The sequence below is a fragment of the Dasypus novemcinctus genome, chromosome 4 (genome assembly GCF_030445035.2).
Source record: "Dasypus novemcinctus isolate mDasNov1 chromosome 4, mDasNov1.1.hap2, whole genome shotgun sequence".
Classification (NCBI taxonomy): Eukaryota; Metazoa; Chordata; class Mammalia; order Cingulata; family Dasypodidae; genus Dasypus; species Dasypus novemcinctus.
The window spans coordinates 16,623,221-16,684,168 of record NC_080676.1 but is presented as its reverse complement, the minus strand read 5'-3'; the positions used below and the strand labels follow the sequence as shown (position 1 = coordinate 16,684,168).

General features: G+C 51.7%; 2 protein-coding genes across 4 annotated transcripts; one reads left to right on the top strand and one right to left on the bottom strand.

The window, feature by feature from the left end:
• Positions 1–9,259: 9,259 nt before the first annotated feature.
• Positions 9,260–16,147, bottom strand: ZIC1 (Zic family member 1). Its single transcript, XM_058295126.2, has 3 exons — positions 12,773–16,147; positions 11,136–11,299; positions 9,260–10,505 (listed from the first exon to the last, which is right to left on the bottom strand). The coding sequence occupies exons 1-3, from the start codon at positions 13,746–13,748 to the stop codon at positions 10,308–10,310; spliced, it is 1,338 nt and encodes a 445-aa protein (XP_058151109.1). The 5' UTR covers positions 13,749–16,147; the 3' UTR covers positions 9,260–10,307.
• A 1,144-nt stretch (positions 16,148–17,291) lies between these two features.
• Positions 17,292–37,411, top strand: ZIC4 (Zic family member 4). 3 transcript variants are annotated; one of them, XM_004479543.5, is made up of 5 exons: positions 17,292–17,488; positions 21,108–21,192; positions 27,237–27,854; positions 32,292–32,616; positions 34,590–37,411. In XM_004479543.5, coding segments are annotated over exons 2-5 (1,014 nt in total). In that variant the 5' UTR covers positions 17,292–17,488; positions 21,108–21,122; the 3' UTR covers positions 34,591–37,411. The 3 variants fall into 3 exon arrangements, with proteins under 3 accessions (XP_004479600.3, XP_004479601.3, XP_004479602.3); XM_004479544.5 differs by lacking the exon at positions 17,292–17,488 and adding an exon at positions 19,573–19,810; XM_004479545.5 differs by lacking the exon at positions 17,292–17,488 and adding an exon at positions 19,846–19,928.
• The last annotated feature ends 23,537 nt before the right edge of the window (positions 37,412–60,948 follow it).

Sequence of the window (60,948 nt, the reverse complement as noted above, 5' to 3'; positions counted from 1 at the left end):
GGCTGAGGCCGCCCGTTTGGGGAGCCCGCCCAGCCGGCGCTCGACAACGGAGTCTACTGGAACGAGGTCTGGAACAACCGCATTGGCTCTCCTGGGCCTGTGGATTCCCCCAACGTGGGTTCTTGGAAATTATTTCCTTCCTTAAATTCCGTATTTTTCAACCTAACCTATTCTCAGGACAGTAAATTCCTTTCTCGTTTGATTTGACATCTTTTCATGTACGCCCGGGGGAAAGAGGACAGTGGAGGCAGAGGCTCCCGGAGCAAAGAGTTGAAGTGAAAAGTGCTTGGCGTCCGTTTTCGCTTGGAAAGAAAGCGGATCCCGGGGACCGCCCCTGCGCGGCCCTCCGGGTGCTTCTCAGCCCCAGCGAAAGCCGCCGGCGGAAACGAGCGCTCAGATGGGGCAAAGTGCCAGCGCCGCGGCGACCCTCTCCCCAGCACAGCGGCCGCAGGACGGCAGCCGTCCGAAGGCTGCCTGCGCGCAGGGCAAGAAGACTATTTCGATCCGTTCTGCCCCTGCCACCTTGAGAGGAGCTGGGACATTGGGCAGAAGCGAGTTTCTCCCCCTCTCCAATTGAGAGCAGTTAGTAGGCTCTGGTATAGGGAAAAGAGAAGCAAAGTATGTTCTGCGGGTACTTTGGTTGAAGTTAGGGCTTTTATTGTTAGATTAAATGACACTTCTCCCAAGTCGCTTGGCAAACCCCGCGGGCGCCGCCGCACCCTCTAAGCGGCCTCCCTTCCCTGCCACAGCGGCGTCTCCGACCCCTGCCTCATGCCTGAGGCCAGGGGACAGCAGGTTCAGTCGCAGCGCTCCAGCCCGGGGTCTTTGTGGCCAGCCTGCCTTCCCTTTCTGGGCTCCAAAGTTTGGGACAAGTCAGACAGAATTAAATCGAGGTGCCTCAACTTTTAAACGGTTTTCTAAATTGTGACTCGCCGCTCCTTATCTGCCCCACTACCTGGCGGATACAAATGGTAACCCTCTACTATCTCCAGCGAGTAAAACGGGAACAAAAATATGAATCTTCAGCAAGTATTGTCATAACCGTGACACTGTCTTCACAATCTTGCCTGGTGGTAGGATTTCTCAAGACGGAATTCGCCAGAACGACATGATTAGCCTTATTTATTAGCATTGCCTCAGAGTGGTGACTTAGAGGATTTCAGGAATTATTTAAAGCGGGTTTTTGTTGCTGGTGGTGGAGTGTTTGTCTGTCTGTTTGTATTAAAAGGAGCTAGGAATGTGCCTGGACCAGGTGTCCTTCGCTGCACTGTTCAGGCGGCGATCGGTCGGCCTGACACTTGGTTAAGCCCCAGGATTTAGATCATTTCCTCGAACAACAATTTCAGGGAAATCTGGATTCACGGTGTGGGTTTACACGCCCCGCTCGAATGTCTAATGTATCAAATCCTCGTTAACTAACTGACTGCTCCGTGGTCGTGTCAACCAAAGGTCAGCAGCGTGCAACAGGGCATCGTGGTTCAAAAGCGCTCTTCCAGCTCCCTCCCCCCCAAAAAAATCCATCTTTCGCTGTTCAAGAATAGACTACACGGAGCTCCAACCAGAAACTCCAGTGTTGTTTTTCTTTCCTTCCTCCTTTCTTCACATTAGTGACGTATAAACGACGTGTCCTAAGGCAACTACTGAAATATTAAGTTTCTTTTTTTTCCAGGAGGGAAAAGCACGGGGCTCGTGGACAAGGTATTGTCGAAATGTGCTCAAGAGACACGCATAGAGAAGCTGTGACTCTGAGAAACCTTCACTTAAATTAGCAATATTGATAATAAGAATAACTTCACAGCAGTCAAATATACATGATGAATTAACTTAGTTGGAGCCCCTAGTGATTAGACGCTACTTAGGGAAAGGGGCAACCCCCCTTCCGCCGCCACCACCACCCTCGTTCTAGAGACCAGGGGAAAGCTCATTCCTAAATTGTAGCTGAGGTGTCAATAGGGCCACAGAGGATGCGGGACAGTGCAGCTGGACCCTTTACGCCCCCGCCTCACTGGGGAGCCCCGCGACATTGCTGACTGCCTTGGGGACCTCAGTTCCCCCACACACACACCCAGCCCCAGAGGCAGGATTGGAGCGGCTGGTACACCGGCCCATCTTCCAGCCTGCTCCTCCGGCTAAGTCAGACCGGAGGGTGGCGGGGCCGGGTGGGAGAAGAACGCGACTTACCAGGTCTGGGGTCTAGATTTCGGACAAGGATGGCAGCAGAGAGAGGCCAGGCAGGTAGTGTCAGTCCTATCGGAGATCAGCGGGCAACGAGGGCAGGGGCTAAGGCGCGAGTGGGGGGCGGGGGGGGGAGAGCGCCTGTAGGGTTTGGGGTTCTCCCTCCCCCGGGCCCCGTCCTGCGCCCCCCACCCGCACCCCGCCACCCCACGCCGCCTCGGCAGACTAAGCTCGGCCTGGCCGGGCGAGACCCCCGAGCCCTCACCGCCGTTGAACCCGAGCCTCCAGGCCTCCCGGCCTCTGGCGCCGGCCCCGGCGGCGCTGGCGGGGGCGTGCGGGGAGGGGGCGGGCGTACCCACTCTCCCGCCGGGGCCAGGACCCCCGCGTCCCGGGCACAGGCGCGGCGGCCGAGCTCGGCGTCGGGCCCACGGGCGTGCAGGCCCCGGCGGCCCCGCCCCTCCCGCGGCTGGAAAGGTGCTGCGGGCCTCGGCCTTTGCGGGAACGCGCGGGAGCCCACGCGGGGGTGGCGCTTTCCTTGCGGCTCCGAGCGAGCCTGGCACAGGTCCCCACCACGAGCTTGTCGTTCGTGGAGTCTAGATCGGCGCCCCCCCCCCCTGCCCCCCAACATACCCAAACGCAAAAGGACCGTCAGTGAGCAGGGGCTCCCTGGGGGTGGCCCTCGGGGTGGGGGTTCTGGAGCACCAGGGCTTCTGCCACCCTAACCAGACGCCTGTGCACGCTGGTCTCCGAGCGCCTGGGACAGGAGAACGCGACCCCTCGCGCTCCGTGCACTTTCCTCGAGTCTCCGGGATGGGGCTTAGGTTGAGGGGCTTCCACGGGGCCAGGGCCCGGCGGGGGGCAGCGAGAGGCCCCGAGCAAACGCCTCTCCCGGGCCGTGCTGGGGTTAGAGAGTTCCGAGATTCGGAGGCTCAGGGTTTGTCCCGGCAAGGAGGACTCCAAAGCCCCTCGGTCCGCGCCCTCAGGCTCAAAGCTGAAGTCTTGGCGAGCGGTGGAGGTGGCTCGGCGGAACGGCGCTGCGGCCTCCGGGAGACCGGGATCGCCAGCAGGGGAGAGGGCCCTGGGTTAGACCACAGTGGGAGCCGGGCTGTTCTCCGAGGCCTCTCCTGGTAGGCGGTTAGGGGAGCGAGAGGGACGGGCGCTGTGCCCTGCGTCTGTCGGCTCAGGTCAAAGTCAAACTCCGAGGAGGAAGGGAACTTGTCGGCAGCCATTTTCTGAACCAGGATTTTGAAGAAAATGCCCAAAGGTGTAACTCCAGAAACCTGGGGTGGAGGAGGGCCGAGCCCGGCCCGGCTGCCCTGCCCTGCCCCTCCCCTCTGTTTACAAGTGCTGGCCTCTGCTCCCCACAGGTGGTGTGCTCCCCCTGGAAATGCAAGTACATTGGCCACGAAATACGCTCAGCGCGCAGGTCCCCAAGGACCCCAAGATCGTCACCAAAAGAGGAAAGCCACAGGCCTGAACCCTGGCCCTGGCTTCTCTCACCCAACCCTACAATTCCCCAGATCTCTGAAGCAGGACAGTTCTTCCACTGATCTCCCCGGACAGGACGTTTGAGCTCCACAGGTCTACTAGTGAACACGTTATTATTTGGAAAGGATCGAGAGGAAACCTGAGGGCCGCGGAAAGGGCTAGAGTAAAAGGCTCCTAGTGCCCCAAATGGGGTGCGTGTGGGGGAGCAGGCCAGGGAGAGCAGCGGGGAGAGGAGAGAGGACACAGAGCCAGCGGCAGATCCCGAGGCCTGGAGCTGGGCAAGGAAGGGAAGGCGGGCCAGGGGCCGGGACCCCCCTCCCCGGCGCTCCCTGCGCTCCGCCAGGCCTGAAGCGGGCGAGGGGTCAGGTAAACGGAGGGGGCGTTTCCTCCGAGGTGCTAAGGGCAATGAGGACAGCAGGGTGCCAGCTCCCGGGCTGGGGAGGGGGAGCGAGGAGGGGGGGCGCCTCGGTGGGCTCGGGGGAGCCCGCGGGGCCCGCCACCCCGAGCACGCGCGCGGGGCCCGCGGGGAGAGGGGGAGACCCCGCGGGACGCGCTCGGGCCTCGGCTCGCCGCGCGGAGGCCGCAGGCTGCCCGAGCCGCCGCCGTCTACCCGGCATTGTGAACTCACTTAAACCAGCTCGCTCTGAAAACAAACACGTGCAGCTTCCCCCGCCGCACTATTTTGGGAGCCGGGCCAGCCGCTTTCACAGGCCCGAGCCTCCGAGCGGTTCCCCCCGCAGCCCGCCGGGGCGGGGGCGCCTTATGCATATTCATCAGCACGTGGGACGGCGGGCCGCGGGCCGCGCATGCGCAGCGCCCGCCCGGCGCCGGCGCCAGCGCCAGCTCCCGGCGGCGAGCGGGGGGGCCCCTCCAGAGGTGGCAGTCGGGCTTTCGGTGGAGGTGCCGTGGAGAAGCCTTGCTGGTTCCCCCTACCCCCACCCCCGAAACGTGTGTTCCTGTATTTTCAAGGAATCCTCCAGGACAAAACCCCCTCTACTCTCTCACCCCACTCCCACCCCACTCTCATGCTTGCCCTTTCTCGGGGTTCACCTTCCTCGCAACTTGTTTTTTTTTTTTTATTAAGTCAAAGGTCAGGGTTTTCCCGGATGGAGAGGGAAAATTTTTAAAGAGGGATTGGTAGGTGTATTTCTCTTACCCTCTTTTCGTTCCTATGTTTTCTGCATGGGAATTGTTGCACAAGAAACAGATGCAAAAAAATTTTTTTTTTCATTTTGTTTTTAAGATTTACTGAGGTCGAACGCCTTCCAAGTTCTGTTGGTTGTTCTTTGGATTTTTTGTTTTTTGTTTTTTAAGATGTGATTCCAATCTGTTTAAATCCACACTCAATGCTTGATTCCTGTACGTGCTGTGAGGTGAAAAATGGCTGTGTACGTTCCACAAGCCGTGGATTCTCCTGTATTTACTTAGAGAGGCGCCCACAGACATCAGAGGCCGCCAAAATATTGTGGATAGTCACACAGTCTGTAAATCTCTGGCTCTTCACTGCTAGACAATGCCATTTCCACATTAGATAGCAAAATCCGATTTCTTATTCTGGAAAAACCCATCTCGCCTGTATAGTATCAGTTGGAAACTTCATACTGTTTTAGCTCAGCTCTCTAAGTGGAAATCAGCGTTAAGAACTGATGACAGATTCCAGCTTGCACGGTAAAAAATAGCCCCTGGTTTGGCCTGATCGTGTTTCCTCTTGCTCGCGGTAAGATTCTGGAGGGAACCAGTCTTGCATAGATAAATGGAGAACATTGCCCACATTTCGTGCATATTACACCATTATATTTTCAATAAACTTTGAGGAAGGGGATCGAATGTAACCTGATATAGGAAGTTATTAACATTTTTTCTTATTTCTTGCCCCAAACTAGTGATTCTCATTTGGGGAGGGAAAAAAAAAAAAACAGATTGCCGCTTGGTTACCACATAAAAGCTAACTTTCTCTATCTGACCAATTTAAATGAATTCATATTATAGAGGATGGATGGGGTGGTAAAAACAGAAAGAGAAAGCACCCCAGCTAAAGTGAGCCTTTAGTGGGTTGACTGACAGAAATGGTTAAGTCTTTCCATTGCTACAATGTTTTCAGGATTCTAAAATCCAAGAGTGACCACCTTTATGAAAACAACACTTTTTTTTTCTAACATGCACACCTAGTTCTAAGAGCTACATTAGGTCCTAAGAGGAGGCAAGAACTCTGAACCTTAAGAGAAGAAGATAAAGCTGCAATGAGTTGGGGGAGGGGGGAGGAAGCAATGTATGTTGGGAAAGTATAAAATCTGATGGCTTCATATCTAGTGCACCAACAATCAAGAGCACAAGTTCAGGGCCTTCATTTTGAATGTGCCACTCCCCAGCCCATCTTAAATTGATACTGCTCTTTATGGCCCAGGGCCTTCTCCAGGTGGTTTCCTGGAAAGCAGCAGGCTCAAGTACCAACTCCATCAGCACCAACTTAAGAGGAGTCCAGGGCACAGTTATACTTTGGCCTCAAAACTGAAAGGTCTGGAAGGTTTAGTGCTAGGTGAAGGGTTTAGGAGGTGTAGTTTAGTTGCCAACCCTTTAAAAGTTCTGAGGGAACTTGAGGATCAACAAATAAAAACATCTAAATGCCAGGCCCATCAGCAAGGAAGGTTAGTGCTATTTTCATTGTCAGCTAAAGAAGAAAAAAAAAAGATAAGCAGATGGGGCAATTGAAAGGTTACATCTTTCTTTTGGAGGTGGTTTGCTTCTTAAAGGTTAACTTGAATGCTTGACTTTAAAAAATCAAAATCATCAACTGCAAATGCTTAAAGCAGCTGGGGGTAGCTTTTGAAAGACAAAACAAAGGATCTGAAATGTTTGAAAATTACTTAATCCCCATATAAATGGTGCTCATATATTTAGAGGCCTGCTCTATAAAATGTACACACACGGACCACAACTCATTTTCTTCATTTCTTAAATATAACTGCTTGTACTCAGGCATTTTCTTCTGACCCAATATAACTTTTTAATAACTTGTCAGCTGTTCTGATCATTTGATAGTATCCAGAACACAATGCAGTCACGATATGAACCAGGAGAGCTTGCTGCCTAAATCAAAATCCACAGCTATACACAGAAAGCAGCCATTTACAGTGTCTTCAGTTCCTGCTAAATAGGGTCTAACAATATATTTCTCTGTTCACATTCATGTATTTCAAAAGCTAATAGCCCATGAAGAAAAGTATGAAGACTACATCTCAAGAAGCAGACATTAAAGGTACCAGCAAAATAATAGACTACATTTAAGTTTGAAGCATTATTTTAGGCGACCTACGTCGTTAATGACTTTTTCTTTGTGGTGGGTGTTGGTGGAGAAAAGGCAGATGAGGGGTTGGCATGGATGCTGGTTTCTACTCTAAAAGTTCCATTTCTGCCAGTGGGATTATTCACAAAACCCCAGTACTCCTCAAATGGAGTTTAAAAACGGATTTGGGTTTCACAGCCTAAAGAAATTGTTGAAAATATAAAGTAGATTCCTCACCCCATAATACTTCTCAAATGGCTTTTTAAAAATTGTTTGGCCTTTTAAGTCGAAAGAGTAGATTTGAAGCAAACATTTACCCAAAATTTGATTTTTTAAATATCTTATTTAAATTGTATCTCATGGTGTGAGAGTTATTGTGCTATGATAATAAGCAATTAAAAAAGAAGGGCACCAGGTACGTAACGTATAATCGGACATTTGTGTTTCCAAATTGGAAGTAAAACATTTTTTTAGAATGATCACAGAATATTTTAAATGCATTTACTGTGGTCTTACATGCACAAGCAAAGTTTTTTTTTTAAGTACTGCTATTATTTTGATTAACATTATCCTGCTCACTTCAGGTTCCCAGACAATCTGATCTCTAAAGGAAAGGGAAGAATTATTAATGGAAGTGGAATTTTTCCTAGAGAGATGAACTATCTTTACTCCTGTTCCTAGTTTTGTGGATCATTGGGCCTAAGTTCTGGAGTCTCTTCAGACACTACACTGCTCATTTCAAACCTCCAACGCCAACTGGGACCAGCTTTTGGTCTCAGATTTTCGAAGCTAGCAGTACTTAGATACCAGTCATTTCCAATTTCCTTAAATCTCGCCAAATCTTGCAAGGTGGCGCTCTTTTCATGACAGGGCAATATTACTCTTATAATCAGAATAGCATTTTCTTAAAAGTTCAGCATCACCATCCCGGTAGTTTCGATGTGCTGTAGATAGTGCAGCAAATCCTTTCCTCAGCAACTCAGACTCTGTTAAGTGAAAGTGACTAATACAAATACCAAAGATGAACGGCCAAGTCAACAAAGGATTTTTAAACAGAATTTACATTTTTGATTTTCTAACTAGTCAGTAGTGCGGTATGAAAAATTCATATCGCTTTAAAAGATATGTGTATTAAGGAGTTCGTATACTTTTAAGGGTTTCTCCCCTTCTTTTCCTTTTCAGTTTATATGGTGCACAACTTACAACACACAGGCTATTAAAGAAGCAGTGTCAGGCTCTCCTTGCCTCCAGTGGGGTCAGTTTCAGCTGCCCCTGGCTCTGATACATCCACATCCACGTCCTCGCGGCTACAGCCAAGGGCCTGATAAGTGATCTCTGGCTACGTAGTCTGCCTAATGGGGCGATCATGCAAGCTACAACCAGAGACAAAGAAGCCGGCGTTCCTACCAGCGCAGCTAACTTCGCGAGAGCAGCATAGCTTGCAAATCTATCAAACTAAACTGCAAAAAAAGACAATCTGATTTAGAGAAAAGGCGTTCTGCTACAGTCATTAAGCACAAGTAATTTAGATTTTTTATATTGTCTTCTCATTTACAAATTTACTGTATCAACGCCAGCCAATGGAACGAATTTCTTAAGTAAATGAGAAATAAATAAAAGAGAAAGATAATCAAATTATAAAAAATAATTCTCTTCCCTAGATGTATTTTTGAGCGAACTAATAACAGTAGCAAAGTTATCGGAATAATAACATATCATAGAAGTAATTAATTTAAATTAGCATCACATTGGAAAAAATAGAAGTAAAACGCTTTATGGACATTTACTTTTGTACAAAGAAGGCAGGCCTGAAAAAGCATGCATCGACATCTGAAAATTAGTTATGGCCACAAATGGTATAATGGAAGACAGCAATTTAAAATATGATATTGTAAATCTGCAACTCGGTTTCAGACGGGGGAATTTAATTTGGGGAGCAGCGGAACTCTCCGCGGCAAGTTCATTTGCAACGCTGCAGAGTGAGCCCCTGAGCTTCTGACAATTCGCGTGCATTAATATTGATGTCGCCTGTGCAATCTATTTCTGTTATTTTTATGGTTGTTATTCTACGTCGGCAAAGGTCATTTAAATTATACTGCGGCCGAAAATTTGTTTCATAAATTTTGATATAAATACTAATTACACCCTCTCGGAGAGCCAGCAGGGTAGCTTTCATTTATCACGTTTATAGGACCTGCGATGACAGAAAGGGAAGGCGAGGAAGACGGGGGAGCTTTTCCGGGGATCCACTAAGGCTGGCAGAAGAGGCAGCAGGTAGCTGGGGGGCGAAGAAGAAATTCCTACCACAATCACTGAGATTTAAGAATCTTTAATAAGGTACGAAAGGTTACCAAACAGTTCTGGAAACTAAAGTGTACATACGAGTTCTTCTAGCCATAAATATTGAATATCTGTAACATGGATAAACCGGCCCTTTACATGCGGATAAATATGGAAACTAGGAACTATTTACATTATGTGGTTGTATTTTTGATTTGCCAAAAGCAACGGACAGATATAGTTTATATCTTTTTTTTTTAATATCACTTTACATAAACAAATGGAACAGTTTGACACGCAGATCCAGGCTCATACTATACGAATTCTTGACAGGACGTGAAACAACATTATACTGCACTAAAGTACTTAAACTTTGGGACGAAATGTTTGCACTTTATACAAAAAAAGCACATTAATACCAATAATATTCTGTTAGGTCGACGTGGAGACTGTAATCGTACAAAGTAATTCACATTTTGGTACACATTTACTAGAACATTCTTGCCATCCAGTACAAATAGTTGGCTTTCAGCCGCCCACCCCCTCCCTCTCCCCCCACCCTCTTGGCCCCACCCCCTCCCCAATGCAAAGACCACAACGCCACGATCCCCCCCGCCCGTTCCAACCGAGATGTAACTATTTACAGAATCCAACAGTACAGTTTTAAGCTAATATTCTGTATTTACAGGAAAGCAAAGGGGAGGGGGGGAAATAGCCGCAGCCCGCGAGAACCTGTTCCGATTCGGATGAGAAACTGGCCCCGGGGGTTGGCAGCCTTGGGTCAGGCGGCCGCCTCCACCTCGACCACCGCCCCCTCCCGCCCCTTAGCAACCAAGCCTTTACCAAAAAAAGAAAAAAGAAAAGAAAAGAGAAAGAAAGAAATAGGAGATTTCTAAAAGGTCTGATGCTTCCTCTCTGTTACTCGGTCCTGGGTCTACTGGCAAGTATAAAAAAAATAGGATGGTGGGGGTCTGTCTGGGGGGCTGTTTTGATTCGCAGGATTCTTTCAGTAAGATTTTGGGTGTGCGTGTGTGTGCTCAGTCTCTTAAATAGGGTTTTGTTCGGTGTTCTGTTTCTGGTTTTAAACGTACCATTCGTTAAAATTGGAAGAGAGCGCGCTGTGGCCGGCTGTGTGGTGGACCGCGGAGGAGGAGGGCGACAGGGAGCTGGTGGCCGGGTTGTCTGTGGAGGGAGACACGATGGTGGGCGGAGTGGACGACTCGTAGCCGGAGCTGGCGGCCGGCGAAGGCTGCGAGCCCTGCGAGGACGATTCGTGGACCTGCAGGAATAAAGTGGCGTTTTCACGGGCATAGGGAGGCGGCGCGGCGGCCGCTCGGGGCCCGGGGGCAGGCCGCGCTCCCCTGGCACCCACCCTGGCCCCAGCCCCCAAGCCCCGAGAGCCGGAGCCGCCGGGCCCGCGGGGTCGGGCCTCGGCCTCCGCGCCTCGGGCCTGCAGAAGCTGCGCTCCCGGGAACGAGCGCGCTCCCGGGCCTCGCCAAAGCCAAGCAGGTCTGGAAAGGGGGAGGTCAGAGGCCAGGCCAGGGCCGGCGAGAGCCGCCTCCCCGGCCTTCCCTTGCCCGGGTTTTAGAGCACCAGGAGCTCAGGCCTGCGCCCAGGAAACCCACCCCGGCCGCTCCACGCCGCCCGCGGCCAGGGCGCCAGCGGCGGCGGCGGGTCCCTGCGCCCGGGCCAGACGCGGACGCGGCCTCCTCTCGAGTTCGCGCTTCCCGGGCCTTTTCTTAGGGAGCAGCGATTTAGAAGGGCCTTGGGTGCCCCCCCCCCCCGGGCCCCGCACACCCGCGCTCGGCCGAAGGGAGCCTGCCGCCCGCGGGGCGTTTGCGGCCGCCCCCACGCCGGGGAGGAGAGGGGCTTCAGGCCGCAGAGCGCGCGGCGAGGGCGCGGCGATTACCTTCATGTGCTTGCGCAGCGAGCTGGGGTGCGTGTAGGACTTGTCGCACATCTTGCAAAGATAGGGCTTGTCGCTCGTGTGCACGTGCATGTGCTTCTTGCGGTCGCTGCTGTTGGCGAAGCGCCGGTCGCAACCCTCGAACTCGCACTTGAACGGCTTCTCCCCTGGTACGACGGGTGAGAAAGAGGGGGGATCTGGTTAGAACCAACCCGGAGGCCGCTTGTAGAAAGAAGTAAACAAGTGGGGGGGTGGGAGGGGAGAGAAAAACAAAATAAAACGCCAGCGGATCGCGGTTAGCACTTGGCTAAACTCAGAAACCTGAATCTTCTGTTTATTCATACGTCTGCAGAGGATTTGTAAATAACCTTGATTCTATTTTTAACCTTCTTTCTAAGCTCTAAGGTATCGATCAGGTTTTTGGAGAACGCAGAGAGGCCACGGGTCTGGCTGCTGGTTTTTCTGCCCGGGGCTATGCACCCGACCTCGGGCGGCTTCCACCTCGCTTTGGGTTTCTAATTTTCCCGTTCGGCGCTGATTCTCCCGCTGTTTGGCTCTCCTCTCCGCCCCCTCCCCCCTCCCCACGCTCCGCACCCCCTCCTCGCCTCCGCCATTCCCCCCCACCCCCCACCCCCACACGCTCACATTTTATTGCACAGTTTGGGCCCGGAGCTCGGCGCCGTGAAGTCTTTCCTGACCCGGCCCTGAAGCTCCAAGTTCCAAGCGCCGTGCTCAGAAATCACCCCCCACACCCCGGAAGAGGGAAGGAGACCTCGCGCCCGGCCTCCTGGGCGCCGGGGGCCGGGGAGCGGCCTGCCCCTCCGCAGACCACAGCTCTGTGCCCTCCGCGAACTTTTTTTTTTTTTTTTAATGCTCCAGGCGGGTCTCTTGATATGTTTAAAAGCCAACGCTTTTTGCAAACGGCCTAAGGAATCTAATCGACAAAAGGAATTCCTTGCCTCCCGCCAATACCACCCCCCACCACCACCCTCTAACCTACTCTCTATCCAGTCACTGCTAAACTGGGCTCTTCAAATATGCATACGCCTGCAAAAGCCTCTTCGGGGCCCACTTATTGCCACCACTACCCCCCTCCCCCCCCTTTACGCTGTCTCTTTCTTTCTATCCCTTTCTGGTTTCGTTTCTTTCTCTGCCCCCTCACTCGATCCGTTCCAATTTCCGCAGCCCCTTCCCTTGGCAAAGCCCTGCCTGAGGTGCGTGGAGAAGGATGTTGGCAGGAAGCAAGGGTTTAGATTTGTCTGCAGCCCGAACGGCTGGCGCCTCCGCCGCTGCTCGCAGCCCGCCACCTCTCTGGGCTTTCCCGCACCAAGCGCTCTGCCACGCGGGCCTCGGCTCCCGGCTCTACCCGCTCCCGGCGCTTTCTGTTCTGCCGAGCTTTTTTTATTCCTCATTTTCTTTATCTCTATCCCCAGCGCCTTCTCGACCAACCCGCTCACTGTTTGGTTTTGTCTCCATAAGTGCAAGCCCCAAACTAAAAGCCAGCGCACGATTTCGCTGTCTGCCGGAACCTGGCGCCAGGACCTCACCGAGGCCGGGTTGGTGCTCCCCGGCCTCTGAGTTTAGGATTTCGGGTCCCAGGCCCAGGGTGGGAGGGGAGTCGCGGAGAGCAGTTTCCGTACCTGTGTGCGTCCTTTTGTGGATCTTTAAGTTCTCCGAGCGCGCGAAGACCTTGCCGCAGCCAGGAAAGGGGCACGGGAAGGGCTTCTCGCCCGTGTGCACGCGGATATGGTTGACCAGTTTGTATTTGGCTTTGAAGGGTTTGCCCTCGCGTGGACACTCCTCCCAGAAGCAGATGTGGTTGCTCTGCTCTGGGCCGCCGACGTGCTCCACGGTGACGTGCGTGACCAGCTCGTGCATGGTGCTGAAAGTTTTGTTGCACGACTTTTTGGGGTTGGCCAGCTGCTCAGGCTCGATCCACTTGCAGATGAGCTCCTGCTTGATGGGCTGGCGCATGTAGCGGAAGAAGGCGCCGGCGCCGTGGTGCGCGGCCATGTTCACGTTCATGGGCCCGTAGCCGTGCAGCTGCGGCGCGGCATAGTGGTCAGAGCGGGGGCTGGTCACCTGGCCGTACTGCTCCGGCCGCGGGTACATGTCCCCCGAGAAGCCAAGCCTCATCTGCCCGTTGACCACGTTGGGCGACGCGTGACCGGCCGCCTGCTCGTGAAGCCCGGGGAAGAGGAGGTGGCCCGCGGCGTCCGTGTGGCCGTGAGGGCCCCCGAAGCCCCCGGCCGAAGCGGCGAACAGGCTGTGCTGCGCGCTGGCTGCCGCGTCGCCGAAGCCCCGGTTGCGGAACAGAAAGTCCCGCGTGGAGTTGAAGGCTGCGCTCGAATAGGAGCCGACGTGGCCCGGGTGGTGATGGTGGCCGAGGGCCGCGGCAGCCGCGTAGCCGGGCGCCTGCGACGTGAAGGCTGTCTGGCCGGCCGAGGCCAGCTCGTGCGAGCTGGGGTTGAGCTTGAAGGCGCCCATGCCGTCGGCGAACGGGTTGATGCCCAGGCCCACGTCGCGCTCCGCCACGTCGCCCGCCGAGTGGTGGCGGGACGCGCCAAAGGTGGTCACGCCGATCGCGGGATACTGGGGGCCGGCGTCCAGGAGCATCGTGGCTGCTCCGGGCGAGCCCCGGCCTCCCCCGCCCCCCCCACCCTCGCCCGCCGAGGAGGGAAAATCGGGAGGAGGAGGAGGTGGAGGAACGCGAGGCGGAGGAAGAGGAGGAAGAAGAGGAGGAGGGAGGGGGAGCCGACCCACCTCGCGAAGTCCTAGCCCAGAGGCAGCGGCGCTGCGCTCCCGGGTGCCGGCCCGGCCGAGCGCGGGGAAGCGGGACGGCTGCGGGCCGCGATCAAGGCGGGCTCCCGCGCGCGCCGCGCAGACCCTGCCGGCCTGACTCACACTTTCTCGCCGATCAGTCTCCGCCGAGAGGGCCCCGCGTCAAGGCTGCCCGGGGGGAAGCATGGAGCATCTCAGCCCCCCCAAAAAACTTCCTCCCGGATTTGTGGCATAGAGAAATGTGAGCGCCGGAGCCGCGACTGCTCGCGCTCTCTCCGCCTGGCGCCGCGCGCCCCTCCTCACTTCTCCACTAGCCCCTCGCCCTTTCTTTTCTCTCTCTCTCCTTTCTCTCAGGCGCGTCTCCTCGCTCCTTCACTCTCCTTTTTCCCCCTCTGTTTTTTGGAAAAAAAAAAAAAAAGAAGAAGAAGAAGAAGAAGGAAGAAAGAAAGAAAAAGCCAAAGCAAAGGCGCAAATCATGCACAATATTGTCTTTTGCGGTTTATCTTCCTGGGGAGAAACTTTCACCTCCTCAGCCGGGCGGTGAGCGCGAGACTGATAGCAGCAATCATTCCTGCAGATAAATGAATTGAAAGGACGACACCGTCCCCCCCTTGATGAATGGGAGCAGGGGGAGGCGTCACGTGCTGTCGACGTGGGCGCCCATTGGTGCGCCCGCGCTCCCCCCGTCCGCAGCCGCCGCGCCAACGGAGGGCGCGCCGAGGCACCGCGAGCCTCTCATTGGCCCGCCCGCCTCATCAATCCCAGGTATTGTAAAGCGTTTGACATTCCCTTTTGACAAACAGGGCTGCCAGGAGTAGCAACTTTTTTTTTTTCTAGCCAAATTTTTTTCCTCTTCTCACGGAAAAAAATTTTTTTTGCCACGATTCCTTTTCTTTCTCAGTCATATTTATCCTCCCTCCCCTCCCCTCCCTTCTTCCTCCCTCCTCTCTCTCTCTCTCTCACGCTCTCTCTCTTTCTGTCTCTCTCTCTCTATCTATCTTGTCCTTCTTTAAACCTGCTTTTCTCTGAGCGATTATCTACTTCGGGCGTCTTCAGGAGAAGGCGGGGATGGAGCTAGTAAACATAGCTGAGGCACTTCTAGAATGTCCCGATTCAGCAACTTTCTTTTCTTTCCTCCCCGTTTTCCCCCCTTCAAGAGCAGCAAAGGAGGCTTTTGTTATTTGCTCCTTTTGAAGTTCGCTTTCCTTTTGCCTCGTCCCCCTCTGGTTTATAATTTAAGATCTCGGAAGCACACGGACACGCTACCCTTTGCAAGAGAGGTGAATTCTCAGAGTAACCGGCTCCCTCGATTTTCTCGCTTTTATCAAATCATCAGGTCTCCTGCGCCCCCCCCCCCAATAAATACACAAACATAGGCGGGCGAGAGCTCTTAACTTTCCAGGTTATTGCGGTTTGTTGGTGTAATTTTTACTGGATTGTTGCAACTATTATTGCCGATTTTCTTTTCTTTTTCTCCCCCCTTCTTGTGTTATCTTTCTTTTTTCTCCCTTTTCCCATCTCTCTCTCGACTGCTCCCGCCCACCTACCCCCCTTCTGCACCCCACGTTCTCAAGCAGGGCCCTTTTCATTCAGGTAAAACTGTAAATTTCCCAATGCGCGCCATTGTTCCTCGGGGCTGCCCCAAGCTCCCTAGCGATCCTCGAATACTTTTTTGGTATTTAAATCCCAGATAGATAGGACCAATGTAAATTTTGTGACATTCAAACCTTTTCTAGTTCACAAATCAGTCACCCTTGTCACAGTTATTGAAATTCCGCAACTCGCCACACCAGGACGGTGGAAAAAGCGGGCGCGGTCTTTGTTGCCGACGAGGCTTTTGATCGCCAGAGAAAATTTACTTACCTTCAGATGAGTGAGCAGAAAAAGAAATAACACTCCCTTTGATTTAGTCAGGAAAATGCAGACATTTGGATTCAGTGCAAACATACAACACTCGCTTGTTTTCGCGATGCGGCCCTCGATTAACCTGTCTTTGCCCAGTGCAAAGTCTATTCAACAACTGCGCGTAGTTGCTTTTTGTCCCGTCTACAAAGAGCCATTGACTATATATTAAAATGATTGTTGAAAGGTAGAGGGGTATGGCACTTAAAAGCAAGGGAAAAAAATCCCTGTGACTCAATCAATTAAGCCGAGCAACATTTATGCATTTCAAAAAATGCACGCGGATGCGGGGGGTTGGGGGAGGAAGGTTGCATTTCTCCGCAGCTCTGTTTAAACCCGGCAGCCCCAACGGAGAGCTGAGCCGAGGCGTCTGCATATTCATTAGGTCTAATTATTTTCTAGTAAGGAAAACACAAAAAGCCAAGAGTCGGAATCCTTCAATTTACCCTTTGTTTCTAACTTCATTTGGCTTCTTTGCAGCTGAATCACAGCCCTAAACTCTTTTTCCAGACAAAGGAGCTTCAACTCATCCTTTCACAGGCGGCCGGGTTAGGAAATTCACCAGTGCCCGGGCCAGAGGAAAAGAAAATGAATATTTCTGCCCCGGCGTCGGCCTCGGCGGCACCGGCTGGAGGAAGCCAGGGTCAGCGACTGCCGCTCCTTGCCTTTCTGGTTTTCTGGTCTTTCCAAGGACTAGATATTCAGGCTTGGGGCTAGCGAGCTGGGCTGCGCTTTCTCTGGGCTCTCCCGACTCAAAAACCGGCTTGGGTATCCGGGATGGTTTCCCGGTGCCGGAAGGGAGCTGGCCGAGCATTTGCGCTGGTTAAACTGGGAAACAGAAATTCGAGAAAGAAAGAAAAAATCAAATTCTCTGTCCCCCAGCAACAAGTCTGAGTGCAGCCGCCAAGCATTCCCCCGCCAACTTTGAGTGGAACCGGGCTGGGGTGTGGAGGGAAGGGGCTGGGGATTGAGGGCTGGCTTGTTTGCTTGCTTTAACCATTATACACTTTTTCAAAAAGAGAGAGATCTGAGCAACGCGGAGTCTTTTCTGCTACCTGGAAGAGGAAGTTGCATTCTGCTTTCCCCAGAGCACTTGTAAGAACCTTCTCTAGAGGCTGTCCTTCTCTCGCTGGGGAGAACAAACGTTGAACCCACCTCGCCTTGCCTTTCAGAAAAACAAGGGAGGGGGCCTGAGGAGGGTGGGTAGCCGTTGGGAGGGGGAGGGAAAATAATTCTTCAAAAAAGAAAAGTCAGCCCTCTCCTCTGCAGTCCGTGGAAAATCCAACGGGGACGTTGACAAGAGGGTATTTTTAGGAAACACGTCCAAATACACAGGCTAAGAGTGAATGTGAGAGAGAGAGAAAAAAAAAGTTGTGGGTTGTAGAAGTTATCAAGTGGGATTTGCGGCGCTCTCTGCAGGAAACGCGAACGGCTCCAGTTCAAAGCCACATGCACCAACGTGACATATAAGCCATTAAAATATCATCCTGACGGCTCATTTCTGCTTCATCATACATTCCCTAACTGCTTTCCGAAAGCTGGAAAAGGAGAAATGAAGGATGACCGTCTCGCTGGAACCACAAAAGAGAGGCTTGGAGGGGTTTGTGGTTCCCCCTCAGCCACCCCGAAGTGATGTGCAGAAATGAGGCGAGCCGGGCAACAGGTGGAGCGGGGTAAGTGCGTGAGTCCAGGGGGCAGACAGCTGGGACCCGCTACCTCCGGTGGCGGCGGAGAAAGCGCCTTTATGGGGGGCTTTTGGCACCCAAGCCCCACTGGGGGAAGAGGCCCAGCCAGGCTCTCACCCCGGTACCCTCCCCCATTAGCTCCCCAGTCGTGGGTACAGGCCCCACCCCGCTGACACCGAGAGGGGGTGGGGGGGGGGGTTGTTCGCGGAGGGGCAGCGCAGATGAGTCCATCCTTTCTTCCTGGAAGGAGGGGTGAGGGGAAGGATGGGGCTCCCACTGGCACAGGGACCAAGAGAAGCTTGTTGCCGGCCAGACTTCCCCTTCCTTCTCGTAGATGGCCTGGGTGCCCCATCGTGGGCACTAGAAGGGGTCTTGTGGCCCGAAGCGGCCCTCGCGCTGTGAGAGGGGCCGGCGTCACGAGAGGGGCCCTGCGGGCAGCTTCTCCGCCCTCCCCCACGGGGCCGGCAGGGAGGGACCCCCAGGGTCAAAGAAGCCAAGTTAGCAGGCCCGGCTGGCCCCTAGGCCATGGAACTGCTCCGCCCCGACTTGACGGCGGCGGCCGCCGGGGTCAGCCGCCAGGTCCCGCTCCTCGCCCTCCCGCATCCCGGCCCTGCCTCAGGACGCTGACCCCAGGCATTCGCTCTCTTCGTGCCGCCGACCGCTGGTTCGCCGCTGGGATTTCTGCCTCCGGGATGCGCACGAGGGCTGGGACTAGCTCTCGGGGGAGCAGGCCTCGTCCGCCTCCATCACTGGGCACGACCCCAGTCTCAAGAGGACTAGAAATTTGGGCGAAGTGAGGAAAGACCAGAATCGGGCTGTGACTGGAGCCTCAAAGGCTTGACCGGGAAGTTTGGGGGTGATGAAAGGCCCAGGGGAACAGTCGGGAACCTGCGAGGCCTTAGGAATGGAGCGGGGGTGTTGACAGGCTGCACCTCCGCCGGCCCTGTCTGCAGGAAATTCCCTTTGGATTCCAAGGTCATATTTCTCCCCCTCTTTCCGACAGTATTGGCCTTGCAGCGACCCACACAGCTGCAGCACCTTCCCTTCCACGACCTCAGTTACCCACAAGTTAGGGGAGAGGGGAGGAGGGGAGAAGGAAGCGGTTAAAGGGAAGATTAAATGCCCGCGTTGGCCTTCAGGCCATCCCTTGCTGCGGACGCTACCCTGGACCCCCGAAGTCATCCAGCCCCCAGCCCTGAGCTGAGGCCACCCTAGCTCCGCGCCCTGAGGGAGCAGGAACAAACAGCCCAGCCTCGCCACCCCAGTTCCCGGGGTTTGAGGCGAGGGTGGCCCGGGCCGTGTGGGCTGCAGTGGGCTACAGCAAGCCGTGGGCAGAGGCCAGGAGACGGTTTCTGTCCCAGCTCGAGAGTTCCTCGCCAGCCTTCAGCTGCCCCTGCTCTGCCCAGCGCCCAGGCCGAGCCGTGGTGGAGAAGCGAGCACGCCCTTTGCAGCGCTCGGGTCCCGCTGGTTAGCCGCTAAATCAGTGTGGAGCAGAGTGGAGGGCTCGGGTCCTGAAGTCGCGGGCTTGGGAAGCGGCCTGCTGGTGACCTCTGACCTAGGCTAGGCGCTTGCCGGCAAGGGCGGCGCCACAACCAGCAGCCTTGGCGACCCGGCAAAGAAAACTGGTGCCTCGCGCCTATACCCAAAGCCCCTCCTTCTTGGCTCTCGCCTAGCTCGATCAATCACTGGGGCGCAATGGCACCCTTTTTCCTTCCCCAGTTGGGGACAGGAAGGCAGTACCCAAAGATGATTCGGTGGTCGCAGCTGGTGTGGGGAGACTGTTTGAGTGAGCATGTGGGGGAAATCAAGTGGAGGCCTTTCGCTGCCTCCTACACCCCAAGCCTTGTGGGGACTTAAGGTCGTGGCCAGTGACTGCCCCCAAATTCTCTCAGCCCTCCCTCCACTAGGTGACTGGCTCGCTAAGTGGTGTGGAGTTGGAACCACAGGAGAAAATGTTTCCCCTGGCTTCCCACAGGCTCTGCGATGGGCACGCCCGCTACAGAGGGCAGCTTAAGGTCCCACTGCCTACCCAGGCAGCCTCTGCCTCACTCCTTCGCATGCCTGTGGTTTATAATGCACAAAGGGCTGCCAGGACCTGGGAGGAGAAGTGACCCAGGCCTCATAGACGGCCACGGGGGCAGCGGGCAGCATTGTGGGTGAACCGAGGTCTCTATGGAACCCCACACCCATTTCCCTTGGAAGCAAAAACATCAATTCTATTAGCTCCAACCAACCAGGATTTTCCTGTGCCCGACATCCTGCCATGAGGGAATTTCAGAGCGAGGACACCCAGCACACGGCCCTTCTGTGGTGAGGCAAAGTTGAACCTCCTTTCTTTCCTGATTTACGCGAGGAACTTATTACCTTTGGGGAAGGATGCTATTTGGTTAGAAAGAATTGAAAATAAATAAAAACCCTCTGGGAAAAGGTGAGTGCACCCCGGACTCGGACCTAGAAAAGAAGGGAAGAAAGGGTGAAAGCAGCCAAGCGAGTTCCAACCTGGGTTCGGGAGGAAAAAAAGAGAGCTTGTAGCATAGAGAACTGGAAACCCTTTGAGATAGCAGAGCCCCACTTGGATTTGGCCTGTGGTTCAACAAGTTAAACAACTGCTTGTTCTGTGAGCTCTAGTGTCAAGATGGGCAGACGTCCTCATTGACAGAGGGCTGGCTGTGTTTGTCCAGCCTGGGACGTTTTCAATAACTGTTTGTCTTTCTAGGCTAAATTGACGGTCGGGACTGGGTGGATTGCCTCTGTTTGGCTGCTGCGCCGCCTCCGATCTTTCCTGATGGAAGCAGAGGTCCCCAGAATGGTTTTAAGGACAGGCTTTTCAATGTCCAAAGTTTTATCTTGGTAGCTCTATCCCCAGGCTGAATCTAAAAGGGAGCACAAATATCTGAGGAAGGTGTTGCTTCTGACCTTCTCAACTAAGAAAGGGGGAAAACAGGACTAAATGATGAAAGTGATAACTTCTAAAAGAATCTGGTGAATTTTATATTAACTTTTAAAAATCCACCAGTGATGGATCCCAAATGGTTGGCGAGGGGGGATGGAGGTGGGGGGGTGGAGGTAGAGAATCATAGAGGTTAGGGGATTCCGTACTATCACAGAGCAGAACAGGGTGTGCAAAGCTTCGTAGAAATTGAGTCTGTCCCAAGACTCAAACTTAACTTTTTAACTTGTAATTTCCCAGAGTACAGTGGCCCTCCACCGCCCTGGTAAATCACATTAGAAGCAACTAATATTTTTAAATGAGGCTTCTTGGAGAACAAATTCAAATACTAGAAGTTTGAGATTTTTGATCACTACCTGAAAGGGGAGCTTAATTCCACCTGCAAAGGAGAACCACACAAAGTGAGTTTCGATAAAAGTCTAGTCGATGAATTACAGTTCTTAATATCAGTGTCATTTTTATCAGGATATATATTTTTGCAATAAATGTGTGCAGTTCCCAGCAGAGTCCTTAGCGTCCACATTTGAAAATGATCAAGGAAAGGTTGACAGACCCTCTTCAGACCAACATATCTTCTTTCATTCATACATTCAGGGCCACACGATCAGCTATGAAATTGTTTAATTAGTGACTGTTTCCCCTTTTATTTCCAAACAGCCTCAGAGTCAGAAAATGAGATACAAAACCTCCTTGGTTGTGCGGAAAAGATTACGACTTTACCGAAACACCCTGAAAGACTCAAGTAAGTTTAAATCCTTTGAATATTGGTTTGTTGAAGTCTCTCTCTCTCCCCCCTCACTGTGTGTGTGTGTTTGGTTGGTTGGAAGTTCTGTCATGATGGGCTATGAGTTTGACGGTATTTACTGAGTTCGACACAAGTTAAAACAACACTTTGGTGTTTGATGCATTTGCACACAAATCAGCTACACAACATCCCACCAGCAGCCGACTAATCCCCCTCCATGCCTACTCATCTGGACGTTCTAGAAGTAATATTTGACGACTCTCATTGAAACAACCACCCCTGACCTTCTGCAGTGCCACTGTCACATTACTCTATGACATATTCATCTTGAATTCATTTCCGGACGATTTGATTGGAATGAGGTTTGACATGTATTGGCTTCCATGAAAGGAACAGACTTTGATCTTGGTGATGGGGTTTACATGGTATGCATCATCTTTACCAGGGACACCAGCCTTCTGCAATGTGGCCGAGACAATGTTTCCACAATGCAGTGTCTGAAAAGGAGTGACTGACAGCCGCTCTGTCAGGAATACCTTCATTGTGCAGAATTTAATTTAATATTCCATTTAGAATAAGCATATGATTTAGGGTTGAGTGTTTTCCCTTCCAGGCGTCTCGTTTCCCTCGTTTGAACTACACCACCAGCTGACGGTTGCCTCCAAAGATGTTCCATTATTGCCAGGCAAAGTACCCTTCTTAACAAAAGTTAAGTGGACAATTCAGGAAGTCTCTCTCTTTCATTATTTAAGAATGGGTTGATGGCAGAATTCTCTGGAGAGATGAGGTTATTCAGTTGTTTTGATTCCTTAATGCTGTTCTAGAAGATCCTTTAGCCATATTTCTTAATTGTTCATCAAAAGGCATTTTTCCAGAACCCATGCTTAGAAATTAAATTCTAGTCAAGTGTATTTTCTTCCATTGATGGTGAGTAAAGCCCAAACTTCCATAGCAAATGGATGGAATATCCTTCCTCATCTTTAAAATTCTGTAGGATCTCATCTCTTTGTACAGTTTGGGATTGGACAAGCAGGCTCCTGGGGCTCAAGTTATTTCTTTTCATGAGACTATAGATAGATGACCTCCCACCGCAGGAATCCTAAAGTCTGTCTCTGAATAGCTTAGGAAAGATTTGCTCCTTATTTTGGATAACCCTGCCAGAAAAGGGGAAAGAAAGGACTGAGCAAGTGACTGTAGATCTAGGTGCAGAATATTTAGACTACTGCTCTGAAAAAGGTTTGTGCTTGACCAAGCTCTGCACGATAACCCTTAGCTTCTGATATCCTGCTCTGGGCGCAACATACAGCAGATAATCATCATTTTGCATTGCTTAAGATATCAAATTGAAAAATAGCGTAGCTACTGATCCAAGATCTCCCCCATTTCTTTCTTTTCCAGGGGAGAGAGGGCAGACATTCCCCCATTTGAGCCAGGGATGTGAGGAGTTCTGGCAAATGGTAGGGTCAACAACGGTTTCATTTCTACAAAGTAGATTAGAAAACCACCGTAGATTATTTCACTACATTGGCTTGGCTGGGGTGAATAAAGTTGCATGGGGCCTGCTTCTAGGCATTGGTTTGCAGAGTCCCAAAACAGGGATGTGGCAGGGCCAAGGCAAGTAGCACTGTTTGGGGTTTGGTAGTAGAATCTGACCCAAACAGGCCTCCCTGAAAGCCCCGGATACTCCTTTTTGATGTCTGCCAATGATCTCTGGGCAGCAAGATGCAATTTTTCTCTGAAAATTGAGCGGGAAAATGGACTCAATGATGCCATAATCCCAGGCATGGTTAGGAAGAGAATGCTCCAGCCAAGCGTTTAGTGTTGGGGCAGGTGGTGTCAAGAGAACTTGCTGAAAGAAAAATTCTGAGGAACTCTGAAGTAGACATCATCAGCCTGCCCAATTGGGTAGTCCCTGAAGCCCTGGTTTCTTGCTCTTTGGGCACTGAACCCTCAAGGGGTCCCCTCTGGAGATTCAAACGTGCCTCCCAGACATTGGTGCCCCACCTGTCATCTGTGGTTAGCTGGTCACTGCTTTGGAACTTATTTCAAAGATACTCCTCGAAAACCTTTATGTGGATTACCCAAGTTTCCCTGTCTATTAGTGGGTAACAAGGTGGGGGAGGGGTTCTTCCTATAGCTGTTCTGGGGAACTGTCCCCCTGGGAGAATGCCCGGCTCCATAGCTGAGTTGAGCCAACCAAAGTATGGACCACTTGATTCCAGGCAACTTGCAAGGACCGGGGCAACCTCATGACATGCAGGCCAACTGACCCTTGACTCCTCAAGAATCATCTTCCCAGGGTGGGACCAGATGTTTTCTGCACTTCAAGGGAAGACTGAATCTGGGAAGGAGCTCCATGGGGCCAGGCTACTGCCTGTAATTTTGGCTGAATCAGATGTGTCTGCCCTTTGGCTGCTGGCACCGAGAGCCATACACATGTTCAAAGCTTTTCAAGGGCAAAGTTAATAACAGAGGGTGTGTAATATATTAACAGTTCATGTATATTAAACCTCTACTTCTTAACCCCAGAGTCCACAGAGCCAGTTGTTTAAAGTACAAGGGATCCATGAACTTGGATGGGGAAAACTGCATCTTTATTTTTTCTACCTTCTAATTGGAAGTTAATGTTTTCTTCCGTTATGACTGTGGGAAGAAACAAAACAACCCACAGGATTATTAAGTGTTCACCAGCTTTACCAAGCTCCCAAAGGAGCCCACAGCCTAAAACGGTTTAAGAACTCCTGCTCTGTACTGTTACTCAAGCTCTTGAGTGAAGTTTAAAAGATAGATTTTGGTGTGAATCAGAGCATTAATGGAAGTTAAAGTGGATGATGGGTTTGTCAAACATTCTGAACAGTCTGTTGTAAATCACCTAGGTTCAGGTGGAAGAAAGAATATTTTAATTGCAGGACTATTGCAAAAGTGTCTCCCACTTAGGGCCTAGTGCCAAGGCGGAAGTTGACAAAGCTGGGAGTTGAGGAAAGGATAGGAAAAATAGTTGAACCAGGGGTCCCAGAGAGAAGCCCGTTCGTTTTTTATTTTGTTTTTTGTTTTTTCGTGAAATAAGAAATTGGAGTTCTCCGTGGATTTAACCCGGACTCTCCTAGACAACTGCATGGTGTAAGCGACACCTGCACGGTGGGGAAACTTGAAACTACTCACTGGGACATGGGGACACTTCGCTAGAGACCAGACCTGGCGAGTGCTTCGAAAAAGAGAAAACCCTGCCGGGGACTAGCTAGCAATCTGATTAAAGGGGGAGCCCCGAAAAGTGAGGAAGCGGGGGGGGGGGTGTTAAAGCTAGAAAAGGAGACAAATCCCCCAAGTCTGGTGTCAAAACTGCTGTGTGGAAGCCTCTGGTTTCAGAAGCAAAGGGGTTCCAAATATCCAATGCTCTCCTCGGACTTTATTTTTTCAAAATGCTTACGCGGCATCTCTCTGTAGCGGTGCCTAACCTCTTCCGGCGCCAGCAGCAGAAAGATCCGGACTTGTGTAAGCCGAAGGAAGTTAATCCCTCGCTCAAGTGAGCCACAGAGAGCGCCCAAGCGGGCAACAATGAAGTAAACGGAGAAAGCCTCAAAGAACATGCCAAACATTTAAAATAAGTGCGTTATTTTTTTTTAATGTAAAGTAAGTTTTTATTTACGGGCCAGGAAATGTAAAAGAACAGTCCTTGCCTCTGAGCGTGGGGAGAAGGGGCGGCTCATTCAATTCTGAGCCAGAATTCCTTGTAGTCTGCCCAACTTTCCTCCTCTGCTGGTGGGGTACGGGGTCATTTACTTAAGTCTTAAAATTCCAAGCCCTTCTCTGCTGTGGAGGAGCTCTCTACTGCTTCCAGGGAGGCGGCAGCACTTGCGCCGGCGTTTGCAGCTACCGCGAACAAGGCAGGGGTCTGGGCCAGAGGCCCTTTAAATCGCAAGACTGTGCAGCCGGCCCCAGCCGGTCCCCGCAGACAAAGGACACTCCCCCTGTTTACGCCACACTCGACTGGCCAGAACTGAAGTTTTTTTTTGACCGACCCCTGCCCCCCGCCGCTTCCCCCCCGTGGCGCCCGCAGCCCGGGAGGGTGTCCCGGGGGAGGGAGCTCGCAGGCCGGGAAAGCCACAGGCACGTTCAGAGCCCGGGCGGGGAAAAGTCGCGTCCGCTCCTTGCAGAGGCACGAAAGGAGGAAAGCAGACACTCGTCCCGCGGGCAACAAGTGGCGGGAACTGAGAGTGGCAGTCCCTCCTAAACCCCCTTTCCCAGAGGCCGCGACGGGCGGCGGCGTGCGGAATTCAGGGCCCTAGGTCTGCAGGTGTTCGGGGCGCGCAGTGCCGGGGCAAGGACCTGCTCGCCCTCGCTGCGCCTCCCTCGCCTTTGTTTCTTTGGCCGCGCGGCCCGCGGGGCGGTGCAGTTTGTGGCTGGGAAGGTTCTCGGGCCCTATCAGGAGGGCTTGGGGTGAGTTCGAGGCCAACCTCCCCCAGGCCTAACTCCGGCTCGGCCCATTTCTGGCTCAGGCCAGTGACTGATTCTGAGGTGCGCGCGACCCTGAGCCCCCCACGCACGGGGGAAGAGGGGCCTGCGAGGCCTGAGCGCGGAGGAGTGAGGGGAGGGGGGAGCAAGGGAGGAGAAGGGGAGAAGAAAGAATCCAAGTAGGAAGGCGAGGTCTGGTGGCAAGGGAGGGAGGATAAAAAGAATGCGGGGGGAGAAAGAGGAAATGAAAGACCTTGGGAAAGAGGGATTTCGGAGCAGTCGAGGCAATACAATTAGGTTCAAGGGTCACTAGCCTACTGCTTCTCCCTCCGTTCCCCGCCGCCTTGTCTGGGGCATCTTCCCATCCCTCGCTCCCTGCCTCGGTGTCTTCCCGGTTTCCGGGACGAGCAGGCCATCATCCCAGCGCGCGGGAGCCCGTCGGCCCGCACCGTGCAGGGTGAGCGGATCGGCTCCCCGGGGCGCTACGTGCGACGCAGCGCGCCCCGCTCCCCACCTCCGAGTCTCAGTGAGTGGAGGCAAACCCCGGGCCGGCTCACTTCCTGAAACCTGGAGGAGAAGCTGGCCCACACCGCTTTGGGGAGAGCAGGCGGGGTGGCGCAGGGGGAGAAACGAAGCCTCGGGGTCCGGGTCAGAGCGCATGAGCAGTAGAAGCGTGACAGGGGCTGGGGGTGGGGGATGGAACAGTTCTGCTAGTGGCTGTGTGCGCGCGCGCGCGTGCGGTGAGACCTGTCATTGCTGACGTCGAGCCCGGCCACCGGCCAATGGGGGACCTGGGCGATTGTTCTTCTCTGCGGGCCCCGGCCACGTCCCGGAATCTCTATTCACTCCCTCACGCGCGCAGTTGCGGTCTCTAGCTTACGGGATTTCATGCACGCCTTAAAGACCAAAGGGGGAGGGAGCCAAAACCCCAGCACTGAAGGGGGGAAACTTTGCAAAAGTTTTGTGTGTGGTGGTTCTTTCCCCTCCCAGCTGTCAGGTGACTGCTGTGAGCAGCCCGGCGCAGGCAGCTCTGGGGAGCTTCTGTCGGGATGCAGCAGGCAGCCCTCTCCCAGTCAAGCCAGGCGCCGGCATCAGTGTATTTGGTCGGGGGGCTTCAGCGCCACCACCACTTCCACCTTCACCACCTCCACCATGACCACTTTCATCACCTCCAGTCCCTCGCAGGGCGCCGCGACCGTGTGCGCCCCGGGGAGTTAGTTGGTCGCCGAAGCGCGCCCAGGGTGCAGGTCGGACCCCTCCGGAGCAGAGCCCTGACGGCCCCCAGCACACCAGAGACTCAGCCTCGGGCATCCCCCTGCCCCTTGCGCCTACCCCGCCGCCACCAACGCTCTCCTGCTCCTGGCGCGGCTCTACCGAACCGCCGCCAAGCGGGACGGTGGCGGAAGGACTTGGCCTCTCGCTGTCCAGCGGGTTCGCTGCCGCCGCCGCGGCCTGGCTCCAGGTCCCGGGGCTGACCGCAGAGGGAGCGGTTGGGTTGGGCTGGCTATGTCCCCATCCCCATCCTCCACCGGGTGAACCGTGCCGCTCATGCCACCGGTTCTTACGCGCGCTGTTTGTCTCGACAACAGGTAGCAGCTCCGGACACCATGGCCCCCAGCTCGCCGCCGTCAGCAGCCCCTCGGTGTTCTCAGGCCTCCACGAGCAGCCGCCCCAGACCTCCCCCAGCCGCCCTTTGAACGGCCTCCTGAGCCTGGGGCTCCCCGGAGACATGTACGCGCGGCCCGAGCCCTTCGCCCCGGGTGCCGCAGCCCGCAGCGACGCCTTGGCAGCTGCCGCCGCCCTGCATGGCTACGGGGGCGTGAACCTGACCATGAATCTCGCTGCGCCCCACGGCCCAGGCGCCTTCTTCCGCTACATGCGCCAGCCCATCAAACAGGAGCTCATCTGCAAGTGGCTGGCGGCCGACAGCCCCGCGGCCCCGCACCTCTGCTCCAAAACTTTCAGCACTATGCACGAGCTGGTCACGCACGTCACCGTGGAGCACGTCGGTGGCCCGGAGCAGGCCAACCACATCTGTTTCTGGGAGGAGTGTCCGCGCCAGGGCAAGCCCTTCAAAGCCAAATACAAACTTGTAAATCACATCCGTGTGCACACGGGCGAGAAGCCCTTCCCCTGTCCTTTCCCGGGGTGTGGGAAGGTCTTTGCTAGATCAGAAAATCTCAAAATACACAAACGAACTCACACAGGTCAGTATTCGGCGCTGTCTGGTGCGGACCCTCGGGGAAAGTAGGCGGCCTTTTCCCGGCCCTCGGGGTTGGATTTCTTCAAGTTCCACCTGGGGGGTGGGGTGGGGGTGTTTTGGTGTATTGCCCTGCGTCAAAGCCATAAAACACCTATTATGCTCTTCTATTCTTAGAATCACAGAGAAGTTTCTGGAGTGAGGGGAGGGAGCGTTTCCGTGCAGGGAAGAGGGTGATCGAGCTGGGTCCGTGTGTATGCAAACGTGTGCTCCCTGCTCGTGGAGTTTGGGTTCAGGTAGTTAAAATGGCACAATTTCCCAAAGTCGCAGAGACCTAACAACAATGTGGCCTAACTTTTCCCGGTCCTGTGGAATCACGTGACCAATTCCTCCACCCATCAAACAAAGCCTAATGCCACCTGGACAGAAGAGTCATCAGTCCCTTGGCGACTTCTTTGGGTGTCTGGTGGGCTAAATTTGGCCCGACTTTGGAACTTTTGTGTACTGGCACTTAGGACACTTGGCGAACTCTCCTTTTCTCCACAGTAGAGACCCAACGGGACCCATCCGCCTTAAATGTCATTTACTGAGCTGTTAAGTGAAATGGGGACATGTGTCAACCACATCTGTTAGTTCTAGTTAACAGAGAAAAAAGGCGCCACGTGCAAGAGCCTGCAAAGTTGAACTCCTTACGACCAGAAGCATCTCTAATTAATGCAATTGCAAGGAGAAAGTTTTCACACTTCCCAGAACAGCTTGTGAAGTTACATTAATTAGTGTAGCAGCCCCTGTTTGTACTCTCCTTAGCCAGGGTTTTCTCCACACCGGTCCCTCTTTAGTTTAAGAAGTCAACATCTTCTCTCCTCCCTCATTTTGGAGTCAGGGGAGGAAACCTGATGGGGAGGCAAAGAGATGAAATAAATTCCGGCTCCGTGTCCCCCTTCTGCTACTCTCTGACGCCCTGTCTTACTCATTTCCAATCTTGCTAGAAATACCAGCCATTGTTCAGAGTCTAAGAAGTCACCTAAATTGGCACAGCCCGTGAAAGAAGCTTTGCTAAATCCCTCCTCCACCCTCAACCCCTGCCTTCTCGGGGAAGTCCCAGGCCAGGACAAGCTGACACAAGCGGATGCTCTCAGACCAAAATCCCCTTTGCGTCTCATACTTTCCTTCCGGAGCAGGTCTGGGAAGTGTCCGGTTTTCTCGAGCTCCTTCCGGGGTCCCCCAGCCACCCTCCCGCAAGCATCTGGCCACCCCCAGACTTTAATCCGAGGGTGGGGGAGAAGTGAGACGCTGACCCCAGGCGACAGGCCCGGGACTCCAGGCTGACGGCCGGCACCGCGAAGGACGCGCAATCCTGAGCCGAAGAAGAACTCGTCGTTAATGACAAGGGGTTTTAAACAAACAAACTTTTACTGCTCTTTGCCGGCCCACTGTTTGAAGTCTGTGAAGCAGAAAATGGTTAAATTCTTAGCGCAATCGACCTACAGCAGAGAAGGAAGTTCATTGCGCCCGGGCTGGCTCAGTTTTGCGTCTATTCAGGACAGAATTATAACTGCGTCCTTTCCACCGGCTGTCCTGATTCATTACCGATTGCTTGAGTTTTTGTTATTGTTGTTGTTGTTTTAATCTATAGAGCCTCGCCTGCTCCAGCATTTGCCTCACTCTCCCCCCTTCCCCCAAAGTAATGAAAAGAGGAGGAAAAGCCAACAAAGTGTTTCTCAAATGGCAATAGACCTCGCGACAAATTATTCATGAAGACCGTGCTCGATTCAACAGGAAAATAATTGCCTTTTCAAATATTAATAGCATTTCATTTCCTTGAGCCGCGGCAGCGGCGAACAGGAGCTGATTTCTCAGGAGGTGAGAGTCTCCGGGATCTGAATCCCGGGCCTGGCTTCGGAGGCGGCTGCACCAGATCCGAGCGGAAAGGTTTCTCTTCGCCGAGGTCTCGGCGAGCCCGGAACAATGGTGCGGCGGCCAGGGGAGCGCCGCCCCGCCGCCGCCCGCCGCCCGCCGCCCTCCGGGGACGCCCTGGGCCCGGCTCGCCCCACCTGCCCGGGCGGCGGATGGAGAGGGGCCGCGGGGGGATCTGAGGCGGGAAGAGGCGGCCGCGCGGGCGCGGAGAGCCTGGCCCGGCCACCGGGAGCGAGAAAATGGCGCTGGCCAGGCCGCCCCGCGCTTCCCAGCGGGGTCCCGCGCACCCGGGCTGCGGGGAGACCTCGGCCTTTCACCGCAGATCCCCGGGCCACTCCGGGCAGGCCACAGGGGGTTGGCCCAACCCTGCTGGCTCCGCGCACCCATCCTCGCAGGGCTCAGCGACCCTACTGGAGGAGCGGGGAAGGGGAGGGGAGTCGGGATGGCTGCGCGACGGGGTTGGGAAGTGGGTGTCAGGCGGGGAGACCCCGGCGCCTCGCGCAGCTTGCGGGAGGGGCGGGCGGGGGGGCGGTGGCGCCGCTTCCACCCGGCCTCCCAGGGGCCTCGAAACTTCCTGGTTGCCCGTTTCACCTCAGTGCCCGGCTTTCATTGCTGCTGCTCCAGGTCTGGGGCGAAATCGTTTCCGTTTCACGTGAATGTCGACCGAGGTACTCCAAAGACGGGATGAATGAGTGGCGGGAATTCTTTACAGAAGGGGGAAAAGCGGCCTCCAGTTCCATTCCCCCTGTGTTTCCTAAGTTTAACCTTGTTTTCTTTTGCATCATTTTTGTAAGTGATTTTAGAAAGAAAAGACGATAAAAAGGAAGGAAGGACAAAGTTTTGCTTTTGTACATGCTGACAGATCAGAGGGGAGAACACGGGCAAACAGGAACAAATAAGATTCTTTTTTCTGCATCTTTCTCATATATATATATTTTTTTAATTAATCAGAGGACTCCGTGTCGCAGCACTGCTCCTGCGGGGGGAAAACGCCCCGGCCGGGCGGTTGCAGAGCCGCGGGCTCCCGGCTGCCACCGCAGAGGCGCAGGTTACGCGCAGACCTCCCGCACCTCCCGGGGCTGGGGAGCAGGGGCTTTGTTTGCTCGTCCGACTTCATACTCGCCCCAAAGCGCCGGGCTTTCCTGGAAGCGGGAGGAGAAGCGACCACAAAGGCGCCCGCCCCCCAGCCGTGCGTCTCTTCCTCTCGAGCAGGCAGCTCGGCAGCCCTTCCCCGGACCCAGCGCGCCGGGCGGCCTCCGTTCGCTTAAAGCGCCCGAACACCACCTTCCCCGCACTAGCCCCCTCCCCGCAGCAGCTGCACCTCGGCGGGAGCCTGCGCTCCCGGGGGCTCTGACTCTTTTCCGCGCTCCCGCCTAGCGAATGCAGCCGGCGGCCACCGCCCGGATTGGGTGCGGGTCCTCTTCCGATATTCGCGCCTTGCCTCCGCCTTCCCGGGCCTCGCCGCCACCGAGCGAGTCCCCCGCGGGGCCTGCGCGGACGCTGCCTCGCCCTTCGGCCGGCGGAGCTCGGCGGGGCCTGGCCGCGTCCCCGCGCTCCCCCCCGAACCCGCCGCTCTCAGCGCGGGATCGCGGGAGAGGCCTCGCGTCACGCGCGGCCCCTGCGGCGCCCGCCCTGGGGCTGCGGCCTGCGCGCGGGGCTGGTCTGGGGGCGCCAGAGGTCTGGGGGACCTCGCAGGGTCGCCGGGGCCCGGGAGGGCCGGCCGCCCGCGGCAGGGTCTCCGGGAGGCCACCGGAGCAGCGTAATAAAATATTATTCCCGGCAAACGCATCTGGAGGGATTCCGGAAGGTTTAGGCCAGATTTGAAGAATGCTGCTAAATGTTTTCCCTCAGGGGGTAAAAGAGAAGGGGGAGGAGGCTCCGTTTCCCGTAAAAATTGCCTAAGAAGGGATCGTTACTCAGAATCCCTTCCCCGGTAGCACGAACCCACGCTACGCACGCGACCTGTACACCGGCGGCGCGTCCTTAACTCAGCCCGGCGTCTGAGCATTTGCACAGAGCCCACTTTAAGGACGTGATGTGGGCCAGGAGAGGGTGTTTGCGGGGTCACACGGCGAGGGGGGCTGGGCGGCGGCCAAGACGTTTGTCTGGACCTGCAACTTGAAATCGAGCGGACGCGCGCTCCTCGGTCAGTCTCCCGGCAGAGGCGCTTCTGGTTGCGAGTGAGGAGATTTGGGAGGAAAACAGCCCCCAAAAAAACAGGTGGATCAGAATTTTCGGGTTTGGAAACTCGACTAAGATGGAGTCCCTATCGCTCCTCCCCCGTGCCCTCCCCCCAAGCGCAGTCGGAAGTGGGGGAGGGGTGCAGACGTGTGGGGTGGGGGCGCGCTCTGCTCGGGGACGGGGACACCGGAGCCCGTGGCGCGCAGGAAAGGGGTTTCTGGGTTTTGAAAACCGTTTGCGATTCCTTTCCAGATCGTGGGAGAGAAACGGGGGTGGGGAGGAGGGGGTTCGGGATAGCCGGAGACCCAACTCACGGGTGCTAATGACTCTACGTTGCCTCCGCCAGGGGAGAAGCCCTTCAGGTGCGAGTTCGAGGGCTGCGAGCGGCGCTTCGCCAACAGCAGCGACCGCAAGAAGCACTCGCACGTGCACACGAGCGACAAGCCATACACGTGCAAGGTGCGCGGCTGCGACAAGTGCTACACGCACCCCAGCTCGCTGCGCAAGCACATGAAGGTGCACGGGCGCTCGCCGCCGCCGCCCAGCTCTGGCTACGACTCGGCCACGCCGTCGGCTCTAGTGTCGCCCTCGTCGGACTGCGGCCGCGAGCCCCCGGTGGCCTCCTCGGTGGCGGTGGCGGCGGCGGCGCATGGCGCTGACCTGAGCGAATGGTACGTGTGTCAGGGCGCGGTTCCCTCCGCTGCGCCTCTCAGCGCCGTGCCACCCCCTGGCCCTGCCGCTGCTGCCGTCGCCTGGGATTTTAGGGTTGCAGCTGGGGTTGCTGCTCCCGCGTACACAGGCTGCGAGAATGGGCCGGGTTACAGAGGCTCGATCAGGCAGAGGGAGAGGAAGGACGGTGGCAAGCAGGCAGGCCACCAGTAATAGTTACGGGTAGAACTCACTGCATATGCGGATACGATGCCGATTGTTTTAAAATATAAAAAAGGTCCCCGTGTTTATTCTGCAGTGACACCCCCTCCTCTCCCCACACATGCACATGCACACACGCGCCCGGACTGCTCGGGTAGAGTAAAACCAGTGTCAGGGGTAAAGAAAGACGGGCTGCAAATTATATATACTTATGGTTTTCTGCCCAATCCTGGCAACTGCACGTGACTGAAGTAAGACCACAGATTGCCTGCTTGGTCCACAGAATGGGAAATGTATCCCTTGAGGCCTGGACCGCTCGGATTCCCACCCTCCACCCCCTTCCCCGCGTCCCGAAAGTTCCGAGTGGGGAAGGTGGCAGGGTGGATTCCAGCGCCTTTTCTGGCCTCTACACTTCTCCTCCCCTCAATCTTTTGAAACGAAAATACACATGATCCAGATCCCAAATATTCCCTCGCAGGACTTCTGTTAAGGAGATGAGCCGCAGGGGGTCCAGCCCTCTACCCCACAAGTCACTTGCCCCACCCTCACCCCAAGCACCGGCTCGGACACACAGACAAGTCTCCCTGCCCGTCTGTCCACAGATTAGGTGTGTGTTATATGCTTAGGATAAGAAGGTGAGTCCAAAACAACAGGAAATTCAGACCAAAAAAAAGTGTAAGAGGGGCTTCAGGATTCAATGCCAGGAGGTTTCTCCACCCCCACCCCCCTTGCCGAAGTGCGATCTTGTGGGTGTTGAGGGCTGGGAGCGGGCCGATGACGTCACTGCACCGAGGCCTTCGCGGTGACAGCGTCTGGGTGAATCGTGTCGATTCTCCGAAGGTCCTTGTCAAAATCTCACAATGTTGGTCTTTTTTAAGAAGGAGAGGGACAAAAAGAAATGAACTGGAATAATAAATGTTGTAAAGGCAAACACCCAGTGGGTCTAGATTGAATGTGTATTTCATATGCTGAGTATGAAGTCCCCAGAAAAAGAACCAGATGTTGGGGGCGGGGGAGAGGAAGGCCTTTGCAGTTGTTGCCATGCAGGGAAAAGGCAGGGCCTCTTTCCCAGTCTGCCACCCTCTTTAGGGAGAATGGGGCTGCCCCGAAATCCTAGCTGAGATTTGAAGAAAAAGAAAAGAAACGAAAGAAAAGCTGTCCGCATAACCATCCCAGTCCCCTAAGAACTTGGAGATAAGGGGGGGGGGGCGTATTCCCGCTTGGAGGAACCCCATAATGACCTCAAGTTTTTAAAAAGCTGAGTTCAGCAATGGAGTCCCTCCTCTGCCACCCAGCTGGATTTTCTCCTGCCCTCTTCCCTTCCGACATCAGGACAGCTCTCATTCAGACCTCACAGTCCCACAGCTCCCAGCGGATAAATAACGGCCTAACTGGAGTGGGGCTGTTTTCATTATCCCTAATAAAAACCAGAACCTCCAAAGACACCCTCAGTGAATCCTGTCCTTGGTGGAAGGGAAACTGCAATCCCCTCCTCCCCCAAATACAATAGCGCCCAGGGCGGGCAGTCGGCCCGCGAGCGACTCGTTCCCACCGTGAAACACCCGCCCCAAGGCCAAGGTGCAGAGGGCATCTGGGGAACTCGCTCCTTCTGCCGAGGTTTAGAAAGTCCTCCTCCCCAAATAGGACTCTCTACCTTCTCCTCGGTTTCTAGGCCCCCCAGTTTGTCTTCCCAACCTCAACCAAAATAATGAAATAAAATAAAAATGTTTGGTCGGCTGCTAATCGCCTTTAATTTTTCATTTGCTTGTTACAGATGTCCACCGCGTTGCTCGCAAGGTAATCTCGCCCAGCGCAGCTGAGCGCCCGCATCTCGCGCCTGCGACATCAAAGGGCCCGCGCACAAAGCAGTGTTTCTTCGCCACGGTGCATCTTCATGGTAAGTTAGGATTTCTATGGCAATGGGCAAGTCGCACTGAAATCCTGAAAGGCCGAGCCTGGAGCCCGTCCAGGCTTTTCATTAAGGACATAATATTTACGTCTAACAGGCCTTTTTTCTTGTGTATACAAGTATATATTTTTGTTTGACGCGGACTAAATCATTTTCATTTAATTTCCGGTAAACAAAACCCACGCGAATGGGCACTTGTTCCCGATCATAATAAAAATGGATAATAACGTGAGCGAAGAAAAGGGCCGCTTGAATCGCCGCTCAGCCCCCTTTGTTTCTGCTTTCTGCGGTGATCAGAGGGCGCATTTGGGTTTGATGGCGAGTTTCTAAAGGCGAGGAAATGGTTTGTAAGAGGGGAAAGAAAAGGAGAAAGGTCTAATCAAGCTCGGGTTGTTCAAAGAGTCGGGTTTTGGGGTTGAAAGTGTGAGTTTGACGGTGCATCAGCATGCCGCGTTAGGCTCGCCATGGAAATGCGCGCGGGGAGCGGCCGCTTCAAAGGCGGCACACTTCACTGCAGACACTCTATTAAGATACATTTGCTCTGACCTTTGCTTTCACGCCATTTAATACTGTCACTGCGCTCTCCAGTATATACTTCCTCCCCAGGACCTGCCTCGCCCGCGTTTAGGGGTTCACCCTGCACCCCGATGTGGGGGTCTTTGGCGCCCGGGACGCTTTCAGGAAAGGTAGGAGCCGGACTCTGTGCATCTTGACTGCGCCCCAAAGAGGCTCCAGGGTCAGGAGTAAATGACTTTAGGGCAGCCTCAGAAGCTTAACAAATGAGCATTCCCGGCTTGGTTTTGTGCGAAGACCTCTCTGATTCTTCAATTTGATAGGGGTTTGGCTGGCAAGGGAGTCACCCTGGAGGAGTCTGGGGCATTTAGACTGTGTCCTTTGGATATTTCTGTGCTGACTTTCAGCGCAGCCTCTCCTGCCCCTCCACCCAGTAAACCTTTAGGCATCCCTCCCCCCCCCCCCAAAGTTATTTCTCCCCTTGGCTGGGGACCCTAGGGCTGCAATGGCCCTAGGCAGGGACCCAAGAGCCCAAGGCCAAGGGAATGGGGAAGATGGCAGGAAAGTTAGAAGTCCATGTTCCCTTAATTGTCTTGTTGTTTATTTTATCCAAGTACCCCAGTGAATAGGGGAAAAATAAACACGGTGGAAAAAAAAAATCAAACAGTGGAGTCTTCTTTAGTGCCAGTCCTTGTGGTTGAATAAAAAGGATGGTCCGCTTTCTTTGAGCTGAGAAATCTTTGAAGTGGGAGTTATTATCTGAGACATTCCTGCTTGTCGCCCTAACAACGCTGATGAAACGTAAAGGGTTCTTTGTCAGCGATTTGTTCTCCTCTCTGTCAAACTCCCCCTGCCCCGTTAGTTTCAAACCGTTTCTAAAGAGATAAAATCAAACTTATTTTAAAAAAAAAATACACACACATAGCGAACCAACTGATGATAACTTTAGGACTAAGTTCTTCCAAGGCAGAAACAAAAGCCACACAGGGTCATTATGGCCAGGATGGCCGGGTCTGGCGAGGTGTGCAGATCTTGGCGCGTCTTTGACACAAGTTGTGGGACACCGGGAGGAAAATCCAGAGAGGATGCAGGCAGAGGGTGTGTACCCCAAACCCACACTTGTGTGTCTGCCTCTCTCTACTGAGGCCTGCACCCAATCAGCCCAAGCCAGGCCACCTGGATGAGCTTCCTTTGGGGACCCTCAAGCTCCCCACCTGGAATGTGAGGCTCAGCCACGCAGTTGTTAGTATTTCCTGCTCCTTCAAGGGCAACCGCTGGTAAAACTAGTCCTTTTCTGTGTTTCTTCCCACTAGCTACAAGCAACAAGCCCTTTCTCCATTAGTAGGGAAGACACTGGCTTGAGGGAGAAGGAAATAGTAATACTTCCCCATTTGCTTCAGAATCTTGGTAATTGGAGTCCAGAAGATTTGGCCTAAAAGACAGTGACCCCAAAGTGCATGCAAAAGCCCCCTCTCCCATTTATATGTGCATTTTTCTCATTTTATATTATGCCCAGGAAAACACCTATCTCACCCTGTCCAGTTTTTCACAAACGTCTTGTTGTAGTATTAAAGGTGGCTAAAAACAAACAAACACAAAAATAAAACAACAACAAAACCAGGTTGTTCAGGTACCCCCACCCCATCCCGTGTGTGCTGCTGACTAAATGATTTGTATAGAAGTTTCCCTAAGCTGTAACCCATGCTGTTACTAAATAGTTGTTGCAAAGTGTGGTCTCGTATTGATTTTTATCTGTTTACTGGAGGTCCCCATATATTTGTTTATATTGCTAATTTATGGGAAAATGTAATGATTGCAATGAATGTGAATTATACAGACAGGCAAACGTTTTGTAATCATAATTCACACACACACACACAACCTGACTGAAACCGTAGACAATTTGGTACGCTTCCTGCCCACATTCTTTGTGATTTATCATCTGCCCCCTTAGCATCAGTTAAATTAAACCAACTTGATAGAGAGCAAAGTTATGTGCGTGAACGTTATTGTTGAATGAAAAAACGTTGCTGAAAGCTGTGGCCTAATCTTGCTGTAAATATGTATACATTGAATAAAATCTGTGATTCTCTCTTCCCTGCAACAATCTTTGTGTACTTGGAACACCATGTTTGCTATTTTCTTTGGAAATAAATGTGATGCTTCCGTTCCTATTTTGCCTCCGTGTATCCTGTTATTGCTTCGTCATCCTGGGAGCTATCTGGGGACCTCACGCGCCCTCCAGTCCTCTCCCCTGCTTCTTTTCACGGCTCCCACACACATTTATGGGTCCTAGCTGTTCCGGGTAGCAGACGGAGGGACTCCCCCCACCCCCACGCCAAAGCCGCCAGTGTGGGAGGGATCTCCCTCGCCCTTGATTTCACCCCAGTGACACTGGCACCCAGCAACCAATTTACATTACGGAAGGAGAAAAGGTGAAACGATGTCCTGGGTATGTGCTGGGGAAAACTGTCTTCCCACGGCTCTGGGCCCGATGCCCTCTAGTTAAACACCCCTGACTTTGCGGAGAAAAACCTAGTAGCTGGCGCATAGAAAATCGAGGAAAGAAAAAGAAAGAGGGAGCTGGCTGCCTCACCCTGCCTAATCCCTGAGGCTAAATGCCTGGGGCGCGGTTGCCCTCCAGGGTCTTTTGAGCTGGATTCTGCTCTCCCCAAGAGAGTAGTGGCTCCTCAGGCCTCAGTGGGCTGCGAGGATCGAATCCCGCCGGCGAGGCTACAGCGCCCGCGACTCTTCTTTGGGCCCGCGTTTGGATATCCGGTGGGAATATAAATGCGCCCTATCTGACCCTACCACTGGGGAATTTATTTCAGATCCAAGAGAATCCCTCGAATCACCCGAGCCTTCCTTCCCACGCCCCCCCCCCCTCCAGCGGTCATCGCGCCTCTAGGGGGGCGCGTCGCCCCTTTCCCCCGTCCCCGCGCGGACAGCGCAGGCGCCACTTCCCAGAGCAATGCTCTTGGCTCCTTTTTAACTTCTCAGAAGTTGGTGCCCGCGGGCCAGGCTGGGGGCAGTGGGGAGGGGGGCAGAGGGTTTGGGGTGGGAGGACCTGGGCTCCTGGGGTGGGAATGCTGGTCCCCTTAGATGAAACCTTGGAGAGCCTTGGGAGGACAGGGCTGAGGTCTTGGAGAGGAGGTGGGAGGAGGGCACTCCAGCGAGAAAGGCATCAGGGTGACGCGCGGGTGTGAAAAGAGCACCACGAGGCAAGCGCTGCGGAAACGGCCCAGACTTGTCTGAATCGGTGGGATCCCCGAGGGAGGAGGTCCCTGGACCTTTGTACCTGGAGTTAGCGCCTCCTCCGGTCCCTCTCGCGGAAGGGGACCCCTCCCCCGGCGCAAGGGGCTGCGTAGGGGGGTCTCTCCTGTTAAGAAAGCGCACTCATTAAAGCCCTTTCACGGAGAGAGGCACGGTGGCGGCGTGGACGTGGGGATTAGGGTGTTTCCGGGCCGCCCCCCGCCTGGGTTCTTCCGGGGACACGGGCGCTCGGTCCTGCCCGCTGCCTGAGGTCTGCACCGCAGCTCTCGTCCGGAGCGCCAGGAGAGAGTCCAGCCCTTCCGCCCGCCCCTCCCTAGCGTGCCCGGGAAGCGCGGTCCCGCAGGACACTGGGACGCGGCGCTGCGGCCCGACCTATCCCTGTGGATGCGGGAGTCCCTGCCCGCATACCACGTTAGGGGTTTGGGGGGCCGGTCTTCGAATCTTCGAGCAAGTTCGGACTGAGGAGCCAAGGCAGGGGAAGGGAGGAGAAAAGGGAACATACTGCACTGGGAATACCTCAGCACAGCTGTCCTAGGAAAGCTCAGGCTTCCTGGGAGCCGTTGGTTTTTGCAGAGTTGGGTGGTGGAAGCTTTTGGCAGAGGGTTGAATTTCCTGGTACTCCAGTGTCCAAGGTTGGTCTCACCCGAGAACTCGCCTTACATGTCTGGAGTTTTACCCACCTTTCACCCTGCAGTGGGAGCACCCAGGGTAGCTCTGGCACCTGAGCTTGCCAATAATTTCCACCAGACCTCTTTGCACCTCAGGGGAAAAAAGTGCTGGTGTGGTAGACAGAACTTTGTAGGAGCTGGACTGCCGGGCTTGGTCACCTACTGGCCCTGGGCCCCTGGATAAGTGATCCTTGTGCTTCAGTGTCCTCATTTGTGAAATGGAATTAAAATGAACCTCCCTCGCAAGTTTTTTTTTGTTGTTGTATATTTGTTTTTTTGTGAGGGTTAAATAAAATCATCTTTGAAACATTTAGAACTTACATATTATTGTTGTTGTTATTGTGTTATTACTGATCTTAGAACTCCATTTATCAGGCACTTTCTCTAAGTTCTCCCTGAATCAGATCACCATGCCCAGCCCCTCCTAGAAACTGTGGCTCCCCCAGGACCTCAACCCCAGGTCACACTGCCTCCAGGAGCCCCAAGGATAGCTGAGGGTCCTGAAGCCGGGGAGTTCATCTTCTCTGAGAATATCGGAGCCCCGTGCGGCGGGGCACTGAGAAAGAGATGTAATTTATTTTTAAAAGGCCAAGAAAAATTAGAGGGAATCGAGTTTATTTCGACACAGAACGAAGCCGGAGAAACCCGATCGCTTTAATGTCACCCTCATGACTTGTTAAGACGCTGGCACTGCAGTAAACTCGAAGGCCTGGCCGGCCCAGATGTTGATTTATTTCCATCATAAGTCTCTGCTGTTATTGTGAGTCTCGGGTCGGGCTTTTCAAAACCCGAGGGTGAAGGGCGGGAAAGTACGAAAGGAGGGGGGCGGGGGTTGGAAACCCGGAATAGGATGCTTGGACAAAAGTCGCACAATAGCACGTTCTTCCCAGAAAAAGCAACAGAACTTTTTCTCGAACATGTTTTTCTGGTCCTGAATCTTTACTCTGGGAAATTAACAACTTGGCCACCAAGTCACCTAGGGTCCCATGATCAGCAGTTCCACTTGTCACCAACTTCCTGTCTGGGCATTAGAGCAGTGTTGTCTTTTCACCCAGATTTTCTCAATAAGGAAAGCGCACGGGAATTTTTTAGGAACGTTAACAAGTTCAGGGACTTCAGTGTATTAGGAAAAGGAGAAACTCTGTAAACAATTAAGAGAGGGCTTGGACTTCGCTCCTAAAATGTCTAGTGGCTTTACAAACATCCAAAGCAGTTGTTGAAGAAAGAGAAAGAAAAAAATTACCTCAGGGTGCAGGTTAATCTAATGCAAATACGGTGGCGGAGACAATTTAAAAATTGTCCTACATTTTTGGCTCCCTATAGAGTCAGTGTAGACTCTATATGAGCCAAAATGCCCGGTGAGGATATTGATCAGTTCAAAACAAGGGAAGTGCTGTGTGTGAGTTAAACTAGATGGACAGCTTTGGAAAATGTCTGCAGAGGAAATAAACGGAAAATGGGTACTTTTCTAGGGTCCTGGTTGTACTATGTATTTGTAGGCTGAATGAAATAAAGGAAAAACACCTCAACAAACATTATAATTGAATGATTTATACGAAGAATTAGAAGAATGACCCAGTTGTCTCTTGTCTAATCTTTCCTGACTGGCCCATGAAAGATCAGATTAGCCAGATGAGGATGATAGTCCTTGCCAAAGCTGGAGAGAAAGGGCGGACAACTCAAGATTCTCTGCTCGTGCCACGGCAAGGTCTTGCTCAGGGTTTAATGGAAGTCTTTAGCCTTTGCTCTCGTCAATGTATTCATTAAGCATTAAAACAATACATACTCAGCATCTTGGCGAATAGTGTTTTGCTCAAATGTGCATATCTGTAAGCCATGGAAAATAGGCATCTAGCTGGAAGGATTTGCTTATTTTCTTTGAGAAAAATGTGGAGAGTTGTCTGATGCACTGAAACAATTCTCAGTCATACTGCAGCCTCTTACACCTGCGAAAATTTAAGCATTTCAAACTTATTTCCCTCCTACATTTTCTGCCGCTGCATTTAGTGAGCAAGGAATCCACAGCCAAATGTTTTCTGTTTCTGAAAAACATGGCAACTTCCTTTTTTCTATTTTTTTAAAAAAAACCTGTTGTAGAAAAACAGAGCCTCCTTTAAGTGTGAAATATCATTTCATTGTAAAAAGTTAAAAAAGGAACGGTAATCCAACTTCCGGAAACTGTTCTGAATTATTTCACCAGACCCTTTTAAAAGAGGATTAGCAGGGCTTTGGGAGCAAAATCCTTCTGTTTTATTCAATCTCTGATTTTATGTTATAATTACTGGCTCTAAAGGCTCCGGAATTAGTATGCAGGAATCGTCAGGACATGATGCAGGTGCTATTCTAATAGTTCAGCTTTTTAATTAAGGAAAGAGGTAAGAAAATCGAATCATAAAAACACTTTTGTGAGAGCTGAGAACATTGTAGAAACTGCATGAATAAAGTCTTTATGCCTTCCTCTGACAGGTCAGCCACCGAGGAGTTGACTTACGACCTTTTCAGGGCCGGACAATAGTTAACAGCTTTCTCACCTTGTCCCCACCAAACCTTTTCTTCTAGGACAGATTTTATGGAAAATGCCTTAAGTAGCTTGACTTTCACAAAAGATATTGCAGCTAGAATGGATTCCTATCCATCCTGAAATGCCTGAGCTTAGGTGGCAGCACCAAATCTCTCTTCCTGGTTCCCTTTTCACTGAGGAGCAGGAGTTCTGGGAGGTGCTGAGAGTGGATGGCTGGATAGAATCTGCCCTGAAAAACCAATGCAGGAGCAACCAAGACCAAGGACCTAGTGGACCCCTCCTCCATTGCTGGGAAAACAAAACAGGGAAAGTGCAAGGAAACTGAGGCAGAGTCTGCAGGTGCTTCTGGGCTTTTCTGGTAGGAGCTCTGCTCAGAGTAAGGAGATTGGTCTGACCACACCATGGCCTCTTCTGGAGGTGAGCCAAGTTATTGGGCGGGCCTTTAGCTCTTTGTAAGGTCCTTCACTTACTTCCCAGCCACTCCAACTTTTCATCACCTGTGAGTAAAGTTGTTCTTTCGCGGGACACTTCAAGATAAACCTACTAGCTCTCTGTCCATAGTAGCTCTGGAGTTCCTCGAGACTTGGGACACGCTTCCGTGGGCCTGTCGGAGGCCCTGGAACCCTCCGGTTTCTCCCGACATTCCTATCTCCAGCTGTGCCAAAGTCCTGAGCCCAGCCCTGGACTCACAGGGAAGCTGCCCCCGCCCTTTCTTCCTCAGGCCGGGGTAAAACGTCCATTCCTCACCTAGTCCGGGATCCGGACGGGGGGGCGTGATGAGGGACCTGACCCACGGCCAGCAGCCCAGGCCTTGCCCTTCCTGGGGAGGCCTGGACGCGCCTGGGCTGGGCCGAGAACAATGAGCGTATTAGGATATCAGCCGTCCGCGCAATGATCACGCGTTCAACGATTTTGTTTTCACGGCTGAGGGGGCTTTTTTCCAATGTAAATCAAGCGCTTTAGTTATTAAGGCCGAACACTAATCTCCAACAACCTTGACATAATGTGGCCGGGCGCGCCGGCCCACTTCGCACCTGCAGTCTGAATAGGGCGCCTTGTCAATGGGGGACACGCTTGTTGCCCCGGCTTGCAAAGGAGGGGAGTGAATAAGTCAAGCTTTGTGAATGCCCATGCGCGCACTCCCTCCCGCCTTTGATCACGGAAAATGTCTTCTAATTTGTCCCTTTTTCATTGTAACAACGTTTTCAAGGCCCTTTCTATTTTTCCAAACCACATTTTTATAAAGAACATAAATCGCCCCCCGAAAACAAAAGGGGCGCGGCACCGCCAACTGGCGCCATCAGGCTTCAGCATTCTGCGGCTGCGGAAAGATTGCTGCTTCTCGAAGCTGCCCTTGAACATTGATTGGGCTGCAGGGCCCCCAATCGTCCAGACCTCCGGGTTTCCGGGAGGATGGTGGTGACCGAGGCCGTGGGGGGGGGGGGGGGGGGCGTCGTTTGGTGGTGTGTGTGTTGGAATGGGGGATGGGCAGGTCGGCGTTCGGGGTCACAAGGGTGATAGGGCTAAGATTTATGTTTGGGACTAAGGACCCATGTTTCTTTCAGGGATGTGATACGAGTTTCGGGCTCTTCCGAAGTCAGTAGGCAGTTCCCGGTCTTGGTGAAAGTGGAAATGGGGGACAAGTGGGGGCGAGGAGCGCTCCACACGCCCGGGGCGGGGCGCACTCTGACCGCAGCCGTCCCCCACCCCTCCTCGCCCTCCTCCCACGACTGGTTGTGGCCCCGCATCCTTCACAGAACCTGGGGAGTTGAGGGGTATCCCCAGGGGCCTTCTACCCGCACACGGCTCCCCCCGCACCCAGTTCTCTGCGCCGAGGAGCTTGGGAGAAGCCAGAGAACATTTTAGAAAAACCTCTACTCGATACGATTCCTTCAAGAAAACAGAGGATTAGTCCCATTTTATGCCGGCCCTGGAAGCACTTCTTTGCCGGATGTGGCTTTCATTGGGGATTGGAATTCACTCGGTCACTCTCCGGAGCACACAGGCATTAATGACGTTGATGTCTCATTTGGTGGGATATTAATTATCAGGTTGCAAATCAATGAGCAATCTCTCCTCCTCCTCGCCCATCCCCAAGACTAGCGCTGATTTAGTTAGGGTTTCCAAATGTTTTTGGTGACCTCTGGTCAAGAACGTTGTTTTCTTAGAGTTTTAACTTTCTCTCCTTCTCCTAGAAGAGCAAATATTTTTTTCCTAGGATGGGGAGGACCAGGACTTTTTTTTTTCTTTTTGCCCCTGTTAGTTATTACTTTAGCACAGGCTGCGTGCAAGAAAACTAACATAATCCACTAATACAGTTTAAAACACTTTGATGTCTTGCCAAGAAACACACTTCCTTCAAGAGAGAAGTCAACATTTGTTTTTCACATTAAATGGTGTTTAGTTGCCAGTGGGGAAAAAAATAATTCCAAGGGCCACTTTTTAATTCGATGGATAACAACCGCAGGGGTCTAAAAGAAAATAACGACGATAGCTATAGACACAAATAACTAAATTACCAAAACGTTAGTATATCTCCCGGCTTCATTAATATGTAACAGACTCCCCAGTTAATCTCCAAAAGCTAGTGTTCCCCCTGTAAAATAGCACTCTGGGACGAATTGTACATGAGATCAATCACTGCTAATGCAGGAAGGTTTACTGCAGGAAAGAAAAAAAGCTATTTACACCTTCAAATAGAAGCTTTTCAGATTTAAGAGTAAGAGCCATACATCACCAAGAATAAATGATTATGAATTGGTAAACGCGCCCTCCAGCGATTAGCTTTGCGAAGCTGTTTATCATTTCTTGGTTGGTGACAATGGTGTAGGTTCTTTTTTTCTTCTTCTTCTTCCTCGCCTGTGCCTTCTTTCTAAAATCTTCTACTTTTTTTGAAAGAAAAGCTTGACAAGCAGAGAAAGAAAAGGGAAAAAAAGCACTGCGGAAAGTTTGTTTTTGCATATCCTGTAAGTCATCAAACGTGGCCCTGCAGAGATAAACGGGATCCTGCACCTTGAGCTGCCTAGGAAACAATGCAGCCATTTCATTGTTTCATTTGTTATTAGACGGTTGTTTGTCCATTAGAGCTGACACATCAGCAGGTACCCCCCCCCTTCACTGCATCCCCCTTTACGTCCCCCCCCCCCTTCTTCTAGTGCACAACTCAGGTAGATCACCATCAGTGAAATTCATTCTTAAATCTATTCTCTTTTTTTTTTTTTTTGAACGAAAGAAGGAACTTTTCCTTGGCAGTGCGCGGGGATCTGCGAGCGTGCCCTGGCTCGGGTCTGCGTGGCAGCGTGCTTGCGCAAGACCTCGGCGCAGGCCGGCCCAGTCTCAGTCGTCCCGGGAAACGGCGCTCCAGCCAAGGCTCGGGGTCAGGGACTCCTGGGGACCCTGCTTGCTGTTTGCAACACAAAAGCATATGCAGCCTCTAAACATTGCGAAAGAGACAAAGGCGGGAACGGAGGACTGACTTAACCCTGGTTAAAACTAACCCCAGCCTCCCCCTCGCCCAGTCCAGCTCTGGAGGCAAAGGGGGAGACGCGGGGACCCTGGAGGTCCAGGGGTGCTCAGACGTTGCTGGGCTAGGGATGTGGGGGGCGGGGGGCGGGGAGGGAGGGGGAGTCCTGGCGATAATGTGAGACTCTGCTCTCCTGCAGGGTAGAGGGGCGCCTACGCAGCTGAGAGGCGAGGAAGGGGTCAGTGGTCGGGTCGCGGGGCTGAAGCCCGGGAGCCGCTGGGCAGCAAAGCTGACCTGCCACGTCCTGGGGAAGGGCGCTGGCTTTGCCTGAAGGTGGTAGGAGCATCAGCTGGGTGACCAGTGTGGGCGCCAGAAGAGCAGGGGGCTGGTACAGCGGAAGTCTGTTGAGAGGGCCTTTGAGGGTGCGGGTTTGGTGGATCCTGAATTCACCTGCCCCCTGCTTTCAAGAAAGAGCTGGCCAGTCTGACACGGCCGTGGCGCACCTTTGGCCGCTGAACGGGGCCCCGTGGGCGTGCTTCAAGGGCTCAGGCGCCTCTGCGTTCACGTGCGGGTGTGGGTGTCCCCACGGGGGAAGACGGGGAAACTTTGGGGAAGATGCGAGCGCCAACTATCGCATCATCCTGATATCCCGTAACTCGAATGTAAATTGGGTCAAGTGCCTGTTTTCGTAGTCTGAAGAGATTTGATAAGACTGAGGGCTGGGTTGTGGCTGTGACTCTGTCATAGTAGGTAACTGTCCCTGAGGAATATTTCAGACAAATGTACAGCAGGCCCTGCAGATAGTCTCAAGGGCGTGGAATAAAACCAGGGTGTGTCCCCCAGCCATCCCCACGTAGAAAAAGGGTCCATTTCAGGTCTACTTCCTGATGGGCTTTTAAAGTGAAAGTTTTTGTAAAGCATTGACAGAAGGAAGGTTCTCCCCTTCCAAAATAAAGTTGGTAAGAAGAGTTGGAGGTTGGAGCTAAACCATCTAAAAATAGATCATGGTGTCATTCAAAAATTAATATCTTAGGATTTGAAGGGTGGGAAGAGGAAATGAAACAATTCTATTTTTATTTTATGCGCTAGTATGCAAAATGTCCTCCCATTTTGATAACTTATGGCAGGTTGGTGTAGAAAATCTGCTTGAAGGGTTGGCTCAGACAGTAATCACCACCAGGGAATGGATATCTCTTTTCCTTTGAGAATCTGTCAGGGTCCTTAGACCCCAGAGGTTTCAGAAAAAAGACATACCTTCCTTTTGTATCCCTCTCCTAAGATGCCTTTAGTACTTTTTTTATCTAATATTGACTTCAGGGAGGAAAAGAAACTGTTGAAAATAAACCCCACGAAATAAGCAAATTGTTATCATGAAGATCTGATTTTGCGACTCTAGTAAGGCATTCTACTTATTTTTTCTCTTTTGTTCTTCAACATTTTACTCCTCACTTTAAATTTCAATGCCCTGATTTTCTCCTGATCAACCCATTTTTTGAAATAAAGGATTTTCTTTATGAGAGGTTTCAATAGTGAAAATCTCTAAAGATCTATAATATTACTATTTATCTGAATGTCGTGGCTCTGAGGACTGTATAAACGATGCAATTGCTTTAACATGATTTCATAAATTACATTCAGAAATGTGTCATAGTAAATTACCTTTGTAATAAAATGTAAAAAATGCAAATGGCTGTTGTCTTTATTACGTTTTAAACCATTGGTTTATCTGCACTATTTCACTTGTCACTTGCACAATATGTTGGCTAAAGGGGCGGCACAGTTTGATAACAGAGAGCTGGGTCCTGTGTGTAATCTTGCAGGCACGTACAGTTTGGGTCATTTCCTCATCTCCCGCAGAAAAGACATTATCCCGCTCATATTTACATACTTTTCAATATTTGTCAAACAATCATAAATTATAAATTAATGAAATGTTCGACAGTCTTCAGAGATCCGACTAATGAAGACATTTACCTTTTTGGTGATTTTGAGTCTCATCTTTGTAAGTTTAATGACATTTCAACTCTCACGCTTTATTAGGCTTTATTAGATTTGTCCTTCGCTCCCGCTGTCATTCAGATGTCTCTGCAGAAACATCACCTGCTTCAGGTATGAGAACAAATCGACTTCGACTAGGAATTCTTCAAAACAGGGACTCTGCATCCTCAGTTTGTATGAACTAATGTCGAATTGGGTTTCAAAAGCCACTGGAAATTTTTACCCTTAAATTTTTAAAAAATGAGACTGCTGTTATATTTATTTCACTAGCAGGCAATAATGTGCTTACACGGACAGATCTGAGGGCCATGAAAATGTGTAATTACAAAATGATCGAGAGCATCAGGACCCGGAGTGCGTGAGCCCACTATTTGGGTTGTGTCTGGACATACAGTTCACCAAAGCACTTCTTGAGTCTAAAGTCAGGGGGCTCACATAGAACTTGGCCTAAAACCAGGGGATTAATTCCATCTCACCCAGCTCTGCTCCTGGGAAATCAGAGAATCCCTCTTCCCAAATGCTCCCCCTGTCCCCCCCCCCCCCCCCCCACGGTACTGAATTTATCCAGGCTCCTCAGAGGGAAGCTGGGGCAAGTGCCTCTTCAGTCCAGGACAGGGAAGGGATAGCAGAAGTGCCATGTGTCTGTGAAGTTGACACATTTCCCTGGAAAATGTTGGCTCCCCATGTACTCACAATGATTGATGGTCACTGGGCTTTTTAATAAAATTATAGGTGATGAATTTAGTTCAATCCAGAGAGGTCAAAAGATCAGCCTTAAGATTCGAATAGTAAATCACATGGAACAAATGCACGCCATCATCACCCATCCCCAAGCACGGCGAAACTGGACAGGGGCTTTGGTGCCATCTTACTCCCAATAAAAAGCGAGGACCCTAGGAAGTCGGAATGTCAATGTCGCTGTCACCAGGTTGGGTAATTTTATTAGCTCGCTTGCAAATTTCATCATCCCATGTTGGTACACACTACCCCGCCGGGCCACCAGACGCCTTCCAGTCCTTAGTCTCGCTCACTAGGGATCTGCATCCGTTCTGTGCATCATGTCTTTGGTGGAGATGGGGGGGGGGGGTGTTGCTGGAAGGAGTGGTTGTTCATAGTCCCCTCAATTATTAAGAGGAGAGAGATGTATGCTTGAGTGCGTAGTGTGCGCGTGCGCATGTGTGTGTGTGTGTGAGAGATGAGAGTGGGGCCAGAGAGAGAGAAAGACAATTTTACAGGGAACTATCCTATTGTAAGACTTTGTACCAGTCCATTATCCATTATGTCCTCTTCTGCCAACCGGCTTCCAGCACAAGGGCGAGGTGTGAGGGGGTGGAGGCTGGGGAGGGGGCACTCCAATCCCCTCTCAGAGCACCGATGTGCGGTTTAGCCTTTGCCCTTTTATACAGTATACATCAGGAAGAAAACAGTGGCACATTAAAGGCCACGCAGGACCTATAAAAATATTGGGAGCGGCTTCAAAATATTTCAAACACTACTTTTTAAAAATACACAATGGAGAGTTATTAAGCGACTTCTTGGTGAAGCAAGCATGGTTTCTGCAATCATCAAAAATTGATATGTACCGCTAGTAAAGTAATTATGCGCCATCCTGAGGATAAGGGAGCGGGCGATTGTTAATCCACTTGCACACCCGTTGACTTGCAGCATCAGGCTGCAAATAGCTTAATTAAGTCATACACGTGGACCCTAGCCATATTGCTTCTTGAATTATGCACACTATATCTCAATTTATTGGGACAATTAATGCGAGCGCCCCACCTCGGGCGGGAACATCATCCACCAGCGCCTAAATTCCTTTCGATGGATACTTGCCCGAGTCAGAAAAGCCACAAACAAGTAAGACAACGGAGGATTGGGTAGTGAGGAAGGTGGGACGGATGGGCAGCAAACTTTTGGGGCCCAAGGGAGTTGTCGGAATAGAGTGCTGCAAAAGCTGAAGCGACGCGAGTGCTTTGGACAGTGCACAATTCATCAAGTCAGAGTTGGTCACGTTTGGAAATGAGCAAAGTCCCTCCCTGATAGTTTAATTAAAATTGTAAGGCGCAAAGCAAAGCCCATTAATCATAAGGAATCATCGGCCCAGAAGGTCGGGGTCTGTTGGGCTGTTTAAATCCGTTCTACCGCTCCTTCCCAACGGTTTACTTTTCTGTGCTTGAATTACGGAGCTCAAACTATGGAAACCGTCGGATTTAACCCAATCGATCCCCCCCTCCCTCCTTTACAAACTGCAAGGACGCAAACTTCTACCCGGCAATTCCGCTTCCTCCCCTCGTTCTTCAGGTTGTTAATATTTCAGGGAATACACAGAGAGCGGCAGGATGGAGGGGTTACGTGCGCCCTGTGCCAGCCCTTGACTCAGGTTCCCAGGCAGGTGCGAGTGTCCAAGGGCCGGGGACGAGGCTGGCCTTTTGGTAACCCCTTCTCTTGAGCACGCAGGGGACATGGTCCTCTTCTAACTTGGGTGCCAGGCAGCTCCCCATTTTGAGTCTGGGGCGTGGGGTGCCCTGGGAGTCGTTGTGGGGGCCGAGGTCGGCAAAAAACAGTGACAGGATGTCAGGTCCTGTCTCCCCAGACCTGGTGGAGGCCGGGGATCAACTTTTCTGGGAGTCAAACGTCACAAACAGGTGCGGGATTTCGAGCGGCGGTTAATCCGCTCCGCACGTGTGTCTCACTAAACGCTGGGTGATGTGGCCGGGCTCCACACTCTCGTGGGTTTGTAGCTCGTTTTGTCCTATAAAAGGGGGCTTTGGTTTTGGCAGCGGAGTTCGAAAGCCTGCGGTGGGGTCCGCTCTGCGGTGGCGCCTGCTTCCCTGAGGGCTCCGGGGCAGCTGGCGGCTGGGACGCCTGTTTAGGGGCAAAGCCTCGAGTCAGCCTGGGAACCGCAGGGGGAGTCCTCCCGGCATCCCCTGCGGGAAGCAGGAGCGCGGGAAGAAGCGAGGTGTGAACCTCCAGCTCCCGGGGTGCGCGGGCCGGGCCCTCGTGGCCGCCCGGGCGCCTTCCTGTGATGCCTCACCCGGGATTGCTTTTCCTTCGCTTCCAAAACGTAGATAAAGCGAGCGCCTCGTTTATTACAAAAGAGCTTCTGGCAATCAACTTCGGGGACTTCTTCCAGGGCCTGGGCACCCAGGAGGGGCAGGACAGGGTGTAACCCGGGCGGTAGCGGAGGTGCCTGCAGCGCCGACGGGGCAAGGCGGGCGTCGCGCAGGCAGCCACGCGGGCCGGGTGGGACTCGGGCGGGGGCTGCCTTCCGCCGGCCCCCGCACTTCTCACTGCGGGGGGCTCCATCTGACTGCCGAGGTCTCTCTGTTGGATCTCCGCAGCCGAGAAACAGAGGTCGTGAATCTAGGGCACGGCTCGTCGCGAGCTTTGCAGGGGCGCTGCCCAGCCTCCGTGGGAACCCACAACCAACACACCGCTGACAGCCGCACCCACAACACGGCCACTGTGATTGTGCGCTCACTGTGGCATTTTACACTCACGGTCTAATTGAAAACAGAAAATAACACTATGAAACGGACCCTCCTTTTATACCCATTTTACAGATGACAAAACTGAGGGCGGGGTTGGCTAAAGGACTTTGTGGGGGGTCACTCAGTGAGAAGGTGGCCCGGGTGGGTACTTGGAACAGAGCGAGGCCAAAGCGTCCACTGTTGGACCTCTGTGGGTTGACTCTCCGCTGGGGGAAGGCTGGGGCTTCGGGGCACAGGAAATCCAGTTCAGCTATTGCTTCCCCTTTTTCATCCACGGGCTCGCAGTAGCGCTAACCTCAGGGCTAACTCTCCTTCTCCCGGATTTCTCTGCTACCTGCCCCCAAACCCATTCCCCAAACCCTCTTCAACTTTGGCGGGGGAGGGGGGCGCGTCTGCCGGGCTCCGGCTCGGGCCGGCCTGGCCCCAATTGCCAAATCCTTCTGGAAACTCGCCTCTCACCGCCCCGAGTTCCTCAGCTTCCAGAACTGCAGTTAGGCTGGGGTGGGGGTTGGGGGTGGCGGGGAACATCCGGAGGCCTTCCCGGAGATGGCGGCTAAACCTACCGGCCCGACTAAATCCTGTCAGGGCTGGTGCCGTGGGTGGGGACCCTGGGTGGCTTCGGGCTCCGCTCCCCAACTGGAGAAGAAGGACCCCAGGGTCTAAGTCCAGGCACCCCTTTTATTACCACCCCGCTCCCACCCCCACACCCCTTCGATTTTCTTGCTTGCTTGGCCAGCATCTGACCCCAAGAACTGAGATGTATATTAATTTCACACATGCATCTTTCCAAATCTCGACTGAACCGCTGAGGTCACCCCGGCCTGTGCTTCTCCGACCCCTAAGAATGTTATGGGGGTCCGGATAAATGACCAAGAACACTAAGCTCTGCGCGTTGGGGTCGCAAGTGGGATCCTGGAGGGTACAAAGTTGAGCGGTGAGCCATATTCTTTGATTTTCCGTGGCTTTTTTGGGGGGTGTGGGGAGGGGAGTATATGAATATATTTCTATTTATATTCAAAATCTTTGGCCCTCAAAGGCCGCGACATTTGAACCTAGAACCCAAAGGAGTCTCACCATGAGCGCGCCTACATGCTCCCGAGTCAACTGCGCTCTGGGCCTCGCGTGCTGCAAAGTTTAACTCTGATATAAAAGGGAAACTTGAAAAGTGACTTCTGCAAGTCCCAAGACAGTGTCTCGGTAGTCACTTCTGAGATGCGGGCGGAGTGGGAATGCAAAAGGGAGGTGGAAAAAAAGAGCAGGGAAATCAATTGCGTGGGGGGGGGGGGGGGGTGAGATATCTGCGGGATTAAATAAGCTAAGAGGCTCAGCCGACAGAATTCTAGATCTGGGTTTTGAAACAAGGGGTTCCCTCTACCTTGGGCCATCTGGCTGTTTTAAGCTCTGCCCCATGCTGTATGATTTTCGCTGAAAATCTCTTCCGTTGCAGCTTCGCTTTTATTGAATTCATCAAAAGCAAACTTGCCATGAGTTTTTTTTTTTTAAGAAGGCTAAAATAATACGTCGACCACTGCGGTATTCTCTGCTCCCAGGCCATTTTTCATAACGCCGCGGACCCGCTTTTGTGCCTCTGAGGCGACTAAGCAGATGAATAACGAGCAAAGTCTCCCGAAAGTAAGCTAGCAGCTTTTCTCAGCTCGAAAAAAAGTTAACTGAAATGAGAGGTGCATGTAAAAACCCCACACCCAAAGATGGGGGCCACACTTTTATGACTCTGAATGGCAACGATGTCTTTTTAAAAGCAACTAACTCTCCACACCCGCACACACACACTCACACACACACTCGCGCACACAAACTTTACGCCTTGTGAAGCGGCCCAGGTCGTGCTTACAGAATTGTGGTAAAGAAAGAAAGAAGCAGTATTTGAGGCAGTTTTTAGTTGAGTAAGATATGAGAAGGGTTTTAAAAAAAGTTTTTTTGTTTTTTGTTTTCTTGGAACGGCAGTTAGTTTGAAAGTTGATCTCTGGCAAGAGGAAAAAAAAAAAGGCTGCAGCTCTAAAGGAAGACTCAAAATGTTAAAAGGACGCTCAAAATGTAGTATTGTGGCAGGTCGGGGTAAGTTACGTTTTCTTGTTTACTTTTTGGTTCGGGAACTCAGTGAAAATGCACTTTGCATAGAGTTTTCCTGCGGATTTAGGGACGAGAAATGATCTCAGGCTCCCTCCCAGGATGGCTGCCTCCCAAGACTTTGCTCTGGTTTTGCGGGTGTTTTATGGGGAGGCGCTTTCTTCCCGGGTCCTGTCATCACAGTCCCAGAGGCGCGCGAGACCTGAGTGGCCGGGCTTTGGGGAGCTGCGCTGAGGCCACAGAGGCAACAAGTCGCGGGCCCTGTCGCCGCAGGCGAGCGCCGCGCCGTTCCTCAGCCAAGCCTGCGGTTCGCCTGGCTCGCAGGAGTGAATTTTGCACTTGCAAACTACTTGCTTGCGGACGCGCGCAGCTGCGACCCTCGGGTTTACCAGGGGAAAAAACTCTTGCCTTAAATGGACGCTTTGCAAAAACCCAGCCATTGGTTCTTGCCAGATGATTATTGATGCAAAGTAAACCCTACGGGTTGGAGCTCGCGCGCGCGCGTTTGTTTAACCCTAAAAATATTCCCCTTGAGTTGCTCAAGTTGACATCTTCTCCAAGTCATTTGTATTTTTTTTTTTCAGGGTCTGGGAGGTAGCTAGGAGCGAATCTGTGCGAGATGGTCTAGACATATTAGTGTGGGAGGTCTAATTCACAGGAAAGCGATGCCTTGTGTTCGTTGAGCTGTAGGGGATATGGTTCTAAAGAAGCTCAGAACGCAGTGTCCAGTGCGCGTGCACACATTTCCACCGACACACATGACAGGCGCACAGCTAAACGCGCTTTCTTGCCACTGATTCGCGGCTCTCGGGTTCAATTCTGCGGTTTGAATAATGTTGGGCTGCTGTGTACTTCGTGGCGTGGATGTTCAGGCGCCAGTGCCGAGTGGTGGTTCACTTAAGCACTAAACAGCGACCTGCAAGCGAGGTTTTATTCATTATGATAAGCTCTCCCCTACCCAGGAACGTGGAATAAACACGTGCCGTGCTAAGGATGGGGCAGAGATGATCCAGATGTTGCCAAACACGACTTGGCCAGTTGTATTTCTGCGGAAGCCGAGAGAAATTGACAAGGGATCTGATCGAGACGATATTTGTTCGTTAGCAGGCGCGATTCCTGCGCCTGGGTCTGGCGGGGCAAGCATATAAAATGCAACTTTTGCCCCATTGGTTCGCTAGGTGAATTAGCACACACTGGGACTGAACAGTCCTTGACCTTTGCCTTTATGTTTGCGCAAATGTTTGCCTAAAACACAATCGGCCTTGACAAGGGAGCATGCTACCCGTGTGACACTGCCTATTCACCAGATAGATGTTGCCTGCCACACACGACCCAGAGCAGCCTTTTAAATAGCTTAGGTATTTGTACAAACCGTATAAATTAATGTCGGATGATTGCTAGTTGTTGGTTAAATAGGAGACCACTTAGATGTGGAGTGAGCATCTCTATCTGGCCTTTTCTTTTCTTTTGATTTCTTTCAGAAAAGTTAATAGGATGACCAGGAAACAAAACTGGGGATCGAGCAAAGTTTGTGTTTAGGGGAATCAACAGATTCTTGTTTGATCAAATGGGCACATGAATGCAGTTCCCTTACAGATGGCTTCTCCACAAAGAGAGAGAGAGTGGATGAAGAAGAGAGAGAGGTACAGTAGAGAAAATGGCGAGAGGAATGTGCAGGACTGTTGGTATTGGGAGGTGGGGGGTGGGAAAGGGCGCAAAGACCCTGGAGGATTTATTGTTCCTGGAGGAGCCATGGCTAGTCAAGAGGCTCTCAGGGATTCTGGAGACCCCTTGGGACTTGGGACGTTCTCTCAGTTCCTTAGCTTTATGGAGTCTGAACACTTTATCCAATAAAACCAAATACTTTTCGCAGGAGGAGAAAAACTTCTTGTACAAACCCAAAATTGGATTAAACCTCCATTTTAAGTCTCACACTGTAGATCTGAAACGATTTAGAGGACTGGGCTGTCTTTTCTTGAACTTTGACGCAGAAAAAAAATAAAAGAAGTTCCCTCGGCTGTTGTTCTTAGTTGGGTTCTGCATTTTCCACATACCTTTCATTACCAGCAAGATGGCAAAACCTCCACCGAGTCCCAGGGCTCGATTTCTGGGACAGAAATAACTGCAGAGACAGGCAGGGCAAAGTAAGAGAAAACAGACACATTTGCAGTATTTTTTTATGGCAGTGTCATTCCTTTGGGGGAGAGGAGTGTTGAGTTCCTTCCTTCCAAAGGAGTACAGTTGACCAGGGAAGCACATAGCCAAGCCATAGCCTAGGGGTGCGGATCTGAATGTCTGGGAACGCTATGGTTTCACCAAATCTTGGTAAGGGCTCTTTCAGGCTTCCTTTAACTGTCTTCAGGTTAAAGGGAGGGAAGCCAGCAGTTCGTCCGCGCAAGCCCTTTCTTTTGATCTCTGGGTAGAATTTAACTTCTCTCTGTAGGCTATCTAGTCCAGGGAAAGGGGAGGTCTGTTTAACAAAAGCCGTATTCCACACAGAATTTGGGTTCCCCGCAAAACTAACAGAAAGGCAAAAACAACCGCGGAACGCAAACGAAGAACAAATCAAGGGCAAGCATCTTGTAGAGAATCGCAAGAAGAGTAAACAAAAGTGATATAGAACAAAATGAAGGAGACGATCACAACTTCTCAACAATCCTCCTCAATAATTTCTTAACTAGCAAATCAGATGTTTAGTTTACATTATTATTTCATTAACAACATGCAGGTAAGAACCATTTCAAAACAGTTCTTTAAGGCTGACAGGAAACAAGATGAATGACAGTCTGTGTATTATGGCTCTCAAATAAAAAATCCTGGCAACTAGGTATGTATAGAAATCATATTTGAGTTCTCAAAGTCTATTTACCCACGCTATTAGATTTGTATTCATCTAAACTTTTTTTTTTTTAATGGCTTCACTAAATACTCTGGGAATTCCTCTCCATCTTTCTCTGCCCCTTGCCACCAAACACCCCAAAGAAGTTAGGTATTTAAGGTACAAAATATGTGTTTTAGGACTCGATTCTTTGAGGTATTCTGCTATGTCATGGAGAATGCAAGGAGGCAATAACTTTTTAGCTTTTGCTTCTTTGTAGCTGTGGTTGTAGTGGATGAAATTTGTTTAGACTTACAGGTGAATGGGGACCTAGAATCCACAATCCATGATGCAGAATTCAAGAAAGGTAGTATTAAGCACAGTTGTAATAATAATTAATTTAGGAATTCAAGAAATTCCCAAGTTTGCTCAGTTAGAAGTGCACACATTTTAAATGAAATTCATAGCAAAAGAGAAGGTATTTACATATTATACACACATATCTCATATAAATCCTAGGCAGGAACGATTTCAGGCATTTAGTCCACACACATTCATTTTATTATTATAATTTAGTTAATCAAATTGAAAATGAGAGATGATCAATTTGGTCTATTGTGGACAAACACCTAGAAGTTGTGCTTATTTCTCTCACACAGCTGAAATATCATTATGCATTTGTATGTGAAATCTGTAGGTGGTTTTATCTAGAAATTTTAAAGAGGATCTACAATAATTTATGGTGTGGAGGAAGACTAGCATATTGACAAAAAACTATTCTTATTCAAGGGATAACAACTTTAATGGAGAAGAAGGGAGAAAAATTTCCTAATATTTCTGGAAATAATTGTTTAAAATAATTGAGAATTTATAGAAATGTTATCTTCCTTGGTGCAAAAGCAAAGGTGCAAAAATGAGTTATAACTATGTCTGAAAATTACGGTAGCTTATTTATGCCTAGTGGGTGGCAGATCTAGGTTTTCTTGGTACAAAGAGAGGGTCCTTCTTATTTCCGTTTTGGTTCAGAATCTCTGCCCCGATAAGTTGCGCTCCAATTTCCAATGCCCACTGTGTCCATCATCAAGCCCTAATTACTGGCTCCTGGTAAAGGGAATGCGGAGGCCGGACAACACTGTCCAGTATTTGGGTTCCAGGGGGCTTTGGTAGGGGCCCCGCCAAGCTCCGGCCAGAAAGTGATAATTGCCATCTTGATAAGTAAAATTTGTTCCTACAGCCGTCATCGAAAAATCCCGGCCTTGGAGATGTCTGGGCACCCATGTTAATCCTCTTTTGTGTAAAAGTCGTGAATTGAGTTAGAGAAATGGGGGAAGGGGGTGGTGAGTGCCGCGAAGGGGAAGGCGTCAGAGAGGAGGGTCAGAGACTCCTCCAGGGTTCTCACCTGACGTTTCAGGAACCCCTTAAATTGCCAACAGAGTCTGTGCTGATCAGTCACTCGCCGAGGCGGATCCCCACAAGGGATCAGGAACCTGCGTGGGGCGGGGACCGCGAGGCTAATACAGGGGGATGGGCCTCTGTCTGGACGTAGGCTGGTGGGGGAACCAGGGCTGGAAGAAGTGCCTTCAGGTCCTCGGCTCCTAAAGGTGCACGCCGCTTCCGATCCCATTTCGTTTGCAGTCCCTGCTTTTCTGCAGTGGCCCGGGAGGAGGGCTGAGCTGGGGGCGCCCTCTCCTGTTCCGCCCTCTCCACTTACCTTCTCCCAGCCTCTCTTAGAGTCTCCCAGCTCATCCCATTCCCTCAGCTTTCCATAAACCCTCAGTTCCTCCACAGACCCTCCTTGAAAGCCTCGAGTTCCTCTCACCCCCTCCTACTTTTCATCCTTCACTTCCTCACAACCCTACAAATCCCTCGGGTCTCCTCCCTCCTCTCCCCCCCCCCCCGCCCCCCATTCCCCTTACCCTTCTCATACCTTCGCCCCCATACCTTTTCATCTCCACATCCTCTCATCACACTCCTACACATCACATCTTCTCACATCCCTATGGATCCTCTCACCCCCTCACACCTCATGCCCCTCTCACCCCACCTCGCATCCTCACACAGCTCTCCCTCTCCTTACCGCCACCACATCCACCTCCTCCACACCACTCACAGGTACCCCCCCCCCAAGACGACCATAGCCACTCGTGCCCTGGCTCTGTGTCAGGATTCCACTTCCCCAGTTTGCTTCTGTTGTGGAGACCCAAGCATCTTCCCCTCTGACACCTCCTGCCTCCACAACTCCCTTCCACACCTGAGGGTCAGCATCTCTCCTTCTCCAATGGTGGACTTCTCTTTGGAGGAGAGGAAATCGCTAGCCCCCCTTTCTTTTGCCACCCATTAGGGCCCAAAGTCACATCGATCTGGGGATGGGAACCTGAGATGTTGTTTTCCCATGCCCTGGGTGGGGCCAGGACAGGTGAGAAGCAAGGGCCTCTGATTTGGCTTCTCTACTCTCATCCCTCACCTTGAGGGACAGACTCCAGGGACAGGACCTTGTAAGTAACGTTTTCATTAGCAAGATAGAGGTCCTTTAGCTGGTGGTTCTACAATGTGAGCAAGCTTCAGAATCACACAGAGAGCCTGTTAAAAGAACCAGCGATTTCTGCACCCCATTCCCAGAGATTCTGATTCAGAGACCTAGAGTGGGACCCAGGAATTTTTATTTCTAACAAGTTCCCAGGTGATGATGAGGAGGCTGCTCTGAAACTACACTTTGAGGCAGTGTTTATAGAGCCCCAGCTGTTTGAAGTGACCTTGTCTGTATACCTAAAAGGCACTTAGAGGTCCACAGAACACAGAAGGTCAGGAGCAGCACGATGCTGGCTAGATGGGAAAAGTGTCCTTAAAATTTTCCAAAAATGAAGAAACTTGGAAGTATCGATTCATTGTGATGTGCTTTTAGTTGCTCAGAGAGAAAATGACCAGATCATCTTCAAGGTTAGCATATATATTTTTTTTTTGTGAGAGGAAGGGAGGATGAAAGGATATCGTGCCCAGGACAGCTCTTGTCTTCAGCCCTCACTGACCACTTCTAATGAGGCTAATGGCGCTTACTATTGGGGAGAATTGGGTCTTCCATAACTGAAAGTGATGGTCGTGCTGGACCGTTGATTGTTTGTGAACTTTGGTGTGTGCATGTGTCTACTGTTACGTTGACACGAAGACTCAGGACCTACCACTCTCGCTTTCTAGCCTGCGTGGTGGTTACCATGGTTGCGTGGTGCTTCCTTTCCAACTCCCCCTGCAGACGTCTTACAGACCTTGCCCTTTAGCTCTCTCTGAAGGCCAGAAGGTGGTCCAGAAATGTTAGGCCAGTTCATGTTCTTTCTAATTGTCTATGGAGTGGCTTTCTTAATTTATTTGGAAAGGCAAAGGTATATATAAAGAGATAAAAGCAAAAAGGAAAAATTGGAGTCCCTCAAATGCAACTTTATTGTGTGTGTGTGTCTGTGAGTATGTGTGTGTGATATGCTTAACCTGTAGGTAACACATATCATAAGCAGTCATGCTGCTAGACAACTACTTCTTTACTTTATATTTGAGTTTACTTTACAATGTACATCACAAATCCTGGTCACTTGGGCCAAGAATATCCACACATTCATCTCCTGACTGATTTTGCCAAGTTTTTAAACTCATTTTCTCCCAGCTTAGTGACCAAGGCAGAAATTTCTCCTTTGCCTTTGATGATTTGGATGTGGGGATGAGAGTTCTGAAATCTTGGCCTCTACATGTTCACAAATCCTCAGCAACAGTTCTATATCCCCAATTCTTTTTTTTCTCTACTTTTCTCATATCATAATTAAATATGCACAAGGGAAAACACAATTGTATCGACACATTTCTCTTGCAATCTTGTTATTACCAATGACTAGAATTTTCCATTGAAGAATAGCTTTTTCCCCCCTGTTTTGTCAAATTTCATCTTGTCAAATGTCTATTTGCCAGTGCATTTTATTTCCTGCTTTCAATCCCCAAAACTTTAAAGACATTGTGAGACATTTCAGGGGAACATCAGCACACCAGTTCCTTGACAAATGTTAGGATTACACCAGTGAAACAATCCAATCATCCGGATTTCAAAGGTTTTCAAGTTGGTCTTGTTTTCCTTTGTCCCATATTCACTCTCTGTACTTTGTTCTGGATTTCAAATAGAAGCTATTACCCAACATTGTTTTAATTTGGAAAATTCAGAGGTTGCCAACAGAATTGAATACTTAATGTTGTTGCAAACTGAGTAGATTTTTCATGTGTGCAAAACCCACATTTCTCATTAACTTGAAATTGAGATGAATGTAATACAAATTAGTGTTTTATTGCTGAAATAGAAAACTCAATGGAACAAAATCAGTCGATAAACTTGCTATCTGGGGAGTGGATGTAGCTCAATGGTTGAGTGCCTGCTTCCCATATAGGAGGTCCTGGGTTCAAGCCCTGGTACCTCCTTTAAAAAATAACAATAATAGATTTGCTGCCTGCATATGGGACATAACCCCATTCAATGAAAATTGCTACTATATTTAAGTAATTAGTTGTGAGCATGTCATGTAATGAAATGCTCTGCCTATTTCAAGATTGAGAATCCTGCAACAGTCTTGGTTCTGGGAAAATGGCCCAGATATGTTCTGGCTCAGAGATGGTTGTATTGGAAATTTGTCACAAATGACAATCTAACCATAATGACAATATTAATGTTACCATCACATTGGAAAAACAAAAAACAAACAAAGCTTGATTTAGTGTCTATACTTTGGTGCTTTTCCCAACCATCTAACTAGCCTTTCGGCAAAGTGTGAAATGTGGCTATTGGTTGTTTCTGGTTGGTAATGTCTAACTCCTCCCCCCTGGTTGGGTAAATCCCCTCTCCTGTCCTCCAGCGGAGAGTTTTGCAGTACACTAGCAGAAAGGACAACAGGGATTATGTATTGATCACCTGCTGTGTGCCAGACACTGTGGAGGAATCTGAAATTTGCTGGGACCTGGGCAGGGTCCACTGCAATGCACAGGCCTTGTAAGACAGTTTAAGATTGAACAGCTATTCTTCTAGTTTTGGGTGCTGGTGTCTCTTCACCTGGGAGCCTCACCCATGTTGCAGCTGATCCTCCGTTCCAGCCAGTTGGGGACAGAGCCCCTTGCCGCACCGTGGCCGACCTAATCATAATTTGCGTCCTCTTTTCTAGAGCTGTCCAGTGTGACCTGTAGCTACACCCAATTCTAAATCGGCATTGTCAGACCTGGTTCCGCCACACTCTATTTGAAGAGCCCCATTTTAGGCAGTGGCAGCCACAACAAATCCCAACTTTCCTCCCTGACTTTGTTCTTTTGATTTTTAATAGATCAAAGACTAGGAGGGAGGAAGGAAAAGCAGGGGAGGGGAAAAGAGAGAGCGAG

What these genes read in the sequence shown, in the direction of transcription:
- ZIC4 (XM_004479543.5), top strand. Translation starts at nt 21,123, where the DNA reads ATGAGATACAAAACCTCCTTGGTTGTGCGGAAAAGATTACGACTTTAC. An exon ending in AAACACCCTGAAAGACTCAA is followed by an intron (nt 21,193 to 27,236) that starts GTAAGTTTAAAT and finishes TCTCGACAACAG; the next exon opens with GTAGCAGCTCCGGACACCAT. An exon ending in ACACAAACGAACTCACACAG is followed by an intron (nt 27,855 to 32,291) that starts GTCAGTATTCGG and finishes TGCCTCCGCCAG; the next exon opens with GGGAGAAGCCCTTCAGGTGC.
- ZIC1 (XM_058295126.2), bottom strand. Translation starts at nt 13,748, where the DNA reads ATGCTCCTGGACGCCGGCCCCCAGTATCCCGCGATCGGCGTGACCACC. An exon ending in CCACAAAAGGACGCACACAG is followed by an intron (nt 11,300 to 12,772) that starts GTACGGAAACTG and finishes CCGTCGTACCAG; the next exon opens with GGGAGAAGCCGTTCAAGTGC. An exon ending in CGCTGCGCAAGCACATGAAG is followed by an intron (nt 10,506 to 11,135) that starts GTAATCGCCGCG and finishes TTATTCCTGCAG; the next exon opens with GTCCACGAATCGTCCTCGCA.